The sequence below is a fragment of the Tursiops truncatus genome, chromosome 9, assembly GCF_011762595.2.
Source record: "Tursiops truncatus isolate mTurTru1 chromosome 9, mTurTru1.mat.Y, whole genome shotgun sequence".
Lineage (NCBI taxonomy): Eukaryota > Metazoa > Chordata > Mammalia > Artiodactyla > Delphinidae > Tursiops > Tursiops truncatus.
This window is the reverse complement of record NC_047042.1, coordinates 49,249,016-49,321,104: the sequence shown is the minus strand read 5'-3', so window position 1 is coordinate 49,321,104 and position 72,089 is coordinate 49,249,016. Positions and strand designations below refer to the sequence as shown.

General features: G+C 36.9%; 1 protein-coding gene across 6 annotated transcripts; it reads right to left on the bottom strand.

Moving 5' to 3' along the window:
* Nucleotides 1-40,274: 40,274 nt before the first annotated feature.
* SAMD9 (sterile alpha motif domain containing 9) lies at nt 40,275-71,501 on the bottom strand. 6 transcript variants are annotated; one of them, XM_073809711.1, is made up of 6 exons: nt 71,325-71,501; nt 70,876-70,943; nt 67,685-67,761; nt 66,108-66,240; nt 56,790-56,876; nt 40,275-46,354 (listed from the first exon to the last, which is right to left on the bottom strand). In XM_073809711.1, exons 4-6 carry the CDS (start codon nt 66,136-66,138, stop codon nt 41,595-41,597), a joined length of 4,878 nt encoding a protein of 1,625 aa, XP_073665812.1. In that variant the 5' UTR covers nt 66,139-66,240; nt 67,685-67,761; nt 70,876-70,943; nt 71,325-71,501; the 3' UTR covers nt 40,275-41,594. The 6 variants fall into 6 exon arrangements, with proteins under 6 accessions (XP_073665812.1, XP_073665811.1, XP_073665814.1 ...); XM_073809710.1 differs by lacking the exon at nt 70,876-70,943; XM_073809713.1 differs by lacking the exons at nt 67,685-67,761; nt 70,876-70,943; nt 71,325-71,501 and adding an exon at nt 54,232-54,463 and having other exon boundaries at nt 66,108-66,159.
* Between the last annotated feature and the right edge of the window lie 588 nt (nt 71,502-72,089).

Sequence of the window (72,089 nt, the reverse complement as noted above, 5' to 3'; positions counted from 1 at the left end):
TACTAGGACATCTTATTGAACTGAGGGAACATTTAGGGTTCCAGGGACTTGTTTTGAAAATCACTGTGCTAACGTGGTTTTGAAACTTCCCGAATAAGAAGCTGTAGGAATCATCGAGAATGCAAAGGGACAGTAAACATAGATACCAGGGAAATGGGATCATCGTACTAGAAGAACACCTACTTGATATACAGATGAAGAATGGTGGTTTGCTGCAAGTAGCTCAAGGTTACACAGCTACTTTGTGATGAACTCAGGACCCAAATTCAATTTTTTTTCCCCCACTTTCAAGCCACTATATGATGCTGTCTCTGAAGTCTGGAGTGTCTTTGAAATCAGGCGGTATGATGCTCTAATCAATTTTAATGATCTAAAGCTTTTAGAACTTGGTGAAAAATTTTATAGCAAAGAGCAACTTTTTACATTGTTCTGTGCTGACACAAAACTGATCATGATTCTCAGGGATATTTTTATGTTGATGATAATCATTCCTTATATCTATTCAGTCTGATATGCATGGTTTAAACACTGTCGCTTGCATCCTGGAGTTAGACATAGGACATGACATCCCTGACCAGTAAATCCCTTGACTGAGTGCATTTTCCCCCTCTGTGCATGTCTCCTTCTCGTCCATTGTCTGTCTTCTTTTCATGCCTGTCAGGCGGTGGCCATGACTGTGCACTTATAAAGGTCAGTGACCCAGCAGAGAGGGCAGGCCCTGCAGAAGGCGTGTTGATGAAGCATTTCAATGCACGCTGAATTTGTTAGCTCTCTGCCTCACTCCCAGGAGCAGGCTGCAATTGTTTCCTGTGTGGCATGGCACCCACCCGGAACTCTCATGGTATGGGCCATTCCAACCAGGAATCTATAAACCATATCCTACAAAATAAACACTCCACATTTCCCAGCACACTAAATTCTTTTGCCTGGCTCTCTTTCCCTTAATTTGTCCAGTATACCCAGTAAAACTAATTAAAACAGAGGTTTCCTTTATTTACATAAATGGTCACTCATGAGGATGTTTTCCAAGCATTATTTGTAAAACTAGGAGGCCACATAGACAGTAAAATCACACCTTTCAGGCTGAAGAGTTTTAGAAGGCTGAGGTCCTAAGTCTCTATGACGCATACTAAATTATACAAAAGCAGACATAGTACTTCATCTGAAATTGTCTCAAGAAAGGCAAGCATCTGTTTCTTTGGTGCACTTACATTTTAGTAAAGCATGATGATCTAGAAGTGGAAGCCAGTGATTCAAAAATGAAAGGCTCATCCCCAAATTTCAAATAATCTTTGCTGTAAGTGTAGAAGGCAGCTATCACTTAAGTGAAATCAAATGAAAACGTTGCCTGTATATGCTCTGTTTCTAATCATGGTGGAATAGATTCTGTCAGACTATCCTTCCTACAGATAGCAATTATAAACTCTGGGTAAAATATTAAAAGACAACTCTTTAAATGTATTGGTCAGATACCAAAGCAGGCAGAAACTGGAGGGAATTTTATCCTTGAAATAAGAAACCACACTGGATAAGATCAATATGTTTATCGATTTTCCTGAGTGTACTCTATAGTCCACCTGTTACAGGACAACTATAACTCAAGCAGAAAGCCGCACACCATCTTATTGGCCTGAGAATTCAGAGAATGGAGTTTGGAGTTATCACAGTGACTGGAAATTAAGGGGTAAAAATCCCCAAAAGAGAGACTACAGAGGAAGTAGACACCAAAATCTGCTTATATTATCCTCTCAAATCCTTGGCTGACCCCTGAACTGCACATGTGAAAGGGAGACTTAGAGGAGCCCAGTGGAAAACCACAGCTGGGAGACTGAAAGAACAGAATAGAGATTTCAGGTTCTGGTCACTGTAGAGGACACAGTTTAGATTTTGAGTCCTGCCAACTTTGGTAATTTTTCAAGCTTTTGCCTTAAATGCTAGAAAAGTTATGCCTTAGGTACAAAGACTACATATTAAGGAATTTGACCTAGGACTAATGACAAAACTGAAACAGACCCATCAAAGCATCAAACCAAGCCTCTACAATTTCAAGGTGATCAGTCAGCAATTTAACTGGCAGATGGAACAAAATTCAATACTGTTCACAGGAAAATAACAGAAACCAGAGCCTGTAATATATTCTCTACAATGTCCAGTATACAATAAAAAATTACTAGACCTATGAAGAAATAGGAAAATGTGACCAGACAGTAAATGACCTGAGATGACCCAGATGTTACAAAGACTTTAATGCAGCTATAATATATTTGTTTAAGGGCTAAAGGATAAGATAATTATAATAAGCAGACAGATAGAAAATTACAGCAAAGAAGTGGAAACCACAAAAATGAGCCAAATGGAAATTCTAGAACTGAAAAGTACAATATTTAGTATAAAACTCACAAGATAGGCTTAAGAGCAGTATAAAGCGTCAGGAATTTTGACGACATCAATAGAAACTATCCAATCTGAAGAATAGGGAGAAAAAAAGTTTTACAAGTATGTGAAAAGAACTTCAGCGTCCTGTGGGAAAATATCAAACAGTGTAACATACATGGAATTGGCTTCCCAGAAGAGGAGAGGAAAAAATGAAAGAGAAAAAACAACTGAAAAAATAATAGATGAAAAATTCCTAAATTTGATGAAAAACATCAAATTACAGCTCCAAGTAGATTAGCAAACTGCATGCAAAGTAAGTACAAAGAAAACTACATCTAGGCACAGGTTAGCCATATTTCTGAAAGCCAATGATAAAGGGAAAATCCTGAAAAGTTCTCAGAAGGAAAATATATCACATAAGGGGACAATGATACAGATAATAACTGATTTTCAACAGAAACAATGGAAGCAGAGACAACTGAACAATATCATTAAAGTGCTAAATGATAAATTCAGTCCATCCAGAATTCTACATCCAGCAAAAGTATCCTTTAAAAATGAAGGTAGGGCTTCCCTGGTGGCGCAGTGGTTGAGAGTCCGCCTGCTGATGCACGGGACACGGGTTCGTGCCCCGGTCCGGGAAGATCCCACATGCCGCGGAGCGGCTGGGCCCGTGAGCCATGGCCGCTGAGCCTGCGCGTTTGGAGCCTGTGCTCCGCAACGGGAGAGGCCACAACAGTGAGAGGCCCGCGCAAAAAAAAAAAAAAAATGAAGGTAAAGGCTGACTTGCTAAAGATGCGTTGAAGGAAAATTTTCAGGCTGAAAGGAAATAATAGCAGATACAAACTCAGATCAACAAAAGAATAAAAGCACCAAAGATAGGATTTTTAAAGTGAGTAAATATTTAAAAAATTTATTCTAATTAAAAAAGAATCCATTCATTGATAGATATATGGATAAAGAAGATGTCTCACACAAACACACTCACAGGAATATTACTTAACCAAAGAAAAGAATGAAATCTCACCATTTGGGACAACATGGATAGACCTAGAGGGTATTATGCTAAGTAAAGTAAGTCAGACAGAGAAAGACAAATACTGTGTGATTCCACTTATATGTGGAATCTAAAAAACAAAACAAATGAACACACATAACTAAACAGAAACAGAGTCATAGATACAGAGAATAAACAGGTGGTTGCCAGAGGGGAAGAGGGTGGGAGGAGGAGAAAAATAGGTGAGGGAAGTTAAGAAGTACAAACTACTAGTTACCAAATAAATGAGTCACAGGTATGAAATGTATAGTGTGGGAAATATAGTCAATAATTATGTAATATCTTTGTATGATGACAGATGGTAACTAGACTTATCGTGATGATCATTTTGAAATGTATAGAAATATCAAATCACTATGTTAAGTACCAGGAACTAACATAGTGTTTTAGGTCAATTATACTTCAAAAGTAAACAAAGACAAACAAACAGACTCAGAAAAAGAGATCAGATTTATGGTTACCAGAGGTGGGGGACAGGGGATGGGGGAACAGGGAGTTGGATGAAGGTGGTCAAAAGGTACAAACTTCCAGTTATGAGATAAATAAGTACTCGGGATGTGATGTGCAACATGATATGTATAATTAACACTGCTGTGCATTATGTATGAAAGCTGTTAAGAGAGTAAATCCTAAGAGCTCTCATCACAAAGAAAATATTTTTTTTCTATTTCTTTAATGTTGTATCTGTATGAGATGATGGATGTTCATTCAACCTATTGTGGTCATCATTTCATGATGTATGTAAGACAAATCATTATGTTGTATACCTTAAACTTATACAGTGTTCTATGCCAATTATATCTCAATAAAACTGCAAGAAAAAAACCCTCACTGTTTAAAGCAAAGTTTATAATGTATTTTGGTATTTATAATATAGTGATCTATAATATGACTGGGCATTAATGGAATTTTACCTTTGCTGGATTTTTAAATTTTACATAAAGGGGTAAAATATCCAATCTAAGTAGGCTGTGGTAAGTTAAGAACGCATTTTATAATACCTAGAGAAATCCCTTAAATAATACAAAAAGGTAGAGTTAAATCCACAGGGAAATTAAGTTGAATATTTTAAAAATATGATTAATCCAAAATAATGTAGGGAAGGAGAAACAAAGGAAAAAGATGGGACAAATAGAAAACAGCAGAATGATAAACCTAAATTCAACTATATCAAGATTAAATAAGCTAAACACTAATTAAAAGGCAGATATTGCCAAATAGCATAAAAAGGCAATATTCAACCATATCTAATCTTTAAGAGATGCGCGTTAAATATAAAGAGACAGGTTGAATATAAAAAGTTATATCATGCAAACTGTGACATGAGAAATATGGTGTGGCTATATTAACCCAAGACAAATGTGGACTTCACACAAGGGAACATTATTAGAATTTAAAGGCTTTTCATATTGATAAAAAGATCAGTTCAACAGAAAGACACAATAATCCCAAATGCATATGGAGTCAATAACAGACCTTCAAAATACATGAAGAAAAACTGACAGAACTAAAAAGAGAAATAAACAAATTCACAATCATACTTAAAGACTTTAATATTACTCTCTCAGTAAATGATAGACCAACTAGATGAAAAATCAAGAGCATAGAAGATTTGAACATTATCAATCACCTCGACCTATTTGACATTTATAGAATGTTATACCTAACAACTTCAGAATACATATTCTTTTCAAGTTCACATAGAGTATTCATTAAGATAGACCATATGCTGGGCCATAAAATAAGTCTCGAATTTCAAAGGAGTGAAATTTTACAAAGTTATTTTCTTATATAGTAGAATTAAATTAGAAATGAGCAATAATATATCTTGAAGACTGCTAAATGAACTGTGGGTCAAAGAAGAAAACACAAGGGAAGTTAGAAACTACTTCAAAATGAATGATAAGGAGCATACAACATATTAAAATTTGTGGAATGTAGCTAAAATCAGTGCTGAGAGGGAGAAAACCTTAAATGCTTTTATATATATATATATATATATATATATATATATATATATATATATATATGGGTTTTTTTTCGGTATGCGGGCCTCTCACTTTTGTGGCCTCTCCCGTTGCGGAGCGCAGGCTCAGCGGCCATGGCTCACGGGCCCAGCCGCATCCGCGGCATGTGGGATCTTCCCGGACCGGGGCACGAACCCGTCTCCCCTGCATTGGCAGGCGGACTCTCAACCACTGCGCCACCAGGGAAGCCCTAAATGCTTATATTTTAATAAAGATATAAAATCAACGATGTAAGTTTTTACTTTAAATTGCTATAAAAAGAAGAAAAAATTAAAGGAAGGAAGGAAATAAATATGATAAGAGCAGAAATCAATAAAATAGAAAACAATGGGGAAAATTACCAAAAGCCAGAAGTTGCTTCTTTAAAAAGATTAATAAAATTTATAAACTCCTAGCAAGCATGATTGCGAAAAAAAGAGAAGCACAAATGATAAATATCAGGAACAAAATAGAGAATGATACTACAGGTCCTATAGACATTAAAATGATAATAAAAGAAGATAAGGGAGTATTATGCTTTGGGGCCAACAAGTAATATTCAGCAAATATAGATTCAACGAATGAGCTCACAGCTCCTACCTCACACCAGACACAGAAACTGAGATGAATTTTATGTTTGAACCTAAAAGCTAAAACTAGAAAGTTTCTAGAAGAAAGCATAGGAGCCTATCTTTGAGGCCATGGGTCAGCAAAAATTTCTTATGAGGAGACAAAAACACTAAACATAAGAGGAGAATTTATAAATTGGACTTTATCAAAATTTAAAAACTTCTGATTATCTAAAGGACCCATTAATAGGGTAAAATGATAAGCCACAGACTGTGAGAAAATATAACACACATATCTGAGAAAAAACTTACATAGAGAATTCATAAAGAACTCCTGAAAATCAACAATTAAAAACCAAACAAGAATTTTAAAATGGATAAAACATTTGACCATATACTTCAAAAAAGAAAAGATACGTACAAGAGTAAAATCTCAAACATCACTAATTGTCAGAAAATTGCAAATTAAAATCATGATAATGTATTGCTTCATACCAAATGGCGAGACTCACCAACTGGTGAGACTGGCAACGTAAAAATGTCATACAGTGTTAGTGGGAATATAAAATAGTACCAGCTGTATGGTAACTTCTTATAAAGTTAAATATACAACTATACCATCACTCAGTAAGTCTACTCCTAGATACTTACTCAAAGGAACAAAAATTATGTCCAGAAAAAAATGTGTATGAGAATATTCATGGGATTTGGGATTTACTGGAAGTGGATATAGAGGAACTTTCTGAGGTGACATAAATAGTGTCAGTTACATTTACCAGAACTTATTGAATTGTACACTTTAGATATGTGAGCTTCATTCTATATGAATTTTACCTCAAAATTAAAAAAAAAGAAGCCAACAACATTGTCAAGATGTCGGTTCTACCCAGCTTATCAACACAACCCTAATCAAAGTTCCAGAAAGTTATTTTGTGGATATTGACAGACTGATTCTAAAGTTTATATGGAGAGGCAAAAGACCCAGAAGAGCCAACACAATACTGAAGAAGGAAAATTGGAGGAGGGATGCCTCCTGACTTCAAGATTTACCATAAAGCACAGTTATCAAGACAGTGTAGTACTGGCGACAAAATAGATCAGTGTAACAGAATAGACAGCACAGAAGTAGACCAGACATATACAGAGTTCACTGATCTTTGACAAAGGAGTAAAGGCAATACAATAGAGAAAAGACAGCCCCTTCAACTAATGGTACTAGAACAACTGGACATCAATAAGCAAAAAAATGAATCTAGACAGAGACCTCATACCCATCACAAAAATTAACTAAAAATGGATTATAGACCTAACTGTAAAATGCAAAACTATAAAACTCCTAGAAAATAACATAGGAGAAAACTTAGATGACCTTGGGTAAGGCAATGACTTTTTACATACGACCTTAAAAGCATGATCCACACACAAAAATAAGTGATAAGCTGGACTTCGTTAAAGTTAAAAACTTGTGTGATGTGAAAAATAATGTCAAGAGAATAAGAAAACCAGCCACAGAGTGGGAGAAAATACTTGGAAAAGACACACCGGATAAGGGACTGATATCCTAAATATATAAAGAAATCTTAAAACTCTGATAAGAAAACAACCTGATTATAAAATAGGCCAAAGACCTTAACACACACCTCACCAAAGAAGATATATAGATGGCAAATAAGCACATGAAAAGATGCTCCACATCATGTATCATCATGGTATTTCAATTTAAAATAACCGTGAGATACCAGTACACACCTATCAGAATGGCCAAAATCTGAAACACTGACAACACCAAATGCTGATGAGGACGGAACAACAGGAACTCTAATTTATTGCTGGTGGGAATGCAAAGTGACAGCCATTTTGGAAGACGGTCTGGTGGTTTCTTACAAAATTAAGCCTCATCTTACCATACAATCCAACAATCAGTCTCCTTGGTGTTTACCCAAAAGAGTTGAAAACTTATGTCCACACAAAAACCTGTACACAGATGTTTATAGCAGCTTTGTTAATAACTGCCAAAACTTGGAAGCAACCAAGGTGTTTTTCAGTAGGTGAATGGATAAACTATGATATAGCCATTCAATGAAATATCATTCAGCACTTAAAAAAAAAAAAAAGGAGGGGAGGGCTATCAACCCAAGAAAAGACACAGAGGAACCTTAAATGCATATTACTAAGTGAAAGAAGTCAGTCTGAAATGGCTACATACTGTATAATTCCAACTATATGATATTCAGGAAAAGGGAAAGCCTTGGAGACAGTAAAACAGTGGTTGCCAGGGTTTGGAGAAGGGGGATGAATCAGTGGAGCACAGAGGATTTTCAGGGCAGTGAAAGTATCTGTTTGATACTATAATGATGGACACATGTCATTTTACATGTATCCAAACTCATAGAATGGATAACACCAGCAGAGAACCCTAATGTAAACTACGGACTGGGTGATTACAATGCGGCAGTGTAGGTTCATCCATTGTAACAAACGGTACTGCTCTGGTGCTGGAGGTTGATAATGGGGGAGCAGGGTGGGGAGGAGGTATATGAGAAATCTCTGTACCTTTCCCTCAATTTTGCTTTGAACCTAAAACTGCTCTAAAAAAACACCCTTTAGGGAAAAAAAAAAAAGCCAAGAAACAAACCAACCTCATACTTACCACTCCCCCTCCTAAAATAAAGCAACAATTTCACAAATATTGTTAGAAAAATGTGGGAAGTATCCTTAAATAGTGATCCTGAAGCCTTTGCATATTGCATATTCTCTGTTCATCATTCCCATTTGCTTGGTCTGTGAAAGTAAGAATGGTTCCTAATTCAGGTAAAGAGTTATAAAGAAAAAGAAAAAAAAGCTAAACTAATAATTGGTACACATGTAACTTCCCAGAGGTTTTGAAGGACAACTTGACAGGGCCTATGAAAACTTGAATAGCCGAACCTTTGACTCAGCAATCCCTCTTGTAGAAACCTGCCCCTAGAAATATTTACATTAAGTGCATAAAGATACATGGGCCACGATTTCAGTGTAGTGTGGTTTGGAATAGGAACAAATTGGAGACACTTTACACGTTTATGGATAGGGAAATGGTTAACCAATTAAGGCACATCTATGTTAACAAATATTGCGCACCTGTTGAAACAAAGTATAAAATTAGGTGTCTATGAGATAGTTGTGTGTGAAAGAAGCAGGCTACAGAACAAAATGAACAATATCATCCCAGTTCTGTAAAAATAACTCCCTCCCTTCTCTCTTCCTTCTCTGTTTCTCTCCTTCCTTTTTCTTTGTAAATAGAGAATGCCCTGATGGATACACATCAAACTATTATCAGTGGTTACCACCTGGAGAGAGGGGGTGGCGAGATGGCAAGTGAGAACTTTCATCTTTTGAAAACCTTCTATATACCTATACTGTTTAATTTTTCTTCTCAATGAATGTACTGTTGTGCTGTAATTAAAAATGTTTTCCAGTTTTATTGAGATGAAATTGACATATACCATTGTATTAGTTTAAGTGTACACCATAATGATTTGATATGTCTGTATTGCAAAATGATCACCACAGTAAGTTTAGTTAACATCCATCACCTCACGTAGTTGGAAATTTTTTTCCTTGTGATGAGAATTTTACTATTACTCTCTTAACAACTTTCAAGTATACAATAGAGTATTATTAACTACAGTCACCATGCTGTACATCACATCCCCAGCAACTTACTTATTGTATAACTGAAAGTTTGTACATTTTGACCCCCCTCACCCATTTCTACCTCCCCACTCTGCCTCTACCCCACTTATGATTGTTTTAAAAAGAAAGAAAGAGGAGAGAAAAGAAAGGCAAAAAGGAAAGAAGAAAAAGGAAAAGAAGGAAGGGAAGGAGAAAAGGAAAGAAGGAAAGGAAGAAGGATGGGAAGGAGAGAAGGAAGGTGGGAGAAAAGAGGGGTCTGCACTGCAGAGACAGAGAACCACTTAATCATCAACATTCACAATTGGTCAGGACTTACTTGGAAGAATGACCCCTTCTAGTGCATTCCTTGACTTCAGCTAGGGGCAGATTTGACACCCCCAAATGATTGTGAATATTTCTTACTTTTAAAGACAGAGCAGAAGATTCCTCAACTTCACTTGATTGAGAATCTCTGTCCATAGTGTAGAAACAGAATAGCTGATCATCCTATACTAACTCACACAATGTTAACTTTCAATTACCCATGCTAAGGTTAAGAGAGGAGCAGTGACTTGGATGAGGAACCCCTTTCCACGCTCTTATTTCTATGTTTCTGTTTCTAGAGCCCATCACTGTAAAGCTTGAAGAACTTGAAGAACAGAGTTATGCTGTACAGCCACAATCTCAGAATAGGACAGAACTGAAAGCCCAGCTCTGTCTCCTACCAGATGTGTGCTCTTGGACACAGTACTTAACATTCCTGAGCCTCAGTTTCTTTCTTTGGAAACGGTTATAATCATAATAGTAATGATGATATTAATCCATCCTACCTTGCAGGCCTGTTGTAAGAATTTTAAGACTAGATTAAACCTTAAGAATTGATTAAAAACCTTGCTCATAGTAAGTGCTCAATCATGGTTTTCGTTAACCCAGCCTCCTAAGGTAACCCAGAATGCTAGTGGAGCACAGTGGAGATAAGAACACATATCTCTTTACTTCAAGGTCAGGTCTCTTTACATTACAAAAGGCTTTTGTTAGAGAGTCTCTTTTAACACAATAACTTTGGGTCTCTGATGACTTTACCTGACGTTACCATGCTGCTGCTGCCTTGCTTGTTGAGATCTACTGTGTAGTTCAGGAGAGCCTTATGCACACATACTCCAGGATGTGAAGGTTTGTTCTCCACATGAGGATGGCGGGCAGTTTATTCCTTCATCCTCACTGGGAAGGCTCACGCCAGAGGAAATGGGATTAAGTTTCACCAGGAGGGACTTAGATTAGACGGGAAGAAGAACTTCCTGACTGATGATTTCCTTTCCTGCAGTCTTTAAAAATAGAAGAGTTCCCCATTTGTCAGTTTCTACGATGCAGGCAGTTAGAATAGATGGTTTCTCAAGATCCCTTTCAATATTAGTATTAATTTTGTCACAGGGCTGTATTTCTAAGATGAACGTACAAATACGAATTGAAGACAATTTAGAGGGATTTTCCTCCCAAGCAATAGGAAATGCTTTTTGTCTTTGTCTCTTAAAAGGCTTATAAAATTATGCAAAACTTCTTTAGCAAGCTAAATAATAATTCATGGAAAATATACAGAAAGTGATTTAGTAACCTATTCTGTGATAAAAATTTACATTTGCATATAGCACGTTAAAATTATTCACTATAGGTATTATTATTTCCTCATTATTAGATATTTGAATCAAACCTAAAAGGGCTAGAACTGGGTCTGAAATCTAACTCGTTGGACTGGGTGGTCTTTGGCGCAATTTGACTTTAACATGTGGGCAAATGAGAATAAATAATATAAGGTAACACTGACATCTAGTGGATTCTTTGTGTTACTGCCACTATTTGAGGTGAAGCTTAAAACCCAGAGCTAGCTTTAATATTTTACAAATTGGAGTGGACGGACCTGAGAGTCCTTTCTCCTTATTTTAAGAGTATATATTTTAAAAAGCTTTCAAACATATGTTACTACTTAAAATTATCATTTTATTGTTTTCTAATTTAATCTTATTGTAGTAATACAATGTGATCTGTGTGATGATTTGGAATTTATTGAGACTTCTTTTGAAAGCTAACCTGTGCTAACTTTTTGGCATTGTTCTACATGCACTTGAAAGAACATATAGTCTTCGTTTCTTTGTTGTTTTGTTTTTGTTTTTTGTAGAATTCTATATATACTTGTGAAATATAAATACTGACTCGGTTGTTTAAGTTTTCTGTATCCTAAGGTTTTGGGAGTAGGGAAGTCACTCGATTTATCATATTCTCATACAGATGAGATAAAATCTTTCTCCATGACTATGGTTTGTCAACATCATGTTATACTTTTGTTAGGTTTTTGCTTTCTGTATATACCTTAAATGCACACAAATTCACGGCTGTTGAATCTTCTTAGTGAAATATTCTTTTCAATTGTGTATTTCTCTCTTTATCCCCATTGTTGCCTTTTGCCTTAAATTCCATTTTATCTAACATGAATATTGCTACAATCACTTTCTTTAGGAAAAAATTTGCTTGTGTTTTTTGTCTCTTTTAAAATATTTAACCTTTCTGTGTTCTTTTGTTTGAGGTGTGTCTCTTGTAAACCATACATGGCTGGCTTAAAAAAAAAAAAAACTGAGGATCTTTGTATTTTAATAGTGAGTTTATTCTCTTTCCATATATTGTGATTATTTAAACTTACGTCCACCACCTTATTTTGTGTTCTTTATTTACTGTTTTATTTTTTGAATTTTATTTTTCTTTTTCCCTATGATCTATTGAATTGATATTTTTAAAAATTCTTTTCTCTGCCATTTTAGGATACATTGTATTCCTGTTTTTCTTTTACATATTGTCTTTTACTTTTACCTATTTTTATTATGAGATCATTCAAATATACAGATAAATATATGATGACCTATATGCCCACCTCCCAGCTTTAAGAAGTTTTAACAGCTCTAACATTCAGCTGGAACTGCTTTAGATTTATTAAATAAGAAAGAAAATTACAGATTCGGTTGAAGTCCCTGTGTACCCCTCAGTCTCATTTTTCTCTCTCTCCCTCTCAACAATTAACCTCTATCATGAATTTGATGTTTATTAATTCCATGAACGTTTTAAAAATTTATTCTATATTTTCTGGCTAAACAATATATTTCAATAGTTTTAAATGTCTTGCTGGTTAAAACATTTATATAAACGATATTTCTTTGTTATCAGCATTATGCTTTTGACATTCATTCATGTCGTCTTATACATCTGGTTCATCATTTTCCTGTTGATGAATGTTAAGTTTTCCTTATTTCAAGCAATGTTAGAATGATGTTCTTTTACATTTCTCTGTGTGCACATGCGTAAGAATTTCTTTAAAGCAACTTTTCTGATTTTTGTATCCCCTAAAATAATCTTGACGAACTATGTCGTTCCTTGCACATTTTAAAGATAATATTTAAGATTTTTCATTTCAAATTTGAATAGTGGCAAATGATGTGATTTTTGGTTTATTATAAATATTGATATTTTAGAGTACAGCTAGTTGTTCAGTCTAAGGAAAGAGGGAAATTCCAGAAAGAAGCTGCTGCCACATGTTGATGTTTCTTTTTGAATTAAGTCTAACATTCAAGTCGATTTCTGTAGGTTGAAACTACTGAAGAACGAAAACAAAATTGCCTCAGGACTAAAGACTAAAACAGTAAATACAGAGCTCTCAGACTCCAGAGCTTGCAGAATCTAAAAATAAATAAAGAAAAAGTATCTCTGGACAGGTAGAAAGCTCATTGTGCGAACTTCATTCCAAATAGCGATGAGCTTGGAATCTTGGAGAACTATAGCAAAATCAAAGGGCTTCTCCCCTTCTCCCCAGAATGCTCCCATTCACAATGGAATAGAAGCCAAAAGAAAGGAAATTATCATGGAGATTCATCTTGATGCAAAGGTGGGTGCCTTTATTTGTAGATACAGTGCCCTTCTTGCAGCTGAATGGTTTACTTCCTGACAAGACACATTTAGTATTGTCATTCGCTCATATTTACTAGCAAACACTAGCCAGTAAATTATTTCCGGCTATAAAAACGTGCCTGATTTATGTGCGTAACAGAGCCCCATAAGTATGACTATTACAATGGCAATAGACAGTTTTTTTGTGTTTTTTTTAAATTTTAATTTTTTTGGCAATAGACAGTTTTTAAGTTCTAATAGTCTCCTTATGAGCATTTTTGAACATCATTTTAAAAGAGACAGAGAAAGTTAGTGAATTGGCAGATGTCAGACAGAAGAAGAATTTTTTATTTTGCTTTCCATACCAAAGAGTCTGCTTACAACAAATTTCATCAAACAAACATTTTGGCATGGGAGGCAGAAGAGCTGTGGCTTAGTGGCATTTAGGGTCCAGTGGACTTGAGTGGGCATTCGTTTTTGCCTCTTCCTTGTCATGGAGGCAACTCTCTCTCAGAGCCCCAGTGTTTTCTTCAGAAAAATGTGGATGCTATTTTAAGGCTCAAATAAGATATTTTGGGTTGTAAGTGTAAAGAGCAAAGTACTAAAAAAGGAAAATACAATAAAATACAGCTGTTCAAATGTCAAAGCAGGTTGATAGACACCGCCATCAATAGAAAGAAACATAAAAAGCACTATCGTATATCAATAGTAGTCTGAAATTGTACATTGTTTATTCTTCAACTTAAACTCACATTTCCATTCTACTTCACAGAGATTTTTCCTAATGCATTGTTTGATGTTTGAAAAATATTTTCTCAATCGCCCTATCATATTTCTCTATAACAAGAAATATGATAAAATATGAATGATTTTTCTCTGAGAACAAAATGCTTGGAAAGTTAAAACATTTTATTCTGGATTGAGTTATTAGCACTGTCATTAGTAGCACAAAATTGGTCAAGGCACATAATTATTTTGGTGAATACTTATCAAGAATAAATGTTAAAATTTTATTAGAAACATATTTGATAAGATATACTTGAGTGTTTTTTCAGTTTATATAACCACAAAAAATAACATTTATTGATAGAAAGATATGAATTTAGCATCAGTTCTGTTACTGCTTTTTATTGTTATAGCTGAAGCTGCTGAAAATCTTGTTCACATGGAAAAGTGAATGGAGTGTTTCTCTAAAACTATGTCAATTATTTGAACTTATGATAAGTTATACTATAAAAATAATGTAATCTATCATAAAAGTTAATGATCTGGCAACTCAATTATGTCTGCATTCAATTTTATTGAATGGAAAGATTTGGAAACAACTTGACTTGCAAAATATTTTGTTATATGGTTATTATAATCATTCACTTTCTCTGTTTCTGGGAAGTATACCAAAAAGGTTAGCAGTCCAATGGAAAAACTATTAATTGTGTTTGTTGATCTTTTACTTAGAAGCATCTTGTTTAACTCAATATAACCAGAAAGTTTTGGGAAAATAAATATATTGTTAATTTCAGTATAGCTTTGCTAATTGTAATTTTTTATAAAATGCTATAATCTCATGTTTTAAAGATTTTCATCAAAATCTTAGAACTATAGATTTATCTAATTCAATTCATTGAAAATGACAACCTGAAATTTAATTTGCAAATCTATCAGCCAAATTAAACTTTCTGTCAGAAAGTGTGACTTTAAATTTTAGAATCAAATATATGTTAATACACATTCCAAGGTATATTATAAAAGCCAGTGAAAAAATAAAAATGCATCTTGTAAAACAGACTAATAGAAGAAGACAGGGTTAATGTGATGTGGTTCTAACATAAATTATTCTTTTCGTGTCATAATATAAAGTAGGACAATAATGAAGCCTTTCATTCCTTAATCTGAACTAACACAACATAATATGCAGCCAAAATTACATGTGTGAAGCAAAGATAAACAATGATGTGGGATTTCTTTTGGTAAGAAAGTGAGTGTGTGTGTGTACGTGTGTATGTGTGTGTGTGTGCGTGTGCATGTGTGTATTGAACTCTGGTTTTACCTTCTGGAAATAATTAAGAATTATGTAAAAAAATTAGAAATAACTTTAATAATCTCAATAGACATATCTAAACTTTTTTCTCTTGATTTAATAAAAAATAAGGGTATATTTGCCGTAAATACATTGGACCACATTTTAACGGGAATTAGAAACAAATATTTTATAAGGTGATATCAGATCATCTTATATAATGTTACATAATTTATATTATATAATTATGTAAGTGGTATAAATAATTCATAATATAATTTGCTAAATATGCTTTAACTACCTCGTGGAATATTTATTCACTAATTTATTTATTGTTTAATAGAAAATAGCTTTTACTCTGGTCCAAGTGCTCTACAAATGTTCACTGCTCTGTCTCTCATAACAACCCTGTCAGGCAGCTACCCTAATTATTTATCCTCATTTTATAGCCGAGGAAACCAAGGCCTGGAAAAGTATCTTGAACACTCACACATGTAGTGACAAGCACAGTAAGTTTATAACAAACAACCTACACTCAATCTGAAGGATTGCCATAAAATTGTCATCCCTAAATTTCATGTAGTATATTTTGAAACATTAGGGGGTCCTGAATATCTTTCCACTTTCTTTTAAATGAAGCAGCAACATTAGCTTGTCTTGCTTCAGCTGTTCAAAGACGCATTTCTTTTCAGCTGAGGGTACTTCCTAGGATTTTGAGACTAGCCTATATAAGTTAATGACATTTAAATATGTGAAAAGAGCCTTTTTGGCATTATTTCCTACTAATGTTTTCCTTGCACCACTCTTAAGGGACTTTTCCTCAAGAAGAATTCTTTGGCAATAGGAGAGAGACTGAAGAGATGAAGTCATTAAATGAATGTTATCTCTCCCATCTTCTTACACCACAATTTAAATTCACAACATCCCAACATGTGCCAAAGTATCCTGTTCCTAACGCTTGGCTTCTCTATCTTAAAAGAAACATGTACGAGACAGAAAAAAGACTTCGGTTTATGGTGCATTGGTCAATCATTAAAGAAGAAACCAGTATTTCAAACTGCTGTTTTGTTTGGTGCCCTGGAGGTTTCTACACCAGGAGCAAGTTACCATAATAAAGTTTAGAGTGAGCAGGGTCATGTCTCTGAATCACTCAGGATAGGCAATTTATGCTATAGTGACAAACAACCCCTACATTTCAGTGGCTTAAAACAAGGTTTAATTATCTCTCATCCTACATGCCATCTTAGATTAGCTGGGGCTCTGCTGAACATTATACCCACTCCGGTACCCAGGCTGACATAGCTGTTTCCATTGGGGTGTTGCTAGTTATTGTAGCAAAGGGAAAAGAGCTCTGGAGTGGTTTGCTTTGGTAATTCAATGTTCTGAACATTGTAAATTGGGCAGAGTGTTTGTAAAAGGGGAGGATGGGGCTTCCCTGGTGGCGCAGTGGTTGAGAGTCCGCCTGCCGATGCAGGGGACGTGGGTTCATGCCCAGGTCCGGGAAGATCCCACATGCCGCAGAGCGACTGGGCCCGTGAGCCACGGCCGCTGAGCCTGCGCGTCCGGAGCCTGTGCTCCGCAACGGGAGAGGCCACAACAGTGAGAGGCCCGCGTACCACACACAAAAAAAGGGGAGGATGAACCTGAGAGTGAATGGAGTAGGCATTCTTTTAGGTAGATCACTTTTAGGAAGAATAGACATAAAAACTGAAAGTTTAAAACTGATTTCTTTCTCCATGCCCTGGTATGCATTGGAAGGCTTTCACACACCTTTAAAAGATACAAGGTCTCTGGTTTGAAGATCCACAGTTCAAGGGACTATAGGAAGTGGAATTGCTGGGTTAGAACACGCACGCCTTTAACTTTGTAATATATTGAGAAATGATTGCACGAGTGTTTGTTCCAATTTTCATGTCCATTGTCAGTGAATGAGTATTGTCTTTGTCCTACATCCTTGCCAGCACCTACTATTGATGGTCTTTAAAATTTTTGCCAATCTGATGGGTGTGACTTATCTCTTTATTATATTAAAATTCACGTTTTCTTCTTTGCTACTGAGTTTGAGCATCTGTTCATACATTTATTGGCCATTCAGTTTTTCTCTTCTGTAAATTGCATTTATTGTTTCTTTGGTCCTTTTTTCTACTGCTGTTTTGGTCTTTTTCTTGTCATTGTGTAAAATAGTTTTATATATATTTATGCACTTTTATCTGTTATCTCTGTTGCAAGTATTTGTCTCTAATCCCTTGTTTGTTCATTGTCTTTGTTTAAGGTATATTTTTCCTTATTTAGAATCAATATATTAATATCTCCCAAATTTATAACTCCAGCCTAGACGTCTCCCCTGAACTCTGGGCTCATTTACCCTTCTGTTTACTCAGCATCTTCATTTGGATGTCTAATATGCATCTCAGACTTACAGTAGCCAAAATGGAATTCCCTATTTTCCTTCCATACCACCTCCATCTGCAGTCTTTCCCATTTCAGTTACTGGCAGATTCATCCTCCCAGTTAGGTTGAAACTGTTGGAATTATCATTCATTGTTCTTATTCTCTCCCAATCCATATCGAATCTGCCAGCAAATTCTGTCGACTATACTTTCAAAGTGTACCCAAATCTGGGTACTCTTTGCCATCTCTGTTGTGATCATTCTTTTGGAAGCCACCATCATCTCTGGCCTGTATAATCACAATAGCCCATAAGCCCCTGGCTACCCTCTGACTCATGCCCTGTTCTTTCCCACTTGCTTATGCTGCTCCAGCTACACTGGACTCCTTTCTATTCTTCAAATATGCCAAGCCTGCTCCCGCATCAGGGTTTGCACTTGCTGTCTCCTTTTCTGGTTATATTGCATGTGACCTGCTCTCTTGCCTCCTTCAAGGCACAGATTCATAACACCTTAATCACCATTATAGTGAGGCCTTTCCTGAGCACCCTGTTTTAATTGCCCTCCTCCCCATACACTTCCTGGCCTGGCATTCCCTATGCCCTTTTTCTGCTTTATTTTTCTCCATGAGTTTAAGCTAGGGATATACTACATGATTAACTTATTTCTTTATTCTATGACTCCCTCTATTAAAATTTAAGCTCCAGGAGGGCAGGAAATTTTGCATTTTGTTCAGTGTAATATCCTTAGCATCTAAAACTAATGCAGAGTAGGAACTCAATAATCCTAGTGGAGTGAATGAATAAAAAATCTTCTTTTATGCAGGCAAATGTATGTATATATTTACTTTTATGGCTTCCACTTAGATTGTACTTTAGATTTGGTTCCAGTCTTTTTATCATTTTGCAATTCATTTTTTTAATATATGCACTTTTTTATATATAAGAGGACCTAAGTATACTGAGCCAATTTCTTACAGATCTGAAGGGAGAAATAGGCAACAGTACAGTGATAGTAGGGGATTTCAATACATCACTTTCAATAATAGATCATCCAGACAGAAAATCAATAAGGAAACATTGGACTTGGACTATACTTTAAACTACACGGACCTAACAGACATTTACAGAACATTCTGCCCAATAGCAGCAGAATACACGTTCTTCTAAAGTGCACATGGAGGGACTTCCCTGGCGGTCCAGTGGGTAAGACTCCACGTTCCCAATGCAGGGGGCCTGGGTTCGAGCCCTTGTGGGGGAACTAGATCCTGCATGCATGCTGCAACTAAGAAGTCCGCATGCCACAACTAAGAAGTCTGCATGCCACAACTAAGGAGTCTGCATGCCGCAACTAAAGATTCCACATGCCACAACTAAGAACTGGCACAGCAAAAGTAAATAAATAAATAATAAATTAAAAAAATATATAAAGTGTACATGGAACATTCTTGAGGATAGATCATATGTTAGATCACAAAACAACTCTTAAAAAATTTAAGATCACTTAAATCATATCAAGTATCTTTTTCTAACCATGATGGTATGAAACTAGAAATCAATAACAGGAGGAAACTGGAAAATTCACAAATATGCAGAAATTAAACAAAACACCCCCGAACAACCAAGAAGTCAAAGAATAAATCAAAAGGGAGATCAAAAAATATCTGGAAACAAATGAAAATGGAAACAACATACCAAAACTCATGAAATGCAGCAAAATCAGTTCTAAGTGGGAAGTTTATAGCAATAAATGTCTACATTAATAAAAAAGATCTCAAATAAACAAGCTAACTTTACATGATTATATATCATGATTAAGAGGGAGCTCCTCTTGGGACGCAAGAAAGTTTCAACATACAGAAATCAATAATAGAATGCATCACAATATTAGAATGAAATAAAAATCATCTCAATAGATGAAGAAAAAACATCTGACAAAGTTCAACATCGTTTCATGATAAATATTCTTAACTAATTAGGTATAGCAAGAATGTACCTTAATATAATAAAGGCCATAATGACAAACCCACACTTACATCATACTCAGTGGTGAAAGGTTGTTCCTCTAAGATCAGGAACAAGACAAGGGTGCCCACTCTCACTACGCATACTCAACATAGTACTGGAAGTCCTAGCCAGACCAATTAGGCAAGAAAAAGAAATAAAGGCATTGATTATTCTTTTTCTCTTCTGTGTCTTTGCAAACCCCTCCTACATTCATTTACATGTTTTTAAGCTTGCAAATCACATTCCTCACTAGAATATAATTTCCATGAGGGACATGTCTTCATCATCACTTTATCCTGAGGGCCTAGAATAACATCTGACACATGGAAAGTGTTCAATTATATTTGATGAGGGAGTAAATGAATGAAGAGGCAGTATGATCTGGCAGAAAACATACAGGTTTTGATATAGAATCAAATCTCTGCTAAACCAGTTACTTGTGTGACCCTTACAAAATACTTAACCTCTCTGAGTAGAGTTTTTCTTGCCTATTAGGCTAGGAAGAGTGTACCCACCTTGTGATATTAGAATTTAGATACAAACATAGGACAGGAGATACCTGGCTTTGTAAGGGTTCATGTGAAAAAGATGGGAGTGTTGTAGTTGATTCGATATCAGTCGGGATGATGGTGTGTAGTAACTGCCAAAAAAGAAGGCAGGTATAGTCTTGGTGACGTTAATCAGTCTAATGTCTTTAGCAAAGTAGTCAGTGGGGCTCAACTGGTCAGAACATGTCTCCTGAATTGTGTTCTATACCAAGCATAAATTTTAAGAATGAAGTGAAAACTGAAGCACAGCCAGAAAAGGGCTACAAACATGGTGAGGAGTCTGGAAACCATCAAATGTCTCAGAGGAATAGTTTTAGATCTGGTGGTGATGGATGATTTTTGTGGAGAAACTAAGTAAAGGCATGATTACTGTTGGCTAATATTTGAAAAACTTTCCTGTAAATAGGGAGGGGAACTGTTCTTTGTTCTACAGGGAATGCTTGGCACTAGCTGGTGCCATGCATAGGGACACACATTTTGACTTAATATATGGAAAAACTCTCTTAACAGGTGGAGTGCCTGATAAAATGGTGCCTTACCTTTTACCTGAAAGCATTCAGGTAAAATGCTTTGTCAGGGATGACTTGTCAGGGAAATTAGAGCAGGGCTTCCAGCAGGGAAGGAATATTGGACCAAGTGACCTTTGACAACCCCTTTCAACTCCAAGTTTCTATGATTCCATGACTCACAAATTGGAAGCCACTAAATAATACCAGATGGTAACTGTTGAAGGCTGATTACTACTTAGCCTGGGAAGGGTTCCTAGAGGAAGATAAAAATAATTAGATAAAGATTGACTCAGCTGGTGATTGGGATTTGTAAATAACAAAGGAGGCATCCATATTGACAAAGAAACAGATCGTCAGAGTTTTGAGCGGCTATTCATAATAAGCAGCCCTTTATGGGGCATAATTTGAAGTACATCAGACTGGAATAACCTGATTCTAAATCTGTACACTGTTACCAGTTCTAATTCTGCTGTTACCTGAAGTCCTACCATTAGAGGTTGTTTTTTGAATCTTAAAGAGTTTTGATTTGTCAGTGGTTATCTATTAAAGTGAATTAAACCAGTAGTCAAAAACTTTTTATTTGTTGGAATGAAATTACTTTTCAAATAAAATTTCATATGGGACCGCAGCATATAAAGTTAAAAAATTAAATGTTCTGGATGAAATGGGTATCAGAAAGCTCTACTTACTGAGGCTGTCTTCATTTTTGCTATACTTTCTTTCCCAAAGACCCTCCATCAAAATTTTGGGTTCTGCAGGGCAGAGTTTAGAATACAATCCCTAAATTTAACAATCCAATTAAATTAAAACTAACAATCCAATCAGTTAAGGGAGGGTTATATAGAGTATCTGACCTGAGGGGAGGGGAGGAGGAAAAGGGCCCGATGCAAATTTTTTTGTTTTCTCATTTTGGTGAGGCTGAGGCTTTTGGGCTTACTAGTACCCAGAATGAGACTTTTCTTCAAAGTTTCCATCCCCTCTGGAATTGGCTAAGGTCATTCCAAGTTAATCACATCCAGCCACTAGGAGATGCTTCAGAGCAAAGCACAGAATATACATGCGTCAGTCAGATCCTAGCAGGAAACAGATTACACATGCAAATTAGGTTAATTTGAGGAAGATTATTAAAGGAAACATATATGAAGCTATGAGTATTAGGGAAACCATAAACACTGTCCTGGAGTTACTGGCAGCAGAGCTGTTCCCCTTAACCCATGAAGAAATGAAGACAGGGAGAGGTTTTGGAACCCAAAAAGAGAGAGAGTCGTGTCAAGCAGTCTCCCTAGAAAGAAGCAGTTACCTTTATTCAGGAACACAGTCAGAAAGGTGACTTTGCAAAGAAGCAGCCAGGGTAATAAATATCCTTACTTTTCTCCTTCCCTCCAGTTTCCTATTGAGGCATCCTTAATAGCCAACCCCAACTGGAAACCAGAGTACCAGAGGAGGCCTATTGATGTGGTCCATGTAGGTGAGCACCTTCGGCAGAAAGGAGAGTGGGGATGGGTGGAGAATAGACCCTATGGGGCAAGTGGAAGCTATCAGAACAATAAAAACCTTTGGAGAATAAAATTTAATGACCAATAAACATATTTCAAATGCTGGCTAGTGGAAAATAATGCACTAGATGCAGAGTAGAAGAGGAAAGGATTCTTCATTTTTCTAAAACCTTCAGCAGTGATTCAGATCAGAAAACTGCTGAGCCTTGGGGTGCTGGATAGTGGAATCTAGCGTCTATGACATTTTTTACCATGACTTGAGCATATCATTCTCTGTCTTCATTAATCAAGACAGCCTAGCAACTACCAACTCATCCCACATGCTTCATAGTTACTATTTCCTCTGTAAGTCTCAAATGTATTACAGAGATAAGTGTGTCTCCTTCCACTGTATCCCACAGAAATTTACCACAGATGAAAGTCTTAGTAACTGCAGTGCTATAGCTTGCCAGGGGCTACAAATAGATTATTTTAACTCACATATATTATTAGGCATATATTCATATACATTATATATTATTTATGTTATACACACATATATGTGCATATATATACATTTATTCATTTACTCAAGTTTCCTTAAATTATAGAAAGTTTACAAAATTAGCAAAAAAAAACCCAGTAAGCTTAAAAAGTCCTATTACTATTATGGAAAATTAAACTATTGTTTTTAAACCTTCTTACAAAAACAATGTAAGCCAAATAGATTTATGTACAATTTCAGGAAGCTATAAATAATATATATGAATAAATTCATACATATGTGAATAAACACAAATATGTGTGAATAAATCTATAAACACAAGTTCATGTCTATGAATTTAGTAATTTGTTTTCAAATTCATTGGTGTAAATTTTTGGTAGCAGTCTCTTATTACATTTTTTTTCTCATTAACTTTTTTTTAAATTAAAAAACTTTGGAGGGGAAGATTGTAGATTCACATGCAGTTGTAAGAAATAATTCAGAGAGATCCAGTGTATGCTTTGCCTACTTTCCCCCAGTGGTAGCAACATCTTGGAGAGCTACAGTATGAAATCACAAGCAGGATAGTGACATTGATACAGTCAAGATACAGACAATTCCATCCCTACAAGGATCACGTCTATTGCCCTTTTGTAGCCGTACCCATTTTTCACCCTACTTCCCCAGACTCCTGGCAACCAATAATCTATTCTCCATTTTTATAATTTCGTCATTTTAAGAATGTTATATGAATGGAATCACTCAGTATGTAAACTTGTGGGATTGGATTTTTTTACAGCAAATTCCAAGTTGTTGAGTGTATCAATAGTTTATTCATTTTATTGCTAAGTAATATTTTATAGCATAGGCATTTTATAGTTTGTTTACCTATTTACCATAAGGACACCTGGGTTGTTTCCAGTTTTGGGATATTATGAGTAAAGTTATTTTGAATATTTCTGTACCAGACTTTGTGTAAACATAACTTTTCGTTTCCCTGGGATAAATGCTCAAGAGTGCAACTGCTGGATCGTATAATAGATGCACAGTTAGATTTTAAAGAAACTGCGGGGGTAGGGGGAATCAAGACGGCAGTGTGGGAAGACGTGGAGTTAGCATCTCCCCACAACTAGGGTGCCTGCCGGCCACTGGTGGGGGGCTCTGATCCCCAAGGAGATGGGAGGAAATCCAGAGTGAACCAATAGGATGTAGGGGGACCGAGGCAGGAGGAGAAGTTGAGGCCAGACAAGATCAGCCCCCCTAAGGTTGGGGAGATCAGGAGAGGCAGGTGGGAAGGACTCTCCTGGGAAGAGCTGGAGAGGAGCAGAGGGTGATCACCTGGCCCACTTGGGCCGGGAGCCTGCTGAGCTCCCAAGCTGGTTCCCCCCACTCCAAAGCCTCATCCAGGCAGCGTGTGTCCTGGGGGCATAGGAGGGAGGCTGGGGAGATCAGGAGTGGCAGGTGGGAGGGGTCCTCCCAGACCCCAGAGAGGAGGAGCAGTAGAGGAGCGGAGGGCGTTTGCTCCACCCACTTAAGCACAGGAAGCCTGCTGGGCTCCCAGGGGAGGTCCCCTGCCCTCTGAGACCAGGGGTGGGGGGCACATCTGTTCTTTGAGCCTAAGCCCTACTCCCTACAGCCCCCAGGGCCTTTTCCAGCCCTGTGGGTCCTAAGCATTGGCCCTACCCATTGCCCAACCCTTGCCCTTGCTTAGGCCCTGCTCTCCACAGCCAAGGCCTTCCACCCCCATTTTTTTTTTTTCTTTTCCCTCCTACTCTTTTTACTATTGTGGTACTGATGTACCTTCTGGTTGTTGATTCATCTATATTTTTATTTTTACATTCTTTCTAACATATCTGTTAGTTTCCTAGTCTAATTTTATTTTTTACTTTGTTATTGTTCTTTTTTTTTTTTTTTTGCCACCCCACTCAGGCTGCAGAATTTTCATATGAGAGTCTGGGGTCGGGTGGAAGCTCCTGCTGTGGGAGCTCCAAGACCAAACCACTGGACTCTCATAGAATCTCAGACCCCAGGGAATATTCATCGGAGTGAGGTCTCACAGAGGTCCTCATCTCAGCACCAAGACACAGCTCTAGCCAATAGCCTATAAACTCCAGTTTTGGAAGCCTCAGGCCAAACAACCAGTAAGAAAGGAGCACAATCCCACTCATTAAAGAAAAAAAAAAATGAGATGGCAAAAAAATATGTCACAGATGAAAGAGCAAGGTAAAAACCTACAAGACCAAATAAGTGAAGAGGCAATAGGCAATCTACCTGAAAAATAATTCAGAGTAATGATAGAAAAGATGATCTGGAAGCTCGGAAATAGAATGGAAGCACAGACTGAGAAAATACAAGAAATGTTTAACAAAGATCTGGAAGAACTAAAGAACAAACAAACAAAGATGAACAACACAATAACTGAAATGAAAAATACACTAGAAGGAATCAGTAACAGAATAATGGAGGCAGAAGAACGAATAAGTGACCTGGAAGACAAAATGGTGGAAATAACTGCCAAGGAGCAGAATAAAGAAAAAAGAATGAAAAGAATTGAAGACAATATCAGAGACCTCTGGGAAAACACTAAATGCACCAATATTTGAATCATAGGGATTCAATATTTGAATCCCAGAAGAAGAAGAGAAAAAGAAAGGGTCTGAGAAAATATTTGAAGAGATTATAGTGGAAAACTTCCCTAACATGGGAAAGGAAATAGTCACCCAAGTCCAAGAAGCACAGAAAGTCCCATACAGGATAACCTTAGGAAAAACACACCAAGACACATATTAATCAAACTAACAAAAATTAAATTCAAAGAAAACATATGAAAAGCAGCAAGGGAAAAACAAAAAACAACATACAAAGGAATCCCCATAAGGTTATCAGCTGATTTTTCATTGGAAACTCTGCAGGCCAGAAAGGAGTGGCAGGATATACTTAAAGTGATGAAAGAGAAAAACCTACAACCACGATTACTCTACCCATCAAGGATCTCATTCAGATTCCATGGAGAAGTCAAAAGCTTTTCAGCCAAACAAAAGCTAATAGAATTCAGCACCACCAAACTAGCTTTACAACAAATGCTAAAGAAACTTCTCTAAGCCGGAAACACAAGAGAAGAAAAAGACCCACAAAACCAAATCCAAAACAATTAAGAAAATGGTAATAGGAACATACATATTGATAATAACCTTGAATGTATATGGATTAAATGCCCCAACCAAAAGACACAGGCTGGCTGAATGAGTACAAAAACAAGATTCATATATATGCTGTCTATAAGAGACCCACTTCAGACCTAGGGACACATACAGACTGAAAGTGAAGTGATGGAAAAAGATATTCCATGCAAATGGAAATCAAAAGAAAGCTGGAGTTGCAATACTCATATCAGATAAAATAGACTTTATTTTACTTTTTATTTTATTTACTTTTGGCTGTGTTGTGTCTTCGTTGTTGTGCGTGGGCTTTCTCTAGTTCCAGGAGCAGGGGCTACTCTTTGTGGTGGTGCACGGGCTTCTCATTGCAATGGCTTCTCTTGTTGAGGAGCATGGGCTCTAGGCTCACAGGCTTCAGTAGTTGTGGCACATGGGCTCTGGAGAACAGGCTCACTAGTTGTGGCACACAGGCTTAGTTGCTCTGTGACATGTTGGATCTTCTGGGACAAGGGATCAAATCTGTGTCCCTGCACTGGCAGGTGGATTCTTAACCACTGTGCCACCAGGGAAGTCCCTAAAATAGACTTTAAAATAAAGACTGTTACAAGAGATAAGGAGGGACACTACATAATGATCAAAGGATCAATCCAAGAAGAAGATATAAAAATTATAAATGTTTATGCACCCAGCATAGGAGTACTTCAATACATAAGGCAAATGCTAACAACCATGAAATGAGAAATTGACAGTAACACGATAATAGTAGGGAACTTTAACACCCCACTTACACCAATGGGCAGAGCATCCAAACAGAAAATAAATCAGGAAACACAAGCTTTAATGACACAATAGACCAGATAGATCTAATTGATATTTATAGAAAATTCCACCCAAAAGTGGTAGAATACACTTTCTTCTCAAGTGCACATGGAACATTCTCCAGGATAGATCACATCTTGGGTCACAAATCAAGCCTCAGAAATTTAAGAAAATTGAAATCGTATCAAGCATCTTTTCTGAACACACCGCTATGAGATTGGAAATCAAAAACAGGAAAAAAACTGTAAAAAACACAAATACATGGAGGCTAAACAGTGTGCTACTAAATAACCAAGAGATCACTGAAGAAATCAAAGAAGAAATTAAAAAATACACAGAAACAAATGAAAATGAAAACACAATGACCCAAAACTTGTGGGATGCAGCAAAAGCAGTTCTAAGACAGAAGTTTTTAGCAATTCAATCTCACCTCAAGAAACAAGAAAAATCTCAAATAAACAATCTAACCCTACTCTTAAAACAACTAGAGAAAGAAGAACAAGGAAAACCCAAAGTCAGCAGAAGGAAACAAATCATAAAGATCAGAACAGAAATAAATGAAATAGAAATGAAGAAAACAATAGCAAAGATCAGTAAAACTAAAAGTTGGTTCTTTGATAAGATAACCAAAACTGGTAAACCATTAGCGAGACTCATCAAGAAAAAAAGGGAGAGGATGCAAATCAACAAAATTAGAAATGAAAAAGGAGAAATCACAACAGACACTGCAGAAATACAAAGGATTATAAGAGACTACTACAAAAAACTATTTGTCAATAAAATGGAAAGCCATGAAGAAATGGACACATTCTTGGAAAGGTACAATTTTCCAAGACTGAACCAGGAAGAATTAGAAAATATAAACAGACCTATCACAAGTAATGAAATTGAAACCATAACTTAAAATCTTCCAGCAAAAAAAAAGTCCAGGACCAGACGGCTTCACAGGCGAATTCTATCAAACAGTTAGAGAAGAGCTAATACCGTTCCTTCTCAAATTCTTCCAAAAAAATTGCAGAGGGAGAAAAGCTCCCAAATTCATTCTACAAAGCCACCATCACCCTGATACCAAAACCAGAAAAAGATATCACAAAAAAAGAAAATTATAGACCAATATCACTGATGAACATAGATGAAAAAATCATGAACAAAATACTAGCAAACAGAATCCAACAGCATATTAAAAGGATCATACACCATGATCAAGTGAGACTTATCCAAGGGATGCAAGGATTTTTCAATACACGCAAATCAATCAATGTGATACACCACATTAACAAATTAAGGAATAAAAACCATATAATCATCTCAATAGAGACAGAAAAAGCTTTTGACAAAATTCAACACCCATTTATGATAAAAAATCTCCAGAAAATAGGCATAGAGGGAACCTACCTCAACATAATAAAGGCCATATATGACAAACCCACAGCAAGCATCATACTCAATGGCAAAAAAATGAAAGCATTTCCACTAGGATCAGGAACAAGACAAGGATGTCCACTCTTGCCACTCATATTCAACATAGTTTTGGAAGTCCTAGCTATAGCAATTGGAGAAGAAAAAAAGAATCCAAATTGGAAAAGAAGAAATAAAATTGTCACTGTTTGCTGATGACATGATATTATACATAGAAAATCCTATGATGTCACCAGAAAACTACTGGAACTAATCAATGAATTTGGTCAGGTTGGAGGATACAAAATTAATGCACAGATATCTCTGCATTCCTATGCACCAACAATGAAAAATCAGAAAGAGGAATTAAGGAAACACTCCCATTTAACATTGCAACAAAAAGAATAAAATACCTAGGAATAAACCTGCCTAAGGAGGCAAAAGACTTGTACTCAGAACACTGATGAAAGAAATCAAAGATGACATAAACAGCGGAGAAATATACCATGTTCTTGGATTGGAAGAATCAATATTGTGAAAATGACTATACTTCCCAAAGCAATCAACAGATTCAATGCAACCCCTATCAAACTACCAATGGCATTCTTCACAGAATTAGAACAAAAAATCTTACAATTCGTATGGAAACACAAAAAATCCTGAATAGCCAAAGCAATCTTGAGAAAGGAAAACGGAGTTGGAGGAATCATGCTCCCTGTCTTCAAACTATACCACAAAGCTACAGTAGTCAAGACAGTATGGCACAAAAACAGAAATATAGATCAATGGTACAGGATAGAATGCCCAGAGATAAACCCATGCACATATGGGCACCTAATTTATGACAAAGGAGGCAGAACATACAATGGAGAAAAGACAGCCTCTTCAATAAGTGGTGCTGGGAAAACTGGACAGCTACATGTAAAAAAATGAAATTAGAACACTACCTAACACCATACACAAAAACAAACTCCAAATGGATTAAAGACTTAAATGTAAGATGAGACACTATAAAACTTTTAGAGGAAAACATAGGAAAAACATTCTTTGACATAAACCATAGCAAGATCTTTTTTGACCCACCTCCTAGAGTAACAGAAATAAAAACAAAAATAAACAAATGGGACTTAATTAAACTTAAAAGCTTTTGCACAGCAAAGGACACCTTAAAAAAGACAAAAAGACAACACTCAGAATGGGAGAAAATATTTGCAATTGAAACAACAGATAAAGGATTAATCTCCAAAATGTACAAACAGCTCATGGAGCTCAATATCAAAAAACAAACAATCCAGTTAAAAAATGGGTGGAAGACCGAAATAGACATTTTACCAAGGAAGACATATAGATGGCCAAGAGGCCCATGTAAAGATGCTCTACATCACTAATTATTAGAGAAATGCACATAAAAACTACAATGAGTATCATCTCACGCCAGTCAGAATGGCCATTTTCAATAAAGCTAGAAACAATAAATGCTGGAAAGGGTGTGGTGAAAAGGGAACCCTCGTACACTGTTGGTGGGAATGTAAATTGATACAACCACTATGGAGAACAGTATGGAGGTTCCTTAAAAAACTAAAAATAGAACTACCATACGACCCAGCAATCCCACTACTAGGCATATACCCTGAGAAAACCATAATTCAAAAAGAGACATGAACCACAATGTTCACTGCAGCACTATTTACAATAGCCAGGACATGGAAGCAACCTAAATGTCCATTGACAGATGAATGGATAAAGAAGATGTGGCACATATATACTATGGAATATTACTCAGCCATAAAAAGAAATGAAATTGAGTTATTTATAGTGAGGTGGGTGGACCTAGAGTCTGTCATACAGAGTGAAGTAAGTCAGAAAGAGAAAAACAAATACCATGTGGTAACACATATATATGGAATGTATATTAAAAAAAATGGTACTGATGAACCTAGTTGCAGGGCAGGAATAAAGAGGCAGGCATAGAGAATGGACTTGATGACATGGATGGGAGGGCAAAGTGAGAATAGCATTGACATATACACACTACCAGATGTAAAATAGTTGGCTGGTGGGAAGCAGCAGCATAGCACAGGGAGGTCAGCTCGACGCTTTGCGATGACCTAGAGGGATGGGATTGGGAGGATGGGAGGGAGGCTCAGGAGGGAGGGAATATGGGGACACATGTATGCATATGGCTGATTCACTTTGTTGTGCAACAGAAACTAACACGGTCTTGTGAAGCAATTATACTCCAATAAAGATCTATTAAACAAACAAACAAACAAAAAAACCCAAAACAAACCCAAAAACCCATCTGGATTCTCATAAAACTAACACCAAACAGATTTGCAAAAATGTAAAATAATACCATGCTTCTCCCTACTTTATTTTGGAAGATATAATTTTTTTCATAAAAACATGTTAATATGCAATGGTTTTACTTTATTAGTTTTAAATAAATAAATATTTTTAAATTAAAAAAAGAAAGAAACTGCCAAACCATCTTCCAGATTGGCTATATCATTTTATAACCCATCTACAATACATGTGTTTCTCTGCTTCCTTCCAAAATATAGTGTTGGCACTACTTTTTTATGTTAGCCATTCTGATAAGCATTTAAGTGATAACACATTTTGATTTTTTAGAAATATCTTTACTGGAGAATAATTGCTTTACAATGTTGTGTTAATTTCTGCTGTACAACAAAGTGAATCAGCTATATGTATACATATATGCCCATATTCCCTCTCTCTTGAGCCTGCATTTCCCTAATGGCTAATGATGTTGAGCATCTTTTCATGTGCTTATTTGCCATCTATATATCCTCTTTAATTAAATGTCTCAATGTTTTTTCATGTCCCTTGTCCATTTCTGATTGGATTGGGTGTTTTTGTTTTTAACAGGTGATATTTTAGGGTTCTTTATATATTCAGGATAATAATCCTTTGTTAAATATGTGGTTTGAAAATATTTTCTTCCATTCTGTATCTGTCTTTTCATCCTCATAATAGGATCTTCACAGAACAAAATTTTTGATTTTGATTAAGTCCAATTTATTAACTTTTCTTTTATGGTGCTTTTGGTGTCAAGTCTAAGAAGTCTTTGCCTGGCCTTAGATAGCAAATACTTTCTCCTGTGTTTTTTTGTAAAAGTCTTATAATTTTATAAAATTTTAAAAACTTATAATTAAATTTAAACCTGTGAATCCATTTTGAGTTAATTTTTGCATTAAGTGTGAGGTTTAGATTTAAGTTCATTTTAAAACCTGTGGATGATCAATTGCTTCAGCACCATTTGTTGAAAAGACTATCCTTCCTCCATTGAACTACTTTTACAGCTTTGTCAAAAATCAGTTGAGCATTTATAAGCCTTCTATTCTGTCCCATTGACCTACGTGTCTCTTTCTCTGTCACACAGCCTTGACCATTTTATAAGACGTGAAATCAGGTAAGTCGACTCCTCTCAATTCTTTAAAAATTTCTTTTAGCTATTCTACTTTTTTTGCCTTTCCATATAAATTTTACAACAATTTTGTCTATACAAAGAACCTTGCTGGAATTTTAATAGAAATTTCACTAAAAATGTAAAATTTGGGGAGAATGGATACATTTATTATGTTGAGTCTTTTAATCCTTTAACACAGTATGTCTCTCCATTTAGTCAATCTTTGATTTCTTTCATCAGCATGTTGTAGTTTTCAATATAAGAGTGATAGGGAGGGTGGGAGGGAGATGCAAGAGGGAGGAGATATGGGGATATATGTATATGTATAGCTGATTCACTTTTTTATAAAGCAGAAACTAACACACCATTGTAAAGCAATTATACTCCAATAAGGATGTTAAAAAAAGAAAAAAAAAGAGTTTTGCACATGTTTTGTTAGACTTAAATTGAACTATTTCACTTTTTTGAGTGATTATCAAAGATATTGATATTTTATTTTAGTGTCCATGTGTTTATTGCTCATATACAGAAAGACTATTATTTTTGTATGTTAATTTTGTATACTGTGACCTTGCTGAACTCGATTATAAGTTCTAGGTGGGTTGTTTTGGTAGATTCCATAGGATTTTGTATGTAGAAAATCACATAATTTTCAGTTTTTATTTCTTCCTTTCTGATCTGTATATTTTTATTTCCTTTCTTGCTTTATTGCATTAACTTGAACTTCCAGTACAATGTTGAATAAAAGTGGTAAGAGCACACATCTTAGCCTTGTTCTCATTCTTGGGGTATAAACAATTAGTCTTTTACCATTAAGTATGATGTTAACTGTATGGTTTTTTGTAGATGCTCTTTATTAAGTTGAGGAGGTCCTCCTCTATTCCTAGTTTTCAATGAGATTTTATCACAAATGGATGCTGAATACTGTCACATGATTTTTCTCTATAAGTTGGCATGTTATGTAACTTTCTACTTTAGCCTGTTAATATGGTAGTTGATTAATTTTTGAATATTGAATCACCCTTGTATTTTGGTATATACTCCACTTGCCATGGTATATAATTCTTTTATATATTGATGAATTCTGTTTGCTTATGTTTTGTTAAGGATCTTTTGTGTTTATGTTCATGAGGGATATTGGTCTTTTCTTTGGGTGAGGCACTCTCTTTGTCTGATTTTGGCATCAGGGTAATTCTAGATTTATAAAATCAATTAGGAATGGTTCTTCTATTTTCTGGAAGAGACTGTATATAATTGGCATTAATTTTTCTTTACTTGTTTGGTAGAGTTCTCCAGTGAAAGTATCTGGGCCTGGGGACTTCATTTTTGGGAATTTAAAAATTATATATTCAATTTCCTTAGGGGTTATAAAGTTATTCAAATGATCTAATTTACACTGGATAAGATATAGTAGTTTGTACTTCTCTGAGAATTGGTCAACTTTATCTAAGTTGTAAAATTTATCTGTGTAGAGATGTTCATAGTATTCCCTTATTATCCTTTTAATGTTTTCAGAGTCTATAATGATATCCCTGTTTCATTCTTGATATTGGTAATTTTCTTTTTTTTCTTTGTCAGTCTTGCTAGAAGTTTGTCAATTTTATTGACCTTTTTTAATTAGTAGCTTTTTAAAAGGTGATTTTCTCTATTCTGATTTCAATTTCACTGAATTCTGCTCTTATCTTTGACTCTAGTATGTGTTGGTGTGGCTTTCTTTGGGTTTATTCAAGTGAGGTTTCCTTTGCTCAGCTTTTTGAATCTGTACATTTATATATTTTGCCAACTTTGTGAAGTTTGTAGCCATTATTTCTTCCAGTAATTTTTCAGTCCCGCCCTCTTTCTCCACTCTTACAATTACTGTTAAATGAATAATAGATTTTTTTTTTTTATGGTCTCACAGTTCCTGAATCTCTCTGCAATTTTTCAGACTGGTGATTTCTTTTTTTTAAAATTTATTTATTTATATTTATTTCTGGCTGCGTTGGGTCTTTGTTGCTGTGCAGGGGCTTTTCTCTAGTTGCAGCGAGCGAGGGCTACTCTTCGTTGTGGTGCGCGGGCTTCTCATTGGGTGGCTTCTCTTGTTGCAGAGCATGGGCTCTAGGCGTGTGGGCTTCAGTAGTTGTGGCACTCGGGCTCAGTAGTTGTGGCACACAGGCTTAGTTGCTCTGCGGCATGTGGGATCTTCCCGGAACGGGGCTTGAACCCGTGTCCTCTAGCATTGGCAGGCAGATTCTTAACCACTGTGCCACCAGGGAAGCCCCAGACTGGTGATCTCTATTATTCTATCTTCAAGTTCACTAATTCTTTCCTCTGTCCCCTGAATTCTGTTGAGTCAATCCTTTGTGTTGCCTATTTTAATTATTGTGCTTTTAGTTCTAAAATTTCCATATAGTTCTTCTTTACATCTTCTATTTGTTTGCTGAATCTATTTGTTTGCTGAAACTCTTTTTTCATTTGTTTCAAGTGCCTTCACAGTTCCTCACTGAAGCACTTTTACTATGTTTTAAAGTCTTTGTTAGAGAATTCGAATCTCTCTGGCATCTTGGTGTTGGCATCAATCAATTGTATTTTTTCATTCATTCTGAGGTTTTTTAAATTTTGGTTCTTGGTATGATGAGTGACTTTTTTTTTATTGAAACCTGTACGTTTTGGGTACTCTGTTATGAGGATCTAAATCTTATTTAAAGCTTCTGTTTTAATTGGCTTTTGTGACATCACTCTGTCAGGGAAAATGGCGGTGCCCTTTGCCTTGCTCCTCCCAGTTGGGGATAAAAATCCAGCTTTCCCACTTGATTTCCATTAACACCTGAGTGGGGCATTACTACTGAACAAGGGTGAGAGTTCCGGTTTCCCATTTGGTGCTGATAACACCCTGCATCTTGTTGTTTCTTTTGATCTCTAGGTCCCTAGCTACTTTACCTTCCATTCTCTACTTTTAAAAGCCATCTTTTGACATCTTTTGTACTTAGTGAAAAGAATAGGGGAAAATGTACCTACCCATCTTCATAAAAGCTGAAATCTGTATTTTTAGCTTTATCTGTAATTATGTTTCTTTTTCTTTAATTATTTTATGATCAATCATACCAGAAGTTTGTGTATTTTGTTAGTTTGTTTCAAAAAGCCAGTTTTTGGTTTATTGAGCTCTTCTGTTTTCTTCTTCTTTTTTTTTTTTTTTTGCGGTACGCGGGCCTCTCACTGTTGTGGCCTCTCCCGTTGCGGAGCACAGGCTCCGGACGCGCAGGCTCAGCGGCCATGGCTCACGGGCCCAGCCGCTCCGCGGCATGTGGGATCTTCCCAGACCGGGGCACGAACCCATGTCCCCTGCATCAGCAGGCGGACTCTCAACCACTGCGCCACCAGGGAAGCCCTCTTCTTTTTTATAGCATTAATTTCTGCTTTTATCTTTATTGTAACATATTTAAAATTTTTCTTTGAGATATTCTATTTTTTTAATTTCCTAAGTTTATACCTAATTGATTTTCGTTATGTTTTATTGTCTGGAATAAGCAATTAAGGCCATACATTTCTCTCCATGCAACACTTTTGCCTCATCTCACAAGTTTTGAAATGTAATGTTTTAATTTTTATTCAGTTATAAGTGCTTTAAAATTTCCTCTTTTTTTAGTGTATAAGTTTTTTGGTTTGATTTTAAATTTCCAAATATATAAGGGTGTTTCTATTTAGTTATTTTTATTATCCACTTCAGACTTCCTTGCATTATAGTCCAAGAATGTGCATCGCTTATGCTTATTGTTTGAAGTTGATAAGACCTCCTCTCTAGACAATAAATTACCAGAAACTCAACCAACTAGTAGCCCTAATTGCAATTTCATTGACAGTTGTGGTATCTTTCCTAGAGAAGATTAGAATGATCTCAGGCACATGGTATGAGGGCACTGTTTTAACCAATGCCTTATATTCTAACCCTATCAGAAAAAAGGATCAGAAATGGACAGGAGTATACAGTCAATAGTTTTGCCCAAGGACTACATAAATTCTTGGTCCGTCTGTCATGATACCAGTTGCACATATCTGGACATCCTGCTGAACATCACTGTGATCCCTTATGTTGACAACATCATGCTAATCAAGTCAGATGAGCACAAGCTGGCCAGCACATTAGAAGGTTTGGTAAGAAACAAGTGCCCCAGAGGATGGGAGATAAACACTCTGAAGACTCGGGGACTGGTCACATCAGTAAAATGTGTCTGAGTCTGCTTTCAGAAGAACGTGAACTGCAACAGATTTTCTCACTAACTCTAAAGATACCTGAACTATTGATGCCATATTTAATGTAAGCTAAAATAAATTAAAAGAACATTATTGCTACCTTTTTGTTTATCATTTTTCTTTTGCTGATCCTGTGTTTGGATTTGTTGAAAGAACCAATGAAATCCTAAAGCCCTACTTCAGATCGCAGAATATAATGCTGAATGAAACACACTAACAGAATGAAGTAAACAGCCCATTTCTGTGAATGGCTAATTTTCCTTGTTTTATATGATCACTCTCATCCTATACCTAGTCATTACCATGAGCCAGTGCAGATCAACTTCTTTCTTATCCAATAAACTAGCTATAATTTTTTTTTCTGTATCATGATTTTGAATTAATGCTAAATTATTTTTAAACACTTAGCTCACTTGGAGCTTTCTCTACATTCTCCAAGATGTTTCTCTTGGAAACATCTCTTTTTGTAGACATTCAGAAATCAGATTGTCTTAGTTTAGTAAATGGGATCTGTTTTTATCTAGGACTTGGAACTGCTTTAATTTTGTTTTATTTGAGTTTGGTGTTTGTGATAGCCATGGGAATGCACTTTGCAGATCTCTAACCATAGGGAGCTTAACTGACCAAGGGCCTTTGCTGCTGGGCTTTGAAATCCATTCCTACATTTGAACCAAGGCAAATTCCATGGGCTTCTTGCAGCCAATGATTTATCAAAGCAAGAATACTAAGGAAGGCTGGTTTCTGGGATATCTGAGACTCCTGATGGCTGATTTTTGGTTTAAGGACTGTGATAGTCAGTTCTCCAGAGAAACAGAATAGGATGTATATATATTTATAGAGAGAGATGTATATACACACACTCCACACTCACATATTGCGTGTGTGTGTGTGTGTATGTTGCAGCTGGAGTCTGAAGGCAGCCTCTCTAGAATTTCTTCTTCCTTGGAAGACTTCAGTCTTTTCTCTCTTAAGACCTTCAACTGATTGGATGAGGCTCACCCACATCATGGAGGGCAAGCTGCTTTACTCAAAGTCTACTGATTTAAATGTTAACATTATCTTAAAAAAAAAAACCTTTGGACTTCCCTGATGGCGCAGTGGTTAAGAATCTGCCTGCCAATGCAGGGGACACAGGTTCAATACCTGGTCCGGGGGAGATCCCACATGCTGCAGAGCAACTAAGCCTGTGTGCCACAACTACTGAGCCTATGTGCCACAGCTACTGAGGCCTGCGTGCCTAGAGCCCGTGCTCCGCAACAAGAGAAGCCACCGCAGTGAGAAGCCCACACACTGCAATGAAGAGTGGCCCCTGCTCGCCGCAACTAGAGAAAGCCTGAGCGCAGCAACAAAGACCCAACGCAGCCAAAATAAATAAATAAATAAGTAAATAAATAAATTTATTTAAAAAAATTACCTTCACAGCAACATCTAGATGGCTGTTTGATGTAATATGTGGGTGACCAAATATCTGGGTACCTTGCCCTAGCCAACTGACACACGTCTTAAGTAAATCACTAAAATATGGGCTTAAACTATATTTTCGGCAACAAGGATGAGATGATGATAGCATTTCCCTAAAGGGTAAATTTCTGGATTTCAAACTGAACAATTGTCTCCTTCCACTAATGAAAGAAGATGCAAGTTTTTACTTACTTGGAATGTATTCAGTGGTGACATAGGACTCTCAGGCTATAAAGCCTGCCTTGGAATTGGAAACTCGTATACAACGTTATGATGATGGTATACATACATATTTAAGTTTTAAAAATACAGAAAAGAACAGAGAATTATAGTACACATACTTTAATTAGAGCTGGGCTTCTTGACAGTAGAGAAGGTGAAAAATCTATAAATATTTCAGTGCATATGAACTCTTTTCTAGTATGTTTTAAGTTGTGCAGCAGGAAGACCTTTGGAGGAGCAAGAAATATAAAAATAAGTGAGGTGCTTCCCTGGTGGTGCAGTGGTTGAGAGTCCGCCTGCAGATGCAGGGGACACGGGTTCGTGCCCCGGTCCGGGAAGATCCCGCATGCCGCGGAGCGGCTGGGCCCGTGAGCCATGGCCGCTGAGCCTGCGCGTCCGGAGCCTGTGCTCTGCAACGGGAGAGGCCACAACAGTGAGAGGCCGCGTACCACAAAAAAAAAAAAGAGAGAAAATAAAATTTTTTAAGAGAAATAACTTAGTCTATACAATAAGTGAACTTCCCTTTGGGATTACTTTCTGAGAGTTTTCTTTGCTAATCTACATTCCAAACAGCCAGAAGCAGAATCCCATGCAGTTTCCAAAGCTCATTTGTTCTGGTCACCATTTGTTTTGAGAGTGTTGATTAACATTTCCTTTTGAACACTGAGTTGTGAAACTTTTGTATTACAATGACCTAATCAATGATTCTCAAGTTAAAAAAATATCTGATGCCTTCTCACTCTAGGTAGGCTCTATCTGAATTGGGAGACAGAATAGGCAATTTGGAAAGACCTCTCGGGGAATTCTGTTCAGCTGAGAACTGCTGGCTTATGAATAGTAAATTATTAATATTTAAATCTTACATTCCAAATTTCTATTTTTCAAGACCAAATTCCATGGACCTAAGGAAAATATAAAGCTAAATAAAGAGAATTATGATAAATCAATATGCTTGTCAGATTTATCCAGCATGGTTCAGCTATGCTTTATTTGCAAAAGAAAAACTGACACACTTATCACTCTGCTGTTCCTTGGTAAAGTGGGCTTGGATGATGATGATGACGATGATTATCATCATTATTATTTTGAGCAAGATAAAAAAGTGATCGTGATCTTCTTGAGTTATACAATCATCTAACTTCCAAAGCACTCACAAAACTGAGCAAATAAAGCCAGTATCTGCATATTAGGGGAAGGAAACATATTGCTAATGGAAGCCACAGGCCTAGTCAAAAATAAATGTTTTATATCAAGTGGTAAAATAAAAGAGGGATTCTACCCCAAGACCACCACCTCGATAAGGACCCATGAGTTACTGCAGCTGCAAGGGAGGGTCCATCAAAGCCTTCTCAGTAAATAGCAGCCTAAAAAGCGGATGTGTTGGCACATCATTACAAGCCCCCACCCCACCCCACCCCATCATAGCCATTTGCTCTCCAGAGATGATCTACAGTTTCTTGCAAGGGAGAGATACACTGGCAGGGCCACCTCCCAATTCCAAAACAGGGAGAGGCAGTAGCATGGGGCTGGCCTGGGGCTCTGACTTTCTGAGGGTGGACAAGTAAAGCATACAGACAGAGCCCCTGCCTGAAGAATAATCAGATTTATCTGTGAAAAACAGATTCAGTGAGACAAAATGTTGTTAAATTTTAACTTTGGCCCTAAAATGATAGAAATACCAAAGTTAGGTGATACACCAAAATGTGTACTTTCAAAGTAAATGTCCAAGAAACAATTGACCTACAATAAAGACATAAAAGCATTGATAGCATAGAGCAGGGGTTGGCAACCTTTTTCTGTAAAGAGCCAGATGGTAAATATTTTAGGTTTGTGGGCTGTATGGTCTCTGTTGCAACTACTCAACTCTGTTGCAATGCAAAAGCAGTCAAAGCCAATACTTACAAAAATGAGTGTGGCTGTGTCCCAATAAAACTGTATTTAAAAGTAAAAGACAGGCTGCATTTGGTCTACGAGCTGTAGTTTGCCCACTGCTGGCACTGAGGAAGAGAGGGTTTATGAAGAGGTTCTTTTGGTGAAAGTTCTCCCAACCACCACGAGAACCTCATCCTGAGCCTAGAGAGGGGGGCTACAAGAGGACCACGTGGAGTGCTTGATGCATCCTCTTGACTCTATGGGGCACGTTGTTCCCAAGACTGGACGTTAGCTGCACTCCCTACCAATGGGAGAACAAACATCCATGAGTGTTTCTCATGCACCCCAGGTAGATCATGGGGGAGAGAGCATCTGCCTAAGCTGGTTTAATTTGAGTTCAAAAGGATCACCTGGGAAGGTAAGAGGACTCCAACAGAGACCATCCTCTTTAGAGTAGAACGAAACCTGGAGCAGAGTGGGAAGTGGCCCCAGAGAAAAAAATGCAACTGGACATTCTCATTTCTAAATTGAGACTGTGTTTGAGCAGAGGATTTTTTTATGCCAAGAGTGAATTGGTAAGTTATGAAGCTGAAATTTCATGCAGGAGCAAAGGAAAAACCTCCTCCAGTGAAAAAATTTGAATGGGATTGTAAAGACAAAACAGCATTTCTTGTTTGTTTTGTTTTATAAGTATTTTATAACAGAAAACTTCAAAAGCACAGTCCAAAGAAGAGAGAAGAGTCTGATGAACTCCCATGTGCTCATAATGCAGCAATTATTAACTCCTGTCGAATCTTGTTGCAACTATACTGCCCACCTACTCTCCTTTCACCATCCCCATACCCCATACACAGAATTACTTTGAAGCATATCCAATGTCTGTATTTCCTTTAACTTGGAAGTAGGATCCAGAGGCTTGATCAGATTCAGTTTCAATTATTTGGCGAGACTGTCTCACAGGTGTTGTATGCACTCCTACAGGACTTCCAGGCCCATGATGTCTGGTTCTCTCTCAGCAATGTTAATATTGATCAGGATTTAGGACAGTTTGATTCATCTGTTATAGTTCTTTATCAGCTTTTTATCAGTTTTAGCAACCACGGATGATTTCCCATATCCATAATTTTATTAGGAAAAATTACATTTTGATTACCTCTCACTGGTTGTGCATAGGCTATATGTATACATGCTAGAACACTGGGATCCCCTGGATTGGAGACTCATTAGTCTTTTCACAAGAGTCCTTTTTATTCATTAGCTTTGGAATTTTGGTGTATTTTTGTTTGTTTGGAGGTCTATGAGTTTGTCAGCTGTAGAAACAAAATTCATTTTTGCTCAACTGCCTGCTACTGCATGAAAAGGAAGCCTAATTCTCCAGCCTACTTACTTTGGTAAGATCTGCAGACCTCTATGGGTATGACCTTCAGAGAACTGGTTGGTCCTCTCCTTTGAAAGACCCTTCAGTGCCAAGTACATGGTACCTTTCTGGTCTGCCTGGTAGGAATAAATGTTTATATTGAGAGTTTTCATCTGTTTTTGTGAAACGGTTTCCCAGATATTGTAATGTCTTGGTACCGTAACTATTGTTTTTCAATTCTGAAAAAATTTCACATTTAAGAAGAAAGTAGACAGTCTTCCTCAATCCATGCCTTGGTTGGTTAATTGAGGGAGGTGGTGGGATTCTGTGTGGCTGAATGATTACATTCACCGCTCCTAATTCCATCCATAGCTCCTTATTTTGCCCTTGATGGTGTTGTCCAAGCCAAGGTAGATATTTGATAGTTTCCACATCTCTCATTCCTTCCTTTTCCAACACAGTCTATTTGAGACTCACAACATGCTTAAGAGGAAATATAAATATTGTCTGTACAGGGCTGAAAAGTCAGAGGCTGTATCTATAAATTTGCCAATTTAAAGTATAGATCTTGGGTCTAAAAAAATTAAGTGCTTTTGCGTCCACATTCCTGGAGGGAGAAGATCAAACTCTTAAATAACCTCAATGTCATAAGCAAGTGGGCCTCCAAGGGAAAACCCCAGGTAAAAAGATACTTTTTCTATGCTTCTACCACTTCTAAGTTGACCAAGAAAAGCAGGTGTGATGGGTATTGTGACTTTTTCATTTATTCCATATTCTATGTATAAACAATTATTTTCAGCTCTTCCCTTTAATCGAAGCAAAAGTTCTCGGACTTTTTCCTCCTTCCATACATCTCCACTGTGCCACAAGGAATTAATATCAGCTGTGTTTCTAAAACATTGGTCGATTTTTCCTTTGTGGACAAGTCTGTTCATATTGTTACCTTTCCCAAGAAAGAAATATGCAATTGGTTGCTTTGTACGATACATATGCTTATATTGCCCCCTGAAAGAATTTTCCAGTGACCGAGCATACTTTTCCATTTGTTTAGAATCTTGATCTAGTTGTTGGTTTCCTGGCCAGAATAACAGGCAGGCTAGGAAATAAGGTTCTGAAAATCGATAATTCATTCCTACTTGTTGCAAGACTTCTTGAAGCTGATCTTTCAGTTTTTTAATTGGCTTCACTAATTTGGAGGTAGGTTTAATACAGTAGAGAATGATGTTGGCCAAGATGAAATTTTGCTTTTCCCTTGGCAGGATTCTGACAGTGCACTGCTCAAAGAGAAAAGTATATTTGTTAATTATATCTTCCATGGTGTGTATAGCATATTCTTGAGTTTTGATAAGATATTCCAAGAGCCCAGAAAACTTGTCTGCTTTTAGAACTTCTAGCTTTCTCCGATACAGCTCTACTTGAAGTGGCAAACTAAGCTTTGGTCCAAGATCTTTGTTCTGTGATTCCTCTGAGGGACCGAATATATCTGCATACTTCTTAAAACATCCAGCCACCCTTTTCCGAGTTTTGGCCTCTTCATTTTGCTTAATATTGTTCCTGGGTTTTAGAAGGACAAAGTAATCATCAAAAAAATCAAAGGACTTTTTCAAAGAAAATTTCAAATTGGTTAGATAAGGAATAAAGTTCTTGAGGACTACTTTAAATTCATTGCTCGGATCTCCAGGAATATCATTATTTCCTGATATAAAATTGATCATATCTCTTTTACATAGTTCACTTTTATTGTCAAAAAAAGGAATGAGCTGGAGAATCTGGATTGTGTAGAGCCCAACTTCTATCTCCCCTTGATACCCAGCTATATTGTAAGTATCATACCGCCTTTTCGACTTCTGATAAAATCTTTCCTTTGCTTCATACTCTCTATCCTCACTTTGCTGTTGAGATTCTTTGAATGCATTTGAGGCATGCACTGCTGAATCCAAAAGATCAGATAGATCATCAACTGAAATGTTCCTGTTTCTTCCATTATCCTCTAACCACCATCTAATTTTACTTTTGTACACTTGACCCAGTGTGTCTGAAATATAAGAATTGGCAGATTCTATCTCTTTTGCTTTATTTGCCCAACATAGAGCACTGTTAAAGTCCTTCTCTTTAATGTAGAAATGTCTTGACAAGGCTTGGCAAATGAATGCATTTGGGTTGAACCGACGAATACCTTCAAGTAATACATTTTTAACTGCCACATTCCCTTCATCTCTATGTAATGCTTCAATGAATGGGGAAAACCAAGTTCCTGTTTCACCTTCATGTTCGTTGCGCTGTCTTGTGAGCAGCAGTGTATGCATATCTTCTAAAAATTTGCTTTTTCCTATACCAGTATCATAGAACACATTTTCTGTTAGCATATCCAGCATAATTTGACTTTTATCTAAGTCATAGCTTATCTTCAATTCTTCCAATGAGCGAATGGCAATCAAAGGGTGAATAATGCGTACTCCACAGTAGTTCCCACATTCTACCACCTCTGTTTTTATTAGAATTGTAGAGTAGGTGCCCATCTTGTCTTCAAGCTTTTCTGTTCCCCAGAAAGCTTTCTTGTTTGTGATTCCTAAGAACTTTTCACACTGTGATAGTGAAATGGTGGTATCAGGCACATATGAATTAAGAAGAGCCAGAAAAGAAAAGAGCTTTGCTTCCTTGGTGGAAGTATTTTGTCCTTTCAGAATATTCCTGACCACATTTTCTATGTACGTTTTATTAAAGTTGGTTTTCATAATCATGAAGGAATAAAAATCTTTAAAGTTTTTATGTTGCTCTTCAATTTCTTTCAGTTTAAGCTCGAAAGCTCTCTGTTCTTTGGAAGATAGATTTTGTATTAGGGCAATACTGTCTGAGATCTTTGCACTTTTTTCAGGATTCTGTGATCTCCTGCAATTTAGGATGATCACTAGAGGCCTCTCATATCGAATATACCTATTAGCTACAGCTGTCTGAATAGAGGCCTGCAGAAGATAGACATTATCTTGTTCTTCAAAATCATCAACAAGCAGTAGTACAGGTAAGTATTCCTGATTATTTGTTGTCCCATAGGTTATTAAATTAGTCACTTGTTCTCCAATTTCAGAAAAATCCACTGTCTTGTTTTTCAGCACAGCACATCTGAATTTCTTCCTTAGTTCCCAGAGAATATGCATGGCCAAGGTAGTCCCACCACAGCCTGGATGATGAAACAGATGAATAATTTTGACACATATTGGCTTTGAAGAATTTACCCAGTTTTGAATAATTTCTTCAAGTATTTCATATTTATCCCTTTTGACAAAAGGGGAAGAATAGTTTTGAGAAGAAAAGTAGAAGTTCCACCATGATACTTTGCCACCTCGATAGAAGTCTTCCTCTTTTGAGGCTTTGAATTCAAGTAATTTTTTTTTGTCCTTCTCTAAGAGTGTACCTTCACATTCATTTTCACAGAGAATTTCCAGGGCAGTCATGATATCTTCTTCTTTTTTCAGAAGGACAGTAGATGAACCAATAGATGGTAAAAATCTCTTTGAAGATTGAGTCACAGATTTTAGCTTAAGAATAGTTCCATTTATCTCTTCAAGACTTAAAGCAGAAACACATTGGCTTGATAATTCATCTTGCTGTTTCGTTAATCTTGCTTCAAGTAGATCTTTCCATCCCTGACATATGCGTGAATGTGTGCAAATACACAATATATTTTCCATTCCTTTGAGATCTTGGTAGAAAGCACAGAAGGTCTCAATGAGGGGGTCTCTTGGGTCATCCACAGAGGAGAGTAATAGAAATACCACCAAAAACTTCCCCCTTGGCATTATGTCTTCATGTGTAAGAAATGAAATCAGTTTCCTGACTTCAGACGCTTTTTCTCTTTGCCAGGAACTTGGATCTAAGGGTTTATATTTTTCACTGTCAAGGTCTAACCTGCCATTGCAGAAAATCCAGCTGAGTTGTTGATAAAGATTCAGACTAGTAATCTTCTCATTTGTAGTTTTCCCTTCCACATATAAACTTGGGAAGTGAAGGTTTGCTACTCGGGTTTCTTTGTAAGCTTTGACCACACCCTTGCTCACAGATTCAGGATCAAACTCCAACACAGCAAACCATTTAATTTCCTTTAGGAAATCTAAGTGTTTTATTTGAGTTGGATGGCATTTATTTATTACAAGAATGTACCATTCATAGTAGGAATTATCTAACAAATCCTGATTTCCTGTCAACAGTTTAACAAGCTTTGGTCCCTCACTCTCTTTTTTATTTGTTTTTACTCTGCATTTTTCTTCTGCTTCTTTCCTACATTCTGCCAGTCTTTTTAAATCTAATTTAAATGATGTGAAATATGCATTATTTTTCATGATGTCCTTAGTCCTGGCCCCATCGCGCACAAAGACTGAGAATTTTGGACTTTGTGTCCATGTCTTCTTGCTGCAATTTTGCATTTTAATCTGGAAATAATCATGTTCACATTCAGAATATTTTGGAACAACATCCACTTCAATAACAAATCTGTCAGATGGAGTACTATTTGGCATTAAAACTTCTACAAATCTTGGCTCTCGAATGCAATTCTTTGCTTTTTGGACCTGATGGTCTTCAAAATATTTGTGGATCATCAGATTGAAGTGGTCAATGAGGGCTTCCTTGGTGACAGTGGTGACTTCCACGCCAACAATTTTTCCATGGGGTTTGTCCTTGACTCCAAAATGAATAGTGCCATTGGTACGTGAATTCATACAAGCTGAAGCAAACCGGAAAACCTCATTGCTAAATTTCATCTTAACATCCTCTTCTGTGGCTGTTCCTGTATTCGTGAAGCATTTGAATTCATGTATTGGATCAATGAGATTGAGTGGTCCTGTTTCAGGCTGTAGATTAAAATTTAATTTGTAACGATATGGATCACTGAATTCATCAAAAGGGTATGATACACATGTTGGTTCTATGGATGGCTGCTCTTCCTCTGTGTCATCTATTTCATCGTTCATGAACTCATGTTTCAGTGACTTAGAACCTTTAGTAACTGTACTCATTGTACAGTCATTAACCATGTCTGATTTCTCTTTCTCCTTTTGTTTTTGCTTTGAAGTTTCTCCATTTTTCTCCTGTTTTTTAGGAACATTTTTACTGCCTTTCCCCCTCTTACTTGTCTGAAAAGGATCTCCAGAGGATGTTTCCAGCAACTCTTTGAAGAGATGTTCTATTTGGATAGCTGGTCCAAATGTTATGCCCATAGCAACAAGGTCTTCTTTAGTTAAGTACTTCAAGTTTGCGCCATTCACGTCTTGTGCAGTCAAAATTTCCCTGTGTTTTTGGTCAATTTTTTGACTTTCTAACCACCGATTTACATCCTCTTTTGTCCATTCATCTGTATTATCTGGTAAGTTAAGTTGTGCTGCCATTCTGATACCTATGTATAGAAAAAGAAAAATTATTTAGTATTTTTATAAGTAAATTTTAAAAATAGTTAATTTTTCAATAGACAATATGTACATGTCTTATAAAACTGAAAAAGCTCAAAAGGATATACATTCCATCTAATTACCCTCCTGAGAGGAAATTACCATTATCAGTTTCTTCTATATCCTTTCAGAGAAATACTACCAAATACAAAAGCATAAACACTTTTTTCCATTCAAATGGCAACATACAATACTCAATTCTCTTTGCTTGCTTTATTCACTAACTGTATCTTGGGGATGCTTCCAGTCAATATATATATAGAGAGAGATGTTTCATCCTTCTTAATGGTTGTTTTCTATAATGTGTGTTAGCCCTATTGTTTATAAATATTCAATTCTGCTATAGAAAATAAGAAAACCAAAGGAGGCTATATGAAACTAAAGAGAGAAGGATTATGATATGAGGAGGATACATGAAACAAGGTATAGAAGCAAGTAGTTTGTGAAACATGTTATGATAGACATAGATAAAGTAAATAGAGCATATGAGCGTTAAACATAGTTAGGAAGAGAAAGAAGGGCCAAATAGATATTAAATATTCATGCGGCACACTTGAAGCACTTTATATTTTTGACATCTTAATTGGGCCACCTACTGTTGACACCCATTCTGATCCTTTGCATACTCTAATTAAAAGACATAAATAAAATCCAGAGTAGCTTATCAGGCTAACTGATGAGTTAGAGCTGTGGTCAGGCACATATGCCCCTCTGCATCTCTCTGATTGGAGCAAGTGTATGCCACTGACACAGGTGCCTTGTATCTGTTGATTCCTCTTGGACAGACCTCAACTCTGGTTCTCAAAATCACAAAATCAGTGGAGAATGCTGATACTGCAGAGAGGGAGAGAGAGGATATATGAACTTGTATAACTCAGGTAATGAGATCCTTCCACCCCTCTTGTACCTTATCCAAAGTGTGTTACCCATCTCTTTCCCCCTGCTTTTTGTTGTGTATTTTAATTGATTTAATAAAGATGTGCCTCAAATACCTTAAATTGATCTGTGAGCCATTCTGTTCCATGACTTCTGGGATAGCTTGCTGGGTAGTGAACTTGGGGGCTACTATTATATCCATGTAAATTTTCACATAATATTTGGTAATAGCTAATTCCTGGGCAGTAACAAATGGCATTACTATTTGGTATTCAGATTGAAAGACTACTATTTGGAAAAATTATTGGCAATCTGGGTTGCAGAAATATAGCAATGGTTAGAAAAAAACACAATAGAATCCAGATAATAATAGTCAGTTTTAAGTACAATCCAAAAATGGCTCAAATAATGTGAGCCATTCCTATAAAATCACCATGGGAGAAATCAAATCAACAGAGAAGATAAGCCTGGAGAATAGTGGAAAATAGACTATATAGGCACACTTCCATGAAATAATACACAGGAATATTACCTACCAGTGGTACATAAAAGATCAAGGTTAGGATTTACCTTCCCGTCCAGACATAAAGCTGCCAGAGCAATTGTCCAATGTTAAAGCTATTATTTTTTGGTTAGTAACTCCTGCATTCATATTAAGTGAATAAAAGATATACCTTACAGCTACATTAAAACAAAAATAGGCAAAGATATGCACAACTGATGGAAATTTTACTCTATTACAATACTATGACAATCAGAAACCATGGAGATTTAATGCTTTCTAAAAAAAGTGAACTAGGTGAAATTTCTTTCAGTTATTTGGCCTATAGAGATTAAGAAGCTGAAATTTAAAATAAGCTGGGGAGAGAGAAAAGAGTGGAGGTGGGAAATTGCTTTAAATGTACTACTTTTTAAAGTAAGCCCCTTGTGTGGGACTATATCAAACTTAGACACTATGCATTGAAGGACACAATGAACAGAATGAAAAGGCAACTTATGGAATGGGAGAAAATATTTGCAATATTTTCAAATCATAGATATGATAAGGGGTTAATATCTAAAATATATTTTAGAAAACTCCTGCAACTCAATGACAAGACAAATAACCTGATTAAAAGTGAGCAAAGGATTTAGACATTTCTCCAAAGATGATATACGAATGACCAACAAACATATAAAAAGATGTTCAATATCACTAATCATTAGAGAAATACAAACCTAAAACACAGTGATATATCATTTCACATCTACTGTGATGACTACTATATTAAGAAACCCCAGAAAATAACAAGCATTAGCGAAGATGATGTGGAGAAATTGGAGGAACCCTTGTGCACTACTGGTGGGAATGTAAAATGATGCAACCTACACAACCTACCTTAAGAGAATGGTTAAAGGAAGTTTTCTAAACAGAAAGAAAATAATAAAAGAAGGAACCCTGGTACATTAGGAAGAAAAAAGAACACAGTAAGCAAAAATATTGGTAAATATAATAGACTTCTCCTCTTTGGTTTTCAAAATTACGTTTGATTTTTGAAGCACTGGCTGATATGGTTCTAAATGTATGTAGTGAAAATATTTAAGACCATTATATGTGGATAGGGTAAAGGGATATGAAGGGAAGTAGGATTTCTATGCTTCACTCAAACTGGTAAAAAAACCACTATTGGACTGTCATAAGTTATGTATGTATAATGAAACATCTAGAGCAATCAATAAAAAAGCCATATGAAGTGATACACTCAAAGTGATATACTCAAAAGTGATATACTCAATTCCACTAGATAAAAGTGGAATTGTAAAAAAACTTTCAAGTAACCCTCAGGACATCAGGAAAATAAGAAAGAAAATTGAAAAACATAAGTCCTAACATATAAATAATTAATTACATTAAATATAAATGGCCTAAATACAGACGTTAAAAGACAGAATTGATAAAGTGGATTAAGAACATGACCCAACTATATCCTGCCTGTAAGATGCTCACTTGAAATAAAATTATATAAATAGGTTGAAAAGAAAAGTATGGATAAATACATATAATACAAATATTAATCAATAAAGACAGGAATGGTTATGTTAATGTCAGATAAAGTAGACTTCAGAGAAAAGAAAATTACCAGAGACAAAGGCATATTACATAATGATAAAATGTTCAATTCAACAAGATGACATAACAATCCTAAAAGTGTATGTGCCAAACAAGAAAGTTTCAAAATGTTTGAAACAAATACAGAACTTTTCAGTTTTAGACAAATCCACATTTATAGCTGGATATTTTGACACCTTTCTCTCTATAATTGAAAGAAAAATTAGACAGAATGTTAGTGAGGTTACAGAAGAACTCAACACCATCAACCAACAGGTACCAAACCACATTTATAGAACACTCCATTCAACAACAGCAGAAAATCTTTCTTTTTAAGTGCCCAAAATAGACCATAACCTAAATGATAAAACAAGCTTCAACAAATTTAAAATAATTGAAATCATACAGAATATGTTTGCCAACCACAATGGAATCTTATTAGGAACTGATAACAGAAAGATAAGAGGAAACTCACTAAACACTAAAACTACACTCCTAAATAATTCATGGGCCAAAGAAAAGTCTCAAGTGAAATTAAAAAAATACATTGCAGTGAATGAAAATGAAAATACAACATACCAAAATTTGTGGTACGTGGTTAAAGCAGCATTGAAAAAATTGTTGCAATAAATGCATACGTTAGAGAAGAAACGTCTCAAATTAATAATCTAAGATCTTACTTCAAAAACTTAGAAAACCTTGAAAAAGAAAAGTAAAATAACCCAAAGCAAGCAGAAGGAAAGAAATAATAAAGATAAGAGCAGAAATCAATTAAACTGAAAACAGAAAACAATGGAGAAAATCAATGAAACAAAATCTGCTTCCTTGAAAGATCAGTAAAATTGACAAAACTCTAGCAAAACTGGCAAAGAATAAAAAAGAGAAGACACAACTTACCAATATTAGAAGTGAAACAGTGGATATAATTTTGAACTGCATAGACATCAAAAGGGAACAAGGGAGTAGTATGAATAACTTCACACACACAAATTTAACAACTCAAATGAAATAGAACAATTCCTCAAAAAACAAACTTCCACAGTCCATTCAGTATGAAACAGATGATCTGAATAGTCCCATACTTTAAAGAAAACTGGATTTTTAATTTTAAAGATCTCCCTACAAGGAAAAATTTCCAGGCCCAGACAGATTCACTGAAGAATTCTACCAAACATTTAAAGAATTAATGCTGATTTTATATAATCTCTTCTAGAACACAGTAAAAGACGGAATACTTCCCAATTCATTTTATGAAGCTCGTATTACCCTACTAGCAAAGCCTCTGCAAACCCAGCCTTCAGGTGAGCTCCCATGGACCAAGACTCCTGCCTCGCCCCAGTGCCAAGCCAGTCCCTGAAGCCTCAGGCTCAAAGCAGTCTCCTGCAGATCCAGGCTCCTGCCTCACTCCAGTGCAAGGCCAGCTCCCATAGACCCAGGCTCTTTGCCTGCCTGGTGCTGGGTTGGGTTCCAAGGACACAGACTCCAGATTGGTTCCTATAGACTCAGGTTCCTGGCTTGCCCCAGCCTCCAGGTTGGCTCCCGAGGACCCAGGCACATGGCCAGCCCCACTGTCAGGCTACACCTCATGGACCCAACCTTCAGGACAGCACCTGTACCCCAAGGCTATAGGCCAACTCCTGTGGGCATCAGAATCCAGGCCCACCACCAGCACTTCAGGGGCCAGGTCCACCCCATGGACCCAAATGCCAGCCTACCTCTGTAGACCCAAGCACTAGTCCAGCCCAGACACTGACCCAGGCAGCAGACCTTCCCACCTGAGGATCAAGCTCATCCTCAGAATCTACCAGACAATTCACCCACAATCTCTGGACAAGCTGACTGGTGAAGGGCTTTTCTGGCCTAAGCCCAGTCTGTAAAGACTGAAAGAGGTGCCTACTTCTTCAAATGTGCAGACAATAATGCAAGGCCAGAAGAATTATGAATAATCAATGAAACATGCAAGGCCAGAAGAATTACCAATAATCAATGAAACATGACACCATCAAAGGAAACTAATAAAGCTCCAATAAATGACCCTAAAGAAATGAAGATCTATGAACTACCTGACAAATTATTCAGAATAATCTTCATAAAGAAAGTCTGTGAACTACAAGAAAACACAGATATACAATTAAACAAAATTAGTAAAACAATGCATGAACAAAATGAGAGGTTCAGCAAAGAAACAGAAACCATTAAAAACATATAAATGAACAAACAGAAATCCTAGCATTGCAGAACACAGTGAATGAATTGATGAATTCAACAGAAAGCTTCAAAAGCAGACTCATCCAAGCAAAAGAATCAGTGAACTTGATGACAGTACATTTGAAATTCTCCATTCAGAGGAGCAAAGAAAGAAAAAAGAATGAAAAAGAGTGAAGAAAGCCTATGTGAATTATGGGATACCATTGACAGTAAAATCTACTATTGTTGGAGTTCAAGGAGAATAGAGGAAGAAAAGGGCAGAAGGCTTATTTATAGATATCATGGCTGTCAATTTCCCAAATGTGGGGAGAGATTTGGACATCCAAGTTCCTGAAGCTCATAGGTGCCCCAAAAGTTTCGACACAAAAAGATCTTCTCTAAGACACATAATAATAAAACTACCTAAAATCAAAGACAAAGAATTTTAAATGCAGCAAGAGAAAAAAATTCCCACATACAAAGGAACCTCCATAAGACTATCAACAGATTCCTCAGCAGAAACCTTATAGGCCAGTAGAGAGTGGGATGATATATTCAAAGTGCTGAAACTGTCAACCGTGAATACTTAAGAACCTTACAAGTTGTCCTTCAGAAATGAAGGAGAGATAAGGACTTTCCAAGACCAAAACAAACAAACAAACAAACAAAAAAGTTGTAGAGTTCTTCACCACTAGACCTGTCTTACAAGAAATGCTAAAGGGGTGTCTTTGAGTTGTAACAAAAGTATGCTGACAGCATGAAAAGAATATGAAAGTATGAAACATAGTGAAGGTGAGAATATAGTCAAACTCAGAACACTCTAATACTGCAATGGTGGTAGATAAATCACTCTTAACTCTGGTATAAGAGTAAAAGATAGGGACTTCCCTGGTGGTCCAGTGGTTAAAGACTTCACCTTCCAATGCAGAGGGTGTGGGTTCAATCTCTGGTTGGGGAGCTAAGATTCCACATGCCTTGTGGCCAAAAAACCAAAACATAAAACGGAAGCAATATTGTAACAAATTCAATAAAGACTTTAAACATGGTCCACATTAAAAAAAATCTTTTTTAAAAAAAGTAAAAGACAAAAGTATTAAAAATAACTATAGGTAAAATAAAATAATGTGTTAATGGATACAACATATATAAAAGATGTAAACTGTGACATTAATAACATAAAATGTGAAAGAAGTTAAGTTAAAGTGTGGAGGTTTTGTACGTGGTTGAATTTAAGTTGTTATAAATGTAAAACAGACTGTTATATCTATAAGATGAATAATGTAAACTTCATGGTAACCACAAATAAAAAACCTGTAGCAGATATACAAACAATAAAGAGAAAGGAATCAAGGCATATCACTACAAAAGGTCATCAAATCACAAAGGAAGACAGCAAGAAAGGAAGAAAGGAAAATGAAGGAATTATAAAGCAGCCAGAAAATAATGAACAATATGGCAATATTAAATCCTTACCTATCAATAATTACTTTAAATGTAAAAGGATTAAATTATCCAATCAAAAGATACAATGTGGCTGAATGGATTAAAAAAATCAGATCCAACAGTAATATGCTGCCTACAAGAGACTCATTTTAGATTTAAGGACACACATGCACTGAAAGTGAAGGGATGGAAAAACATATTCCATGCAAATGGTAACCAAAAGACAGCAGGAGTGATTATAATTAGACAAGATAGACTTCAAGTCAAAAATTGTCAAAAGTGACAAAGAAGGTTACTACATAATGATAAAGGGGTCAATTCATCAAGATGATATACAATTGTAAATATATAATGCACCCAAACTTAGATACTTCAGTGTACCTAAAAATATAGCAGATATTAGCAGAACTAATGGGAGAAACAGACATATACAATAAGAGTAGGTGACTTCAATATCCCAGTTTTAACAATGGATAGGTCATTCAGACAGAAATTCAATAAGGAAACAGCAGACCTAAACAACACCATAGATCAAATAGACCTAGCAGACACATTCAGTACAGTCCATCCAATAGCAACAGAGTACACATTCTTTCAAAGTGCACATGGAACATTGTCCAGGATAGATCATATATTAGCCCACAAAAGAACTCTTAACAAATTTAAGAAGGTTGAAATCATATCAAATGTCTTTTCTGACCACAATGATATAAAATGAGAAATCAATAATAGAAGGAAAATTGGAAAATTCATAAATATGTGGAAGTTAAATGACACACTTCTGACAAACCAACAGGTCAAAGAAAAAATGAAAAGAGGTATCAAAAAGTATCTTGAGACTTTTAAAAATGGAAACACAACATACCATAATTTAAGAAATGCAGAACAGTTCTAAGACAGAAGTTAATAGTGATAAATGTCTACTTTAAGAAAAAAGAAAGATCTCAAATAAGCAACCTAATGTTACACCTCAAGAACAAACTCAACCTAAAGTTCACAGAAGGAATGAAATAATAAAATCAGAGCAGAAATAAATTAAATAGAAACTAGAAAACAATAGAAAATGTCACCTCTTCCTGGTGCCGGACCCCCCAGGCTGCGGGACCTGACATGGGGCTCAGAATTCTCACTCCTGTGGGAGAACCTCTGTAATATAATTATTCTCCAGTCTGTGGGTCTCCTACCTGGGGGGGATGGGGTTTGATTATATCACTAGTCCTCCCCTCCTACCAGTCTCACTGTGGTTCTTTATGTCTTTAGTCATAGAGGATCTTTTCTGGTGGGTTTCGATCTTTTTCAATGATGGTTGTTCTGCGGATTGTTGTGATTTGGGTGTCCTCTTGAGACGAGATGAGCTTAGGGTCCTTCTACTCCACCTTCTTCAAGAGAAGACCTTCCCATTGATACCAAGTTTCTTAAAAATAGTTGTATCTCAGAGCAGCTGGGCATGAAGGAAATAACACTGCAGAAAGAAAAGGAGACCAGCCAAATTAATGACCAAGGCATCCATCTTCTCTTACCACTAAGAGCTGTTTTTTGTAAAGTAAACAAAATTAATGAACCTTTAGCTAGATTAAGAAACAAAGAGCAGAGACTCAAATAAATAAAATTATAAATGAAAGAGAGATGTTACAACTGATACCACAGAAATGCAAAGGATCATAAGATAGTACTATGAATATTTATATGCCCCCAAACTGGACAGTCTAGAAGAAATAAATAAATTCCTAGAAATATACAAACTACCAAGACTGAATCATGAATAAAGAATCTGAACAGACCAATAATGAGTAAGGAGGCTGAATCAGTAACTGAAACCTCCCAAGATGGAAAAGCCTCGGACTTCATGACTTCACCAGTGAATTCTGCCAAATATTTAAAGAAGAATTAATGTGAATACTTCTCAAACTCTTCCAAAAAATAGAAGAGAAGGGAACACTTATAAGCACATTTTATGAGGCCAGCATAACCTTGATACCAAGGCCAGATAAGGACAGTACAACAAAAAGGAAGTTACAGACCAATATCACTGATGAACATAAGTGCAAGAATCCTCAACAAAATACTAGCAAACCAAGTTCAACAGAACATTATAAGGATTATAAAGATCTTATACCATAATTAAATGTGATTTATCTCTGGGATGCAAGGATTGTTTGATATATGCAAATCAATAAATGTGATATACCACATTAAAAGAATGAAGGATAAAAATCATATGATCATCCCAATAGATCCAGAAAACTAAGAAAACAGAAACAGAGTCATATATACAGAGAACAAATTGGTGTTGCCATATGGGAGACGGGTGGTAGGATGAGTGAAATAGGTTAGGAAGATTAAGAGGTACAAACTTCCAGTTACAAAATAAATGTGTTGGGCATGAAACGCATAGTGCAGGGAATATAGTCAATAATAATATCAATAGTAATATCTTTGCTGACTAGATTTACAGTGGTGATCATTTCGTAATGTATAGAAATATTGAATCACTATGTTGTGTACCAGGAACTAATTATACTTCAAAAACAAACTAATAGAAAAAGAGATAAGATTTCTGGTTACCAGAGATGGGTAAAGTGGCTTGAAGGTGGTCAAAAGGTACAAACTTCCAGTTATGAGATAAATAAGTACTAGGGATGTGATGTACAACATGATTAATATAATTAACATTGTTGTATGTTATGTATGAAAGATGTTTAGAGAGTAAATCCTGAGAGTTTTCATCACAAGGAAAAAATATTGTTTTCTTTTTCTTTTATTTTGTATCTACATGAGATGATGGATGTCACTAAACTCATTGTGCTCATCATTTCATGATGCATGTAAGTCAAATCATTACGCTGTATACCTTAAACTTATATGACATATAAGATATGTCAGTTATATCTTAATAAACTGGAAGAAAGAAATTAAAAAGTCAGAAAAATAATCAGGGAGAAGGCTAAATATGGGTAGAAGAGGAAAGAAGGTGAAGCCATGGAGTAAAGTCAGTGCCTAAAATAACTTTTCAATTCTATATACTTGACTAGAATTGGCCTGAAAATTTCATTCTGAGCTTCTTAGCAACCCCATAAAAAATGGAAACATAATTTGTTACATGATTGGTCAAACCTACATATATTTATGAACTGTAGGGTTAACTGTAGGGCTTTTTAGCTTTACTAAAGGAAGTTGAGGAGCAGGCCTTTAATTTAAACTGTATTTCCCCCAACTCTTTGTATTACCTTGTTCCTTACTTTGGGGGAAATCAGACGTAAACCCAGGATTTTTAGGAAGAAATAAGAAAGCTGTCATAATTTCAAGTACTTCCTGTAGTAGTCTGTCTTCATCTCTGTCACTGTCTCTGTCTCTGTCTGTCTGTCTGTCTGTCTATTATACATATAATTTGACACTAATATCTGAGAAGTTATCAGGGAATTTTATTTTCTGGCAACTCCTTAGAGTAGATGGTGGAAGGGATCTTTGATTAATGTAAAGTACATCTTTAAATTTTCATTATATGTTCTTTCTGAAGATGCTCCTAACGCCTTGGGGGATTTCATCAATAAAAGTGCCTCTAGTTTTCCACTGCATGCATCTTTTATGGAATGTTATGACTCCTTCCTCAACTAATATAAAGCAGACTGTCACAGCAATGAACAGTCTAGGCTTAAAATATTTTTAGGTTTAAAATATTATTTTTGGAGTATATTTCAATTTTCTAATTAAGAAGTAGATTCCTTCCTAGTCAATAAAATGCTGCTATAGAGAGTAATAATACTATAAATAACAGATATTGTACTTACCCAGATTTTTCTTGCCAAGTTCTTCTAAAATGAGGGAAAAACCATGTATTTCGGTGCAGGAAACAAACGTCTGTGTTCTTCTTCCTACTGTGTTAGATAAAAATACTTTTTTCACTCCAGTTTTTATGACAGTTTCTCCTCTGCTTCCACTTCAATCTGAACTCTAATCGGCTCAGAAAGGACAGTGTTTCTCAGTAATGGGTGTGCCGAAACTGGAAGGTGGGGGAGGAGGAAGCCTGCAGAATTGATTTCAGTTTCGCTTTCCTAGATATGACTTTTCTCTCTGAAATGATTTTTTTTTTTTTTGGTAAGCCATTATTCTTCCACCTTCTGGTGTGATTGGTTAGAAGCCAAAGGTTTAAAATCTGTTCTTTGCTTGAGAGTTTTGAGGGCTGCAGAGAGCCCAGAACTTGGGTAGGGAAGAGCTTATGTTGGCATTTCACTGGCCTTCCTGGGTGGACTGTCCATCCATCTCTGTTTTCCTAAAGATAATGTAAAGGAATGGCTTTCGGGGACTTTTTGGAGCTCCCTATAAATGCTAAATTCCTCTGGGTTAGTTCTGCAGGGCAGACCAGGGTGGGACCCCTAGTGGCCACATTGCAGGGATTTTCTTTTCTAATGTCAGCCTCAGGGACAGGCACAGAACAGCCTGAGTGAGAATGAAGAAAATAGTGAGCATTTAAAAAATTGATATCAAGTGTTAAAATTTATTGTGTGTGCTCAGTTAGCATTTGGTTTCCACATTCCACTGTTGATTCACACTGGCTTCATATGTTTTATGAACATTTATTGGGCACATACTATGTACCAGGCACTGTTCCAAGTGCTTTATATTAATTTATTTACTCTTCACAACAATCCTCTGAGGTAGATGCTATTATTATTTCCATTTTACAGCTAAAGAAACTGAGGTGCAGAGACGTTAAATAACCTCTCTCTCTCCCCCCACCTCCCTCCTTCTCTTTCTCCAATATGTACTACTGGTTCTGTTTCTCTGGAGAACCCTAATACAAACAGGTTATAAAAATTAACTTCTCTGCTGTCTCAGAGCAGTCTTATTCCCCTAGCTTATCTCATTGCTCACATTCCCTGTGTGAGGCCAGGTTCCAGATCTTCAGCATGAGCAACCTTTCTCTTCTATCCTGTGTCGCCCTCCTCACGCTGCCTCTCTGACCACCCAGACAGTGCTTTTCCATTTCTTTATTAGACTATTTCCCCCTTAAGGAGGGGAATTTTAACCTAGTTGTCCCCTCCCTTGAAACTGTAATACTACAGATATGCTGTATATCTGTTTATGTATATCTGTGCTTTATACATAAAAAAGAGCATCATATGCCATTAGGGAATTGCAACTTAAAACAATGAGATACTGGGCTTCCCTGGTGGCACAGTGGTTGAGAGTCCGCCTGCCGATTCAGGGGACACGGGTTCGTGCCCCAGTCCGGGAAGATCCCACATGCTGCGGAGCGGCTGGGCCCGTGAACCATGGCCGCTGAGCCTGCGCGTCCGGAGCCTGTGCTCCGCAACGGGAGAGGTCACAGCAGTGAGAGGCCTGCGTACCGCAAAAAAACAATGAGATACCAATACACACCCATCAGAATGGCCAAAATCCAGAACACTGACTCCACCAAGGGCTGGTGAGGATATGGAGCAACAGAAACTCTCATTTATTGCTGGGGGGAAATGCAAAATGGTACAGCCACTTTCGAAGACAGTTTGGTGGTTTCTTAAAAAACTAAACCTACTCTTACCGTATGATCTGGCAATCACACTCCTTGGTATTTACCCAAAGGAGTTGAAAATTTATGTCCACACCAAAAACCTGCACACACAAGCTTATAGCAGCTTTATTCATAAATGCCAAAGCTTGGAAGCAACTAAGATGTCCTTCAGTAGGTGAATGGATAAATAAACTGGTATATACAGACAATGGAATCTTTATTCAGTGCCAAAAAGAATTGAGCTGTCAAGCCATAAAAAGATGTGGAGGAATATTAAATGCATATTGCTTAGTGAAAGAAGTCAATCTGAAAAGGCTACATACTATATGATTCCAACTATATGATATTCTGGGAAAGGCAAAACTTTGGAGATAGCAAAAGGATCAGTGGTTGCCAGGAGTTAGGGAGGAGGTAAGAATGAACTGGTGGGGCATAGAGGATTTTTAAGACAATGAAGTTATTCTATATGACACTATAATGGTGGATTTATGCCATTATATATGTATTTGCCAAAACCCATAGAAGATACAACACCAAGGGTGAACTATAATTTGAACTATGGAGTTTGGGTGATGATGTGTTAGTGTAGGTTCATCAATTGTAACAAATGTGCTACTCTGGTGAGGGATGTTGATAGTGAGGGAGATTAACTTTGAACACTCTGAAAATATATACCCTCTCCCCCAGAGGGTATATGGGAAATCTCTATACCTTCCTCTCAATTTTGCTATGAACTTAAAACTGCTCTAAAAAAATAAAGTCTATTTTAAAGAAAGGTTTTTTTGTGGGTTTTTTTGCTTCCAAGAACAAATTTTTACTCCCTTGGAGGTGATAGTGTCCCAGTTGAGAATGCATGATCTAGACTTGCATATATTGTTTGCCTGGATTCCTCATTACTTCACCCACCATGTTGGTTCAGTCCTGCTATTGCATACGAACTTCTTGGGCCAACTGTTTCCTGAAACGGTCCTATGAAAAGGGGAAACCAGTTATGCCTTTCCACCTGAGGGGGTGGATTCTGCTGGTGAATTCTGATGTTGCCTAGCTCCCCCTCTCCTCCTGTGCTCTAGGATCTCAGTCTGGTTCTTCACCCATCAGTCCTCTCCTTCAAGTAAGCCTCTGAATAATCCTGGGATGTGGAGGACACTAGAGGACACGTCCTATATTTGAGAGGAATTCTCTGGTGAAGATCAGGGGAAGTTCCTTCTCTTTTCCAGGCCTTCTTTTAAACTCTTTTATTTAAATTATTTCAATAATCCAAAGAGTGAGGATCCCTTTCTTAAGAGAAGAGTGTTCAAAGTTAAGCTCCCTGGATACTATCTGATCAATGTTTCTCTTTTAACTCATTTGGGGTCCTTATGCTCTAATAAAATTATTATAATGTAGCAAGCACAGAAAAATGTGTCATGATCTAGAAACACTCTGTAGAATATCTCATGCTTTCATTCCATTCTCCTTCTTTTTAATAAAATTTCTCTTAGGAACAGAACCAGCAAAAATTTTACATTCGATCATGTTCCTCTTTCTCTCAGATGAAGGAAGTATTGCCACATTATAATACCAAGAAGCCTCTTAGTCCATGAGACAGGATTTTTGCAAGTGTCCGGAGCACATTTCCCTTGTTGTTATTGATTCAGAGTAATTAGGACTGAGTCTTTTTTTTTTTTTGGTTCTTATTATTGTTCATTTTTAAGAAAGTAATATTTACAGTATATTTTTCTAGTTAAAAAGCTAATATGTGTTCAATTAAAAACATCAGAAACAACTAGAAAAAAGAAGAAAAACAAGCTCTACCTGAATCCCATCCCCCATTCATTGTTATGAACATTTTTGGTATACAATCTCTCGGTCCTTTATAGATAATCTCTCAGATAAATATTTGCCCAATAGTAGAAGTATATGCCTTATAATGTTTTGTTCTTCTACTTAGCAAAATATGGCTTCTGTTTCCCCACATCATGAAATAGACTTTTATGGCATAATTTCTTTGGAAAATTTTAAATACAAACAAAGTAAACAGGACAGCATAATGAATCCCCATGTAGTCATCACTCAGCTTCAAAGCTATTAGCTTTCTGCCATTCTCTCTTTTTTACATTCTGCTACTCTTGAGGTAAAACTGGAGTGCACATATATTAAATGTAAAATTTTGACAAACCACCCCAATCTAGATATAGGACATTTCTGTTACCCCATGTCCCTTCTCAGTTACTCCTAACCCCCTCCAGAGGAAACCGCTCTGCTGATTTTTTTTTTTCACCATAGATTAGCTTTACCTGATCCAAGTGTTGATATACTGGAATCATATAGAATATACTCTTCTGTGACTGGCTTCTTTTATTCAACATAATGTCATTGAGATTGGTCTAAATGTTGCATGTATCCATAGTTTGTTTCTTTTTATTGCTGAATAGTATTCTGTTTTATTAACATACCACACTTATCTAATGTCCTTAAAGAGACATTTGAGTTATTTCCATTTTTGGCAATCACACAGAAAGCTGTTATGACTATTTCTGTACAAGTCTTGTGCAGACGTATATCTTCATTTCTCTTAGGTAAATAACCTTGGCAAGGAATTGCTGGATCAAATAGGTGTGTGTTTAACTTTATGAAAAACTGTTAAGCCTTTGTCCAAACTGGTACCAGAAGCAATACTCTTTAAGGCATGGTGAGTCTTTGTATCAGGCGACTCTATCAGTCAAACTGAAATAAGGAACTGGTGTAATCTCACCTGGCAAATTTAGGAATAAAGAAATAATGATACTTGGCACATCCGTATCAAAAGTCTAAGGCTGCCAGACATCACAATTTTACCCCACGACACCTGTGAGTACAAGGGGTTTAGTTTAATTGGTACGCATAATATCTGGCCTGATGTTAGAACTGTCTAATATGTTCTCACCATCTTAGGAGTGGTCAGATGTGGCACTCATTAGTCAATGTTTATATTTTTACAATAGCTGTAATGAACATCATTTCAGGACTTCCAAGATGAGCCAGCAAAGCGAATCTGCTTTATACATATTGAGCAGGCAGATGGAAATTTAATACAATTGGTTGAAAGAACAAAGTAAAGTGACATTATAAGGGTCACATATGGATATTGTATCCTACTAGGCAGTCTTGCTCCTTTGCACACAATGGATATCTTTTAAATAACCGCAGACCACATGGATATTTCCTATTAACTCTCTAACTATTACTAATTTTTTCTTTCTGGATGGACTTATAAATTGTATGCCATGACTCATTTGAATGCTACTTTCCACTTTTCTAAGACTGTAAGAACAAATTGAATCTTCCTGTGGCTATTTATACCCAATACACATCTTCAGTCTTTTGGACACATGAAGCTTCTTGAAGAGCTGACTCCATTCAGGAACTGGCTTATATCCTATGAGCAACAGATAATGCATTGCCACCTGTCCACCTGGAAGGCCCAATTTTCCCACAGGGACTAGGCATGTTTGGACAACAGAGTCTCTATTCCACAAAATGTTAAAAAAAAAATTGGTTAAACTCAGAGCATATAGGTATGCTTTATTTACCAAAGGTTACTCAGCTTTAAGCAGAGACCTTTGATCTTTGATGTCTGTTAAAAAATTTCTTCCTGGAAATTCCCTGGAGGTCCAGTGGTTAGGACTCGGTGCTTTCACTGCCGGGACCTGGGTTCCATCTCTGGTCAGGGAACTAAGATCCCGCAAGCCGTGTGGTGCAGCCAAAAAAAATTTTTTTCTTGCCTCTTGTTACATATCTCTTTGCTAAGAGTCTTTTTGGTAACTTAAAATACTATTTACATGATTTAAAATTCCACATTGGGCGTGCATTTCTTATTATAGGTATTTCCAAATTAATATACCAGTTATCCCTTCAGAGTGATACCAAGCTTACTGTAAGTTTTTCTCTAATCCAGTCTCTTTGTTTATCTAGTCATGTGTTTTGCAGAAACATTGGAAGTATTGTTAATATTGGAAAATAGAATGATTGTTCCCTAAAGGATTTGCTGATCCGAAGGGCCTGTATTTATCCATCCTTCAGGAAGTGTTGTAACATGGCTTCACAGGGCTCAGTAGAAGCCAACCATGTTTAAAGATATTCTGGCTCTTAGATAACTCATGCATATTTGATATTCAGGAATGATATTTATTTTCTCAAATAAAAATGAAAAAATAAAAAATTTAAATGGTTTGAAGAAACATTCTGGGGTATATTTGTTTTTTCATTTTATACTTAATTTAGGTATGAGTAATGAACTAAAAAAACCCTATGGGTTTGTTTTTTGTTTTTTCATCCAGTTGTTCATTTCCCTGTTTCCAATGTGATAATTAGTCTTCCAACTACTTGGAAAATATTGTTTTTATTTAAAATCATATAAACTGATGTACTGCAACATATCTACATGTGAAGATGAGTATTGGAAAAGGGGTAAACAATACAGTTTGAGAAAACTAAGGTTGTATGTTTAGGGGAAAGGGCTTGAACTAGAGTGTCAGTGAATAACTTTCTTTAACCAAAGACTGAAATGGAGTGACAAGGACAGCTATTATTTAAATTCAAGAAGGCCTCAGCAAACTTGGTAAAACACACCCATTTTAGATCAATAAAGCAATATTCATTTAGTGCTTCATAAAAATAAATTGCCTTTCATGATTGAATAAACAAAATGTGGTGTATCCATATAATGGAATTTGTTTGACAGTAAAAAGAAATGAAATCATGATAATACAACATGGGTGAACCTTGAAAACATTATGCAAAGTGAAAGAAGCCATTTACAAATAAACACATATTGTGTGATTCCATTTATATGAAGTGTCCAAAATAAGCAACTCCATAGAGAAAGAGAGTAGATTAGTGGTTGCCAGGGGCTGGAGGATGGGGTAAATGGTGATTGACGGCTAATGGGTACAGGAATTCTTCTGGGGTGATGAGAGTGTTCTAAGATTGATTGTGCACAACTCTGCGGATACACCAAAAACCACTGAATTGTATAACTTTATGGTATGTGAATTATCTCAATAAATTTGCCTCCTAATAAGAACCTACCAAGTGCCAGATATGTAACTTATGCTACCCAATTTAATCCTCATCAGACGCCTGCAAACGAAGTTTATTATCATTTGACAAATGAGAAAACAGGGTTCTAACTTAACCTGTGTACGCTCACTTTATGGATGACTGGCACAGGTGGGCTTGCATTGTAAGCCTATTTTCTAAGTATAAGCTTCTTCCACTGGCTGTCTTGGTTCACCCTGTTTCAGAGTTCTATATTCCAGGTCCTCAGTGAGCTCGACTCACAGGGTCTCTGCGTTATCCTCTGCCGTTTGAACTGCTCTGGTTGTCCTAGGCAAACGGACTTTCCTCTGGACATGCTCTTATCATTCTCCACAGACTTGCTCTGCCCAGGTCCGAGGCACTATCTTCTCTTAGCCAGAGTCTTCTCTCAGTAAGCTACCCATCGGCTCCAATGGGCGCCCCAAAGACTGTAAAGAGAAGCTCTAGGTTTTCTCTCCTGTTTGAGCCAGTGATTGCAGCAATTGCCCCCGAGCTCAGCATTCTACAAAAAACAGCATATGAAGGACTTCCGGCTTACTGGCTATTATTATACTTGCCCAGAGACATTGTACGTGCGTACGCGCACGCGCCCACGGGCACGCGCATGTGCCCGTGTGTAACATGGAGATGGTGGGAGGGCTTGTCTTTGCGCCACCTCACAGGGGAACAGGTTCCTTCTTGCTTTCTCCTTTATTGTTTCAATTCTCCGAGGAATTCTATCCGGGGAGATGGAATAGGGTGACTGACATCTGTTCTCCGCAAGCCTATCTTTTTTTTTTGCGGTATGCAGGCCTCTCACTGTTGTGGCCTCTCCCGTTGCGGAGCACAGGCTCCGGACGTGCAGGCTCAGCGGCCGTGGCTCATGGGCCCAGCCGCTCCGCAGCATGTGGGATCTTCCCGGGCCGGGGCACGAACCCGTGTCCCCTACATCGGCCGGCGGAGTCTCAACCACTGCGCCACCAGGGAAGCCCAAGCCTGTCTTTTTATCTCTACCTTATCTCAAAGGTTCCCCCATTATTCAAAGATGAAGACCCTTTATAACATTAAAAAATTTCTCAGCTGCCACTCCTATGATGGGAGCTGAGAAGATATATAATGATCTGAAGCTACTATACATTTGGTAACCCCTTCAGATGAATTTTGTACTCTGTCAATTACATGAGCAACTTATGTGGTCTCTGATCTATGTTTGGTTTGGAGCTATGTATTTAATTCAAGGTGAGAATGATTTGAGCAAAAAGGTTATAATGCTTTGACATAACTCCTTGGCACATCAGTGTCTTCAACCTTTTTTTCAGTGATGGTTTGTTAATATTTATATAGAACTTTAATATAGTTCACTGTTCTGAGGCTTACCAAGTCCTTTCATGAACATTATCTGATCAGATTTATGTTCTGGAGTGTTGGCATATTTTTTAACATGAGGGACCTTTATGTTTGGCAAGAAGCTGCATAGTGTAAGTAAAGGGGGAGGAGTTGTGATCAGGAAAACTATGTCATAATTAAATTATGTGTCCTCTCAGCCAACCTGTTTTCCCATTCATTGTGCGTATAGGGGAATTGGACCAGAACCAGTGCTGTTCCTTGTTTGTTTTGTTTCTTCAAAAGAAATGCACATGAAACTTCTGTGTCTAAATGGGTAAAGGTGGAACTGCTCTGGTTGGAACTGGGGGAAGAATTACACTTTACCTTCTTTATTCTGTTCTGGGAAAATTTTGAACCCTAGAGGTCTCCTTATGAGTACTTACTTTCAGGATCCATTCCCTAAGGACTTGTACTTTCTCCATTTGGGGGGTGAGAAGGAAGGATCAAACTAGCAGCTTTCAGGGTGAGAACCAGTGCCCACCCCCATCTTTAGGAGGCTGGGCCTTGGCAGCATGCAGGTAGTCATACCTCCAGAGAAGGATGCTCGAAGTCCTGGCTGGAGCTCAGCAGGCTCATGCCCTGCTCTAATGTTCTTCCGGACTGAAACTACAAACCTAGCTACTTTCATTTTCTGGAACTATATTTAACTACATTAAAATTATGTAATTCTTCTCATAGTCTCTGTACAAGCTAATTGTGAAGGAAAGCCTTAAATAAAATGTTGATTAAACTTTGGAGGGTTTCATCTTTAACTAGATGTAAACTTTTGATATCATCTTGAGTTACATAGGACAGAATTTTGCATAGCTGCATGTGGTCACAATTTTCTACACAGTTTCATATGCTTGAATTCCTGATCTTCTGAACTACATTTTACTTAGGTCTTCTAGCTTCATCTCCAGAGCCTTCCACCATCAAACATTCTGCACCTTGCTTGCTGGAAGATTTCTTTTTTTGAAGAACTCTGCAGTCAGCACAAGTGGCATCTGGCGATATGTATATGAAAGCACTGAGATTTCTCATTCCTTTTAGAACCATTTTGCTAGAAATGGCTTATGTACACTTGGAAGTATATTCATTTCCAAAGTTCTGCTTTAGTTTTTAGAATTAGATTTTAAAGATAGCTTTCAAAGAAAGTTGATGAAACAGATATATTTAATGATTAGAAACTCACCAGAGCTTTTCTGAAAACTTCTACTTTTCATATCAGCAACTTGAAATAGTTCTTCAAGAGGTTCTTTAATCTCCAGCAGTTAGATGAGTTGCATTTTCTTGTGAATTTTCAGGAGTCACATCCCGGAAAGCATCTATGAGGAAGTAGATATGTGAGAAGAATAGACCTGGTCATTTCCTAGTTTACCTGAGGGTATATTTGTTGAGAATCTACTACATTAAAAAAAAAAAAGATATCACAGCAAAATTAAAATGTAGTTGATTGGACTGTTGCTTAGAAATTGTTTACAGCACAGATTTTCCCCTTAACTTTCTACTATAAAAATTTTCGAACATAGAAGATTTAAAAGAACATCCTTCAGCTAGATGGCATCTCTTCCTATATTCCTAAATACTGATACTTTTAATAAAAAAAATAAACATTCAAAACATGTTGCAGGCATACTTTCTCTTTCTCTTCTCCCACATTCTACATTCAGTGTGGAGAAAATCCTATAGGTTGCTTCAAAACAAGCATCTGATTACCAGCTACCACTTCCCACCAGCTGGTCCAAGTCCCCATGTCTCTCTCCTGAATTATAGGAGTGGCTGTCTCACTGAGTTTCCCTCTTGCTGTTATTGATCCCTTTGGGAGCTTCTCAAAATAGCAGCTAGAGTGATCCTTTCAAATGTAAATAACATACCAATATTTGGTTCACTCCTTCCAGTGGCTTTCCGTTTGACTTGGAGTGAAAGCTGAGCTCCTTATTAGGAACTACAAGGCCTCATATGACCTGGCACCCTGTTACCCCTCTGATATAAAATCTTAGTTTTATTTTTCCTCTCTGTAAATCTGGTACAGCTCCCTGGCTGCCTTGTTGCTCCTCACATGTGGCACCTGCTCCTGCTTCCAGCACTATACTTGCTTCCTATCCCTGGAATGTCCTTAGACACCTGCAGGGCTCACTCCTTCACTTCCTTCGGGTCTTTTATCAAGTGCCACCTTCTCACGGAGGCACTGCTCTGCCAGCCTACTGAAAACTATCCCATCTCCCAAGGTCTCCTATCCCTCATCTGGCTTTTAAAAAAATCTAGTTAAGACTTACCACAATCAACTATTCCATTCCATATATTTTAACATATTTGCCTTGTTTATTTTCTGCCCCACCCATTATTCTGTGTGATTCATGAGGACAAACATTTTTGTGTGTTTTGTTCACTTATTTTACAGTGCTTAACACATAGTAGCTTCTTAACAAAAATTTGTCAAATAAATAACATTTTTCTTAGAGTAGTAAAAAATAATGAATTTTTGAAAACCCTTGAGTTAGCAGTGTCTGTGGGTCAAGGGATTTTGCTCATTTTACTAGGTCAATTATTTTATGTGGCTTGAATCCCAGACTGAAATCTGGGGAACTTTCTTTTCTTTGCTGCCTGTTAGGCCAGAACTAACTCTAGCTTCAATCATCTAGTCACAAAAGATTGAAACAAAGCTACAGTAATCAAGACTGTATGGTACTGGCCCCAAAACACAAATATAGATCAATGGAACAGGATAGAAAGCCCAGAGATAAACCCACACACATATGGTCACCTTACCTTTGACAAAGAAGGCAAGAATATGCAATGGAGAAAAGACAGCTTCTTCAATAAGTGGAGCTGGGAAAACTGGACAGCTACATGTAAAAGAATGAAATTAGAACACTTCCTAATATCATACACAAAAATACTCAAAATTGATTAAAGGCTTAAATGTAAGTCTAGACACTATAAAACTCTTAGAGGAAAACATAGGCAGAACACTCTGTGACATAAATCACAGCAAGATCTTTCTTGACCCACCTCCTAGAGTAATGGAAATAAAAATCAAAAATAACAAATGGAACCTAATGAAACTTAAAAGCTTTTGCACAGCAAAGGAAATCATAAAAAAGACAGAAAGACAACCCTCAGAATGGGAGAAAATATTTGCAAACGAAGCAACTGACAAAGGATTAATCTCCAAAATATACAAGCAGCACATGCAGCTCAGTATGAAGAAAACAAACAACCTAGTCCAAAAATAGGTGGAAGACCTAAATACACATTTCTCCAAAGAAGACATACAGATGGCCAACAAACACATGAAAAAAGATGCTGAACATTGCTGATCATTAGAGAAATGCAAATCAAAACCACAGTGAGGTATCACCTCATACTGGTCCGAATGGCTATCATCAAGAAACATACAAACAATAAATGCTGGAGAGGGTGAGGAGATAAGGGAACCCTCCTGCACTGTTGGTAGGAATGTAAATTGATACAGCCACTATGGAGAACAGTATGGAGGTTCCTTAAAAAACTAAAAATAAAACCATTGTATGACCCAGCAATCCCACTCCTGGGCATATACCCTGAGAAAACCATAATTCAAAAAGAGACATGTACCACAATGTTCATTGCAGCACTATTTACAATAGCCAGGATGTGGAAGCAACCTAAGTGTCCATCAACAGATGAATGGATAAAGAAGATGTGGCACATATATACAAAGGAATATTACTCAGCCATAAAAAGGAACGAAATTGAGTTATTTTTAATGAGGTGGTTGGACCTAGAGTTTGTCATACAGAGTGAAGTAAGTCAGAAAGAGAAAAACAAATACCGTATGCTAACGCACATATATGGAATCTATAAAAACGGTACGGATGAACCCAGTGGCAGGGCAGGAATAAAGATGCAGGCTTATTGAATGGACTTGAGGACACGGGGGGAAGGGGAAGCTGGGATGAAACGAGAGGGTGGCATTGACATATATACACTACCAAATGTAAAATGGATTGCTAGTGGGAAGCAGCCGCATAGCACAGGGAGATCAGCTCCGTGCTTTGTGACGACCTACAGGGGTGGATTAGGGAGGATGGGAGGAAGGCTCAAGAGGGAGGGGATATGGGGATATATGTATACTTATAGCTGATTCACTTTGTTGTACAACAAAAACTAACACAACATTGTAAAGCAAATATACTCCAATAAAGATTAAAAAAAAAGGAAAAATAAGTTTTTATCAAAAGGAAAAGAAAATGAATATATTTCCTCCCCCAGTCCTTCTAGGTACCCCAGTTCCATAATAGCCCATATCAGTTTTCTGCTGTGTCATTCTCAGTCCCCAAATGAAGCCATTTGTCATACCAGGTTTTCCCTGGCATGGGTTCCTTTTTCCTCTGGGTCCTCAGCACCTCTGCTGTTTTAATCTCCTGCCTCTGCTCTGGGAAGCTGATCTCCAGTTGAGGGGCCTGCCCCTTTCCACTGACACACTCTGTTTAGGTCTGATGCAATACCTTCTCTTAGCCAGAGTCTTCTTTCAGTAATTTAACCATTCCCCTCTCTCTGCACATCCTAAAGACTGAGAGGACAGACTCCAGATATTCTCTTTTGGTTTAACCAGTGACTACAAAATTCCAATAGGGTCCAACCTTCTGGAAATGAAGCAGCGCATCAAGAATTTCCCTCTGCAGTCTGCCCCTTATTCTTACAGCTCTTTGGCCTCATACCACCAGTGACTGTGTGCTGTGTCTAACATAGGGGATGTTGCAAAGGGAACTTTGTGCCATCTGACAGGTGACAGTTTTCTGTTACTTCCTTTTGTTCTGATTCTGCCAATAGATACCAGGAAATAGAAATATTCTTCTCAAATAAGGTCACTGACATTTATTCCTCAAGTATGGAGTCTTTTCTTCTGTTAAATGGAAACATCAGGAATATCTGGTCTCAATATTATATACTAAACTTCAATAATATCCTTGGACTGATTATAATGTCAAAAGTTGCTCAACTTCCCTCTCCCCACATGATAGCTGTTGTGAACATATAAAGATTTGAACCTATTCTATCAGTAATGCTTTTTTAAATATATATATATATTTATTTATTTATTTTTGACTGTGTTGGGTCTTTGCTGCTGTGCGTGGGCTTCTCATTGCAGTGGCTTCTCTTGTTGTGGAGCACGGGCTCTTGGTGCACGGGCTTCAGTAGGTGTGGCACGTGGGCTCAGTAGTTGTGCCTCGCGGGCTCTAGAGCACAGGCTCAGTAGTTGTGGCGCATGGGCTTAGTTGCTCCACGGCATGTGGGATCTTCCCGGACCGGGGATCGAACTCATGTCCCCTGAATTGGCAGGAAGATTCTTAACCACTGCACTGCCAGGGAAGTCCTATCAGGAATGCCTTTAAACTAGTTTATACTTTATTAATTTTAAGAGCATATGTATATATATTATTGGAGATAAATAAAGATTAAAATGACTGGGTTGGACAAATTTTGAGAATGGCTTGATATAACTCTTGGCTTCCTAGGGGCCCTCATCTTCCTGTTTTGAAATAATCACGAACACAAATCTTATTAGTAGTAACTAATTATTGGCAAAGGAGCTATAGGATGCCATTCTCAAGTGACTCCTCCAGTTTTTTCTCTTGAGGTATTAAACAAGAAGTAACAAATTAGCAGAGCTCTTAGGGACAAGTACTCTTAGGGGTAAGTCCACCCACCCTCATCTCAGGGGTGTCCTCAGTAGCACCCCGGATATCCATGCCCTGAGGAGTTGTTCTGCTCCACAGGACTTAGAGCTGATAGTGGGGAGAGACAATTCAGAATCCTGGCTCTTGCCCAGGAAGGCTACACACACACTCCTCTGATGGTCTGATGAACTGAAACCACACATAAGCCAAGTTAGGTTTCATTTTCCTGAGGATAAGTTTTTATTTTAATTTTTAAACCAGATTGCTGTATGACATGGATGTTAAGGAAGCACTTACATTGAAAAATAGCCTCTGGAGGACGTTATCTTTGATTACATGTAAAACATCTAGTAACATCTCAAGTTCTGGAAGACAGAATTTTGCATAATTGCACACAACCACAGGTTCCTTTACAATCTTTTATGCTTAACTTCCTGAACTTCTTTGCATTGTTTCTGTATCGTTTTTCCCACTGCCCTACATGACCAGAAACACTCTCGCCACCTTATGTATATACTTAATGATCCATTTCTTTGCAGAAGAGCATTTACAAAGTTAGCTTCAATTAGATATACTGATATGTATTTAACCCATTGAAATTTCTAATTACTTTCATTAGTTTTACAAGTAATTGGCTTATGCACAAACACATGTTTTATTATAAAAAGAAGTACAGCTGGAGTTTATGAAAATAGCTGTCTCCTCACAAGCATAAAAAATAAAAGTGTAATGATTCAGAAACTTACCCGGATTTTTCTGAAAACTTCCTCTTCTTATGTCGGAAACTTGAAATAGTTGGTTTTTAATCTTTGCTTTCTTATTCCTCTTCTAATGGGTAGGAGATGTATGATTGTAAGGATCCTTTTTAAAAAATAAGCCTTTAAGTTGTGAAGTTTTCTGGTCTCCTGAGGCCCTGCCCCTGTGCTGATGCAGAATGAGGAAGTAGAAATGCGAACAGTTTCAGTTTTGCTTCAGAATGTATTTATCTAGGTTTATAAAATATTAAATATATTTATAATATATGTAAATATATTTTAATGGTTATAAAATATTAAAAGATTAACATCACAAAAAATTACCAATAAAGTTGAACCATTGCTGAGAAACTATTCACCAGAGTTTCAAGTTATAAGAGTTAAGAAATCAAGGTGAAAAAACACCTATAGAAAAAAAACACTGGGAAAATATTAAAAACTCAGTGTGATCCAAGTGCCTGTTATGGACTGAATTGCGCCCCGCCTCCAAATTCACATGTTGAAGCCCTAACCCTTGGTATCTCAGAATGTGGCTGTATTTGGAGATAATGTCTTTAAAGAGTTAATTAAGTTAAAATGAGGTCACTAGGGTGGACCCTAATCCAGATATGACTAGTTTCCTTGTAAGAAGAGATTGGTGCTTGCATGCTCTCTCTCTTTCTCTCTCTCTCTCTCTCTCACACACACACACACACACACACACACACACACACACACACACACACACGACTGGGTGAAGACACAGGGAGAAGACAG

Coding starts and splice junctions, on each gene's coding strand:
- SAMD9 (XM_073809711.1), bottom strand. CDS start 66,138: ATGAAAAGTAGAAGTTTTCAGAAAAGCTCTG. Junction 56,877..66,107: donor AAGTTTTCAGAAAAGCTCTG/GTGAGTTTCTAA, acceptor TATCTAACACAG/TAGGAAGAAGAACACAGACG. Junction 46,355..56,789: donor ACTTGGCAAGAAAAATCTGG/GTAAGTACAATA, acceptor TTCTATACATAG/GTATCAGAATGGCAGCACAA.